Source organism: Leucopleurus acutus (genome assembly GCF_964270905.1).
Source record: "Leucopleurus acutus genome assembly, chromosome: 16".
NCBI classification, from domain to species: domain Eukaryota; kingdom Metazoa; phylum Chordata; class Mammalia; order Artiodactyla; family Delphinidae; genus Leucopleurus; species Leucopleurus acutus.
Genome location: NC_139158.1, coordinates 4224445 through 4285392, shown reverse-complemented (window position 1 = coordinate 4285392; position 60948 = coordinate 4224445). Strand labels below are relative to the sequence as shown.

At 44.8% G+C, this 60948-nt stretch overlaps 2 protein-coding genes across 3 annotated transcripts; both read left to right on the top strand.

Moving 5' to 3' along the window:
- Window positions 1-1620: 1620 nt before the first annotated feature.
- On the top strand, window positions 1621-18940 carry LOC309972929 (speedy protein E4-like; the record flags this gene model as incomplete). Its single annotated transcript, XM_082856826.1, has 8 exons — window positions 1621-1771; window positions 2257-2469; window positions 3075-3133; window positions 3618-3703; window positions 5235-5403; window positions 5564-5668; window positions 7508-7571; window positions 18684-18940. The coding sequence occupies 8 exons, from the start codon at window positions 1621-1623 to the stop codon at window positions 18938-18940; spliced, it is 1104 nt and encodes a 367-aa protein (XP_082712952.1).
- RBAK (RB associated KRAB zinc finger) lies at window positions 18672-39499 on the top strand. Of its 2 annotated transcripts, none has more exons than XM_082856690.1 (5): window positions 18672-19086; window positions 20089-20146; window positions 30612-30738; window positions 31009-31104; window positions 34731-39499. In XM_082856690.1, exons 2-5 carry the CDS (start codon window positions 20132-20134, stop codon window positions 36632-36634), a joined length of 2142 nt encoding a protein of 713 aa, XP_082712816.1. In that variant the 5' UTR covers window positions 18672-19086; window positions 20089-20131; the 3' UTR covers window positions 36635-39499. The 2 variants fall into 2 exon arrangements, with proteins under 2 accessions (XP_082712816.1, XP_082712815.1); XM_082856689.1 differs by having other exon boundaries at window positions 34728-39499.
- Window positions 39500-60948: the final 21449 nt, after the last annotated feature.

Here is a 60948-nt window from a genome sequence, read left to right as displayed (position 1 = left end):
ATTTTTTTTCTTAAGAGTTTTGTTTTACTTATTTTTGGCCGCGTTGGGTCTTCTTTGCTGTGTGCAGGCTTTCTCTAGTTGCAGTGAGCGGAGGCTACTCTTCGCTGCGGTGCACGGGCTTCTCATTGCGGTGGCTTCTCTTTACGGTGGAACACGGGCTCTAGGCGCACGGGCTCAGTAGTTGTGGCTCGCGGGCTGAGGAGTTATGGCTTGCGGGCTCAGTACTGGTGGCGCACGGGCTACGGTGCTCCGCGGCATGTGGGATCTTCCCGGACCAGGGCTCGAACCCGTGTCCTCTGCATCGGCAGGCGGATTCTTGACCACTGTGCCACCAGGGTAACCCAACAATGTGAATTCTTCATGTCACTCAACTGTACCCTTAAAATGGGCAAATTTCATGTAATGCAAATTTTATCACAATAAAAAAAGAGAGAAGGGAGGAGGGAGGGAGGGAGGGAGGGAGGGAGGGAGGCAGGAAGGAAGGAAAAGCAAGACGCAGACCCTCCAGGCGAGGTGTGGAAGCATGAGTTGGGAAGTTCAGAAGAAGCTTCCAGTGACACTGCACGATCCCGAGTTGGCTATTTTCTTCTCTGCATCTCGTCTACCGTGTACTTCCTACCCTCATAGAAAAATAACCTGTCTTGAACTGGAGATTTTCCCATTTAGGCTTTTGTACATGTGACATTTTTATTCAGGTAGTGAAATCTCTGGGACAACAGTGATACTACATTCTCAAAATTTTGGTAAGTAGACAAGAACTTCTTAATTGGAATCGAGGGGCAGGCTTTGGACAATCCATGGACTTTGTGAAACCCAAAGGTGCCCTTTTTGTGTGTGCGTGTGTGTGTGTCTGTCTGTAGACACCCGTTGAAGGGTTCGTGAGCACGAGTAGTTCTGTATGATTTTAGCTTCTCAAAATACCTCTTGGACGCAAAGGTGCCTGAGGGTAGCGGACGTGTGCTCCCCCACTACAGAATTCTGAACACAGTGCCAGTAAACACTGAGCAGAAGAGCTTTGCAAAATTCCATGTTTTAACGTAACTTTTTAATCCAGTGAGTCAATGTACCTGGGATATCTTTTTACATACTTACCTCACTCTTATAAGGCTGAACCGTTGCTGCTTCCCCTAAGTCTCCTTGTCCCTCTCCCCACTCTCCCACCAGCCCGTGGAAAAGGAATGGGAGGGAGGGGGAGAGTCCAGCAGGGAGAGGACAGCGCACCTGCTGGGAAGCGGTAAAGCGGGGTCTGGACACCTTGAGGGGAGTTTTGGAGGACGGGCAGAGGTTGGGTCAGTGGCAGGAGATACCATTTATCCCGATCTCTGGGACAAGTGCACACATAGGTCTGACAGTTACTTGTGATTTCCTTCAAACTGCTTGCCAGGTTGGAATGACGGATGATGACATCAGAGGCTTCCGACCTTCCTGATTGGAAGGACCAGACTCCGTGGTGCTCGGCAACAGTAGTAGACAATAGCATCTCGCCAGAGCTTCTCTCCACTGCCAGTTGCCCCACAGCTTGGAGAAGGGACGACCACTCGTGTTTAGCCCAAGTCCAGAACAAGAGTTGGGACAAAGCAGAGTCTAGGCTTCGAGGAAGGGAAGAGTTTGGGAGACATCATGGACAATCGTCCACCGAGTTCCCAGGCTGAGGACGAGACCTGCCAGCCCAGCTCCTCAGGGTACCCCCTGGAGGTGACTGTCTATGAAGAAAACCCAGGACCGTCAGGTGAAGGAGCTGGCACGAGAAGGAATTTCAAAGGCTTGACCGGTAAGGAGGAATGGGTACAGAGGTCGGGAAAGAGCCCCTGCGAAAGGTGCCTATGAAAGAAAGGAGACATTTGGAAAGCCAGGGATTGAGGGAGGAGAACACAGGAGCTGGGGACACGGAACACCTGGGGAGCAAGAAAGAGGGTTAGGAGACGAGATCTAAGGATGAGAGGAGGGAAGAGAGGAATCAAGGGGAGGGTTCTGTTTTTTTTTTTTTTTTTTTCCTGGTGGGAGAAATTATCTACCATGAGAAAGAGTTTCGAGGACAGGAAGCTGGCAAAATGACACAAGGAGTCAGGGGAGGGATCGGTAGATATGGACAGAGAAAGATGGAAAGATGACTTGGGGCAAGGTCAGCGGTCTGTGAGACTGGAAAGCACGGGGGTGCTTCAGGGGGGAGGCAGAGTCGGGGTGGGGTTGGGTGGTCACCAGTGGCTGAATTCCCAAGACGAGAGCGTCATACTGTAGTCTCTTCTCCTTCGTCAGCCCCCTGGGCCGGTTGCACCTCCCCACCTCAGCGCCCTGGCGGTAAGAGGAAGAGGTCAGTGGCATTCAGAGCGGAGGTGGAGGGCGACCCGGCCGCTGAGGCCCAGGACACCTGGGTCGTGGAGTGGCTGATTGGGCTCAAGATGAAGCTGAAGCGACAGCGGGTGTCTTCAGTGCTGCCTGAGCACCACGAGGTCTTCAACAGGATGCTCGGTAAGGACCCGCCCCCTCGCCCAGCACCCTCCAATGCTATACTTGAATAACAAAGAAACAAATCTTCCCATGACTACACTTTTCCAGTGGAAAACAATTCCCTGCTAGTTGGTGCGCTCTCCGTCCCTGGCGGACTGTCTACGGACAAAGGATACAGGGGACACGTAAATGATGCAGGATGAGGTTACATTTAGAAATGATACAGGGTTAGGTTTGTTGGGTTTCAACTGTACCCCTGAGACTCTAGCTCTTACTGGCCTTTTGAATCTTACTGGTGTGGGGCGGGCGGGGGCGGGGGGCTGACAGTCCATCTTCGCCCCAACGAGACTGTCAATTGAGAAACTGGCTGAGAGTAACTCGATGCCCTCTGCAGTGATACGTGAATGCACGATGAAGGGGCATCACTCCCTGTCACTCGGCCCCCTAGAAGGGGAGTCACCCCCTTTCCTCGTACAGTGAATGGTCTTCAATCCCCTCTTCCTGTCAGCTTCACCCTGGGCCACAACTTGGCATTTCCCCGGGGGTGGGGCGGTTCTCCCTCTTGGCTCTGCAATGCTCCCATGACAGCCCAGTTCCCACGGGCAACATCTGCCCTCTTTTCACAGAGGATCCCGTCGTTAAGAAATTCCTTGCCTGGGACAAAAGGCTGGAAGTATCTGACAAGGTAAACCACCCGCTGAGATGGATTCCAGCTCCAGCGCCTGTCCTGGGTGGGCGCACGGGGTGCTTTCTACACCCACGTTTCCACTCCCCTCCCAACCTGATGCCTTGTCCACACTTCCCTCCAGGGGCCTCGAGGTCCCCTCTTGGATCTGAGCCCCAGGTGAGCCCCTTTGGTGGCTGCTGCCAAGTCCCCTCTCCTCTCAGCTCCTGGGGACTCGCCTCGGCTCCGGTTCATCAAACACAATCCAGTGCCAGTGGCCCTAAGTCCACGCCCTCAAACCCACAGCCTCCCATCCTTGGAGCGTCGCCAACTCTGACCTTCTGTCCTCTCCCCTTCCCCAAATAATCAGGCTCACCCAACACGGGGGGTCTCCTCTCCAAGTGGCACCACCCATTCCTCGTCCCCTGCTCCCTTCTCCCTCCCACTCCTTCTCCTCTTCCAGGAGGTGACCTCTCTCCTACGCTTTTTTCCCTCTTTCCATCAGTATCTCCTGTCGATGGTGATAGCTTATTTTAGCCGGGCCGGGCTCTTCTCCTGGCAATTCCAGAGAATCCATTTCTTCATAGCTCTGTGAGTACCTTGCTCCATCCCTGCCATCAACATTCAACACCCTGGGAGGGCGGAGAGAGAGACGGGGGCGCTGACCTTTCATCTATTTTTTTAAACCCCTTTGTACTGTTTACTCTGGTGTGAAAATGACAGGATTACGGTACAGTGGTTTCTTTTCCAAACAAAGTTATGTTTTTTATACCATTCGTTGTCAAAACAAACTACCCTAATGTCAATTAAAACACTGAACGAAACAAAGCAAAACACAAAAGCTTCCTAAGAGGAGAGGAAGAAAGAACTGACACCATCCTGCCCCCGAGTAAACAGCCCTGAGACGTTTCCGGTTCCGATTTTCCAGTCTCGGGTCTTCCCACATCAGCACCAAGTGTGATTATCTTCCGTTTCTGCGTTCCCACGACACATGCCACAATCGGGGGGCCCTTATCACATAGCGCGGCTCTGGTGTAAAACGCTCCCCACTGACGTTTCTTCCAAGTCTCCCAAGCCAGTCGGCTCTATTTGCTTGAATATCCTCCCAAAACACAGGTCTGACCGCTTCACACAATTTCATCGGCTAATGCCGTGCCAAATCAGGGCCAGGGTTCTGGGTTGGAATTCAACTCTCTCTGCAATCTCCATCACACTGTTCTGACACTTCATTCCTGTGTTCCACCGCTCCTTCCAAATACCCTGCCCTCTAAGTTTCTATTGGGCTTTCTGTCCAGGTATCTTTCCCACACATTTATCTGAAGAAAATGACCCTATCCTTAAAGTGGGTTCAAACACCAAAACCTTCACGATGCCTGATCTCCCTAACTTCTGCATCCCGAGGCACTTGAGTTAAAATCGTATTATAATGTGATGCTTTGCATTATAGTCATTTCTTATCTCCCCCCTTCCCCTTCCCCAGTCCCATCAGACTGGACACAATGTGGAAGGCAGGTCTTGTCAAAATGTCAATGCATTCCCAAAACGCTCAGCACAATTCTTTTCATTTTGCAAATGTTCGTTATTGTGAGTCTTCGAGGTAATCAGTATTGCATGTGGCTATGAGATTAAATGTTCATTCATTCATTCATTCACTCATCTAATGAAACCTTATAACGTACACCCTACATGCCGCAGAATATGAGGTGATGGGAACAGAGATTCACAAAAGGCTGTTGAGTTCATGCATGAATACGAACCAAGCCCTAAATGTGTCATTTGGTAGGAGAGGGATGAATGCAGAAACAGATCAGATCAGGTCCTGCCCTCAGGAACTGTCCATGTACCTACAACATAGGCAGAGAGGTGTGTGCACATAAAACAAGTTGAAGGGAACGGGGTTTGGATTTTGTCCTCATCCTCAAGGTGTGAGAGGCACCCTTCCGAAGGTCCTGCCTGGCAGTGCCTCCTTGAAGACTGGGCGGCTCTCGGTGACGGTGACGGTGACACTGGGCAGGGCTGGGTGGGTCGCGTGAGGATGTTCAGCCTGCCTCTTTCCTGGGAAGCTGATCTCAAGCGGAGGCCCTTCCTGTCCTGATGACAGTGACCTGATGTCTTTCCCCAGCTATGTGGCCAGCGACATGGAAGAGGACAACCAGGCCCCCAAACAGGCCATCTTTTCGTTCCTCTATGGAAAGAACCGCTCCCAGCGTCCTTTGTTCCACAAACTGCGTTCCCAGTTCATCCGTTCCATGGGCTGGAAGACGAGGGTCACTCGGGAAGAGTGCGAGCAGGTGGGTGGGCTGTGGCGGTCTCGGGGAGGGGGAGGGCCGGAGAGGAGGGGGGGATCACGGGGAACTCGGTTTGGGACTTGGGGATGGACGAGAAAGAACCGGAGGCCGGGCAACGGGAGGCAGCGGCATCCTCATTGCCAGGGGCTGTTTTTCTTTCCAGATCCAGGCTTTTGATCCAGAGCTCTGGGTGTGGGGAAGAGATCGCGCCCTCTTGCCCCAGGGGCCCCAGGAGCACGCAGGCCTCAAGTCATCGGCCTGCGCAAAGGTAGGTCTGTGTGCGTGCGCAAAGGTGAGGGCAGAATGACGTGTTGTCTACTGAGGAAATCGGAGGAATCCCACTGCTGGACCCACATCACCTCTCACGCTGTGAAGGGGGCCAGCCGGGCACACAGCCACACGCCGACTCAGCGCCCAGCCACGGACTGACAGCCACACACACACACCAGCACCGCGGGGCCCGTGGGCGCCAGACCTCGGGGAAACCAGTTTGTCCCAGACGCATGGGTCTCACTGAAGTCATTTCACCCAAAGCAACTGGGTCCAAATAACAGCTTTGACGAGATGGTGATTTTCTTCCATATACTGTGTTTCCAGTTTCTCTTTTTCATTCATTTTTGGCCTTACATCCCTCAGGGATATGGGTTCTAGCATTTACCTACAACAAAGTAAATGTCTACCAAAAGGATATTACATACAACAGGCCACACGTTCAATAAGAAAAGATGAATTATGACCGGCTTTATTTTCATCCAAATTTACTTTCAAATTGCTTATGGCCAGATGACCTGGGACTCTTTATTTCCCCTGACTCACCACTTCTGGACCAATGATTCCTCTTGTACAATTCACCTTTTCCCCCTCAAGTTGACGGTCAAGGGGGTTTATCACAACGAGTGAAGGTTAAGGAATGCCATCTTCAGCATGGCTTATTACAATTGACACATTAGAGTGCTAGATGTGGGCAGAGGACTGAGCAAACATTTGGCTTAAATCTTGCAAACTAGCTGTCTTAGTCCATTCGACCTGCCCTACCTACTACAGACCGCGTGGCTCATAAACAACACTCCACAGTCTCTTCTACAAGGCCAATAACCTCATTCATGAGGGCTCTACCCCATGACCTAATAACCTCCCAAAGACCCCACCTCCTAATACCAGCACCTTAGCGGTTAAGATTTTAAGATTTCAACATAAGAATTTTGGGGGGACACAAACATTCAGCCCGTAACACTAACCAAGTTGAGGACTGAGTATTATTTAAACATTAGGATCCAGGGACTTCCCTGGTGGCAGAGTGGTTAAGAATCCTCCTGCCAACGCAGGGCACATGGGTTCAAGCCCTGGTCCGGGAAGACCCCACATGCCGCGGAGCAACTAAGCCCGTGCACCACAACTACTGCACCTGAGCTCTAGAGCCCACGAGCCACAACTACTGAGCCTGCATTCTAGAGCCCGCAAGCCACAACTACTCAGCCTGTGCGCCTAGAGCCCATGCTCCGCAACAAGAGAAGCCAACGTCATGAGAAGCAACGGAGAGTACTCCTCGCTCACCACAACTAGAGAGAGCCCACGCGCAGCAACCAAGACCCAATGCAGCCAAAAATAAAATAAAGGAAATAAGTAAATAAATGAAAAATTAATAATAAAATAGACATTAGGATGCAGGGTTAGCGTCAGGGTTAGGCATCGGCATCAGGTCTCCTGGTCCACGATGCTGACTTGTCAGTCATGTCTATAGTGTGGTGCCAAGTTCAGAACTGAAGTGGTGCCAGAGGACCAAGGTGAGTTGAGACTAAAGCAGCATTTCTCCAAATGCCAGCTCCCTGCGCAGAATCACCTGGGGTCTTCGCTATAACGCAGATTACTGGGCCTGACCTTAGCTGTATTCAGTAGTTTTTGGAGTCAGGGTCACCAGAGTCCAAGAATCACACTTGAAAACAATGAATGGCTCAGGACTGGGGTTCAGAATGGAGAATTTGAGATAAAACTGCAATCATAAAGGAGTCTCAATTCTCCTTAGAATTGACTAAGCATGTGAAAACCTTTATATCTGCACAGTTGCCACTTTGCAATCTGACATCCTCGCTCTTTCTCTTACTTCCAGATCACAGAGCCCAGGAGAGATGAGGATGTTCAACACGAGGGCACTCCAGACAGTGATGACAGCTGTGAGGAAGGAAGGGAGAAAGCCTCTTGTGCAGATAATCGCGAACAACCCAGCACCTTCTAGAATGAGCTGAGAAGAGTTTTCATATCATACTCCTAGGAGCGGGGCATGCTTCTAGGAGTCTGTGGCAGGACAATAAGAAAACAGGGTTTTCTCAGATTCCATCCTTTTGGAGTCACCACCCCAATTTTCAGATCATTTCATTCAAATCTCCCCTGAGGTCCCATTGGAGGTCCCATTTTTTATACACTTTTTCGCCCCGGTCTAGAAGCATTTGAAGGTGGAGTGTAGGGGCTCAGAATAGGAGAGAAAAAGTTTAAAATATATAATGAGAGCCATAGGGTCGTGACTGATGACTTAACTTTCACAGGCTTATTTTGAAAATGTCACCTATCAAATTATTGTATTTTTATATTTATATATTTATTTTAAATAGTTTTAAATATTTATTGTGAAATAGTCTTCATTTTGAAACACCTTGTTCCTACAAACTTTTCTGATGAGTATTACAGCTGTTGTATATTTACACATATATACAATTTTATTCATTTTCAAGAGAGATTTTTATTTTTATCTATTACATAATATACAATTTATATATTACATAATATTCCCGTTCTACTTATAGCTAGGTGGGTATTTCCTCCCAAATCTTGTAAGCATAAATTTTATTTTTTTAGTTCTCATTATTGAATTGTGGGAATTCAGTCGTAATTTTTTAACTTGTCTCCACATGTCTGTATGTTATTTTAGATTATTAAAGAGCACCGTGCAATGCAGCTTTTGGGAAAATACAATAAAGACGAAAGTCTTCCCACAGTCATGATGTGTGTGGTCATTACCAGTCGGCTTCGCCTCTTTGCTGTCCAACGAGGTGTTGCTTGATGGTGTTGTGATTATCCAACCACATTTCTTAACTCTGAAAAATAATCCTGAATTATTTTTCATGTAGAGAAAACTACAGAAGATGAGGCACATCTTGCATCATTCAGGACTCCAATACTGAGAGACAAGTGTTGGGTAAAAGGAAAGATAGCTTTATTGAGGAAGCCGGCAGTCCACGGGAGATGGTGGGCTCATGTCCCGAAGAACCAACTCTCCCCTCCTGAGGTTTTGCTTGAGGACTATACAGGGAAAAGAGAAAGGAGCTACATGTTGAAGAGAGGGTTACAGGGTGCGTGATCAGCTAACGGACATGCTTCTGATTGGTTGGTGGTGAGGTCACGGGGACTCAACATCATCAGCCTTCTGCTTCCAACTGGTCTGGGGTCTACGTGCTTGTGGGCAGCATGCAGTTACCTTGTTCCACCTGCTGGGGGTTTCAGTCTCTGCCAAGCAGTTCCAAGGACATGGCTCAGAATATTACCCGATAGCCCTTGAGGAGGAACTAAAGGTCCCTGACTGTGTTGAACGGCTAAAGTATGATTATTTTGTCTTTGCTGTTTTTCTGGCCACGCCACGCAGCTTGCAGGATCTTACTTCTCTGACCAGGGATCAAAAACAGGCCTCTACTAGTGGAGACGCAGAGTCCTAACCCCTGAAATGCCAGGGAATTCCTGACAGTACACTTAAAAAAAACAAAAACAAACAAACCAAAAGAAACACCGTTTTAAGAGAGCTTAACTTTCTCAGAAATGCAGAAATTTTGTTGTGCATTTACTTTCCTTTTTTTTTTTAATACATTTTTCAATATATTTATTTATTTTTGTCAGCGTTGGGTCTTCGTTGTTGCACGTGGGCTTTCTCTAGTTGGCGTGATCGGGGACGACTCTTCGTTGTGGTACATCAGCTTCTCAATACGGTGGCTTCTCTTGTTGCGGAGCATGGGCTCTAGGCACGTGGGTTCCAGTAGTTGTGGCTCGCGGCCTCTCGAGGTTTCTTTATTTTCTATTTTTTGCAAGTATTCATCAAATGTTTATGGCTTGAATGAATGACAAATAATTTCTTCCAACAATCTTCACACTGCTTAAACTATGACAATATTTAGCGTCTCAAATTTCGTATGACCTTACTCTCTCCGTGCTCTAGTTTCTAAAAGCATGTGGGATCTTCCCGGACCAGGGCTCGAACCCGTGTACCCTGCACTGGCAGGCGGATTCTTAACCACTGCACCGCCAGGGAAGTCCCTGTACATTTATTTTCAAAACATAATAAGGCCGGATGAATTCAGAACTAGGGGCAGAAAGCTCTTCCAGTGAGACACAGAAGCTCTGCTGTTTAGGCAGTTTTAGAGAACAGCTTTCCAACCACTTATTAAAGAGACCAACACTCCACTAGAAACAGTTATCATTTTACAGAGAGAAAACCAAACTCCCGCTTTGCATCAATATAATATTTGATACTCAGAGAACCAGAAGCTCTTTTTTGAAAACCTCTGGAATAAACATCAAAACTGAGCCGCCTTCAGCTCAGACAAATGAAATTCCCTTTCCACCCATCTCCTGCAACTTTCTATATTCACTGAGGTTGTGTCCTTCACTATCCTCTTTCTGGTGCTGGAACAATCAGTCATTTCACTTTAGGACCAAACTAGTTTTGTTCCTGTGAATAAACAAAACTACATCTCATTATCTTGCATACCCAGTTGTACCTCTCGGCTGCTGGAACCAAGCAGGACCATGCAGGGCCCTTCCATGTCCCCTGCCTCTTGTTTGTAAAACAGCTGCAGTCTCCCAGGCCTCCCCTGAGTCACAAAAGAACAGGTTCAAGCAGTTAATGATTAGGACAACAGCACTCACAGAATCTTTGGTTCCTCCCGAAGGACATAAGTAACAGTGTCAGAGACACACTCCTAACTTGTTTTGCAGATACTAAAACCACTCCAAGAGGAGAAAGCTAACTGTATGATCACCAGACTGGAGCTATGACGTAAGCTGCTCCACCTTGAGCAGACCTGAACCAATGGCTTACACAATTCCAGGAACTGGCCTCAAGGAAATGGGAACAAACCAACACTGGAGTTGAAGATTAACTGTGCCTGAAACAATCAACATGACACCGACCACACCACTGCAGGACCAATTTCAAGGTGATGGTCAGAGCTGACTGTGCTACTCTGCATGAAGCCCCCACCCGCACAGCCCAGAGACTTCCCGTCTTTTCCCTATCAACCCATTTTTCCCTCTAATTGGCAACTGGGAGATGGTTTTGGGGACACTAGTCCACCATCTTCCCAGGTTGCCAGCTTCCTGAATAAAGCATCTTTCTTCTTCCACCAACCCTTGTCTCTGGAACACTGACTTCTGAGTGATGAGCAGCTGAACCTGAGTTCTCTTCCAGCTGATAACATTACTATTGGTCAAATCTCATTCATATTATATTAATAATAACTTTGAACCAAAGTTACTTCCATTTCACAAAGAAACCTAGGAGTGAATAATTGACAACTGCCCATCACACATCAGCATTTTAGGCTAGGAGAGCTCATGAACACACATAACACAACTTTACATAGCCACAAACATCCCTTACACGACTTCTCCAAGTGGCAGAGACAAACACATTCATTAACACACCCACAGACACAGCCTCTAGGTAACAAATAAAAATATGCAACAAGAGCATAGAACTTGAGATTATGCTTAGTAATCAATGTTTTGGGTTTCTGTCTTGCTTAGAAATGACCTCGGTATCCAATGATTATCCAGTAAGTAACACAATTTAATATCAGTTCAAGGCTTTACGTAAACTAAAGATCTTGGAATTTATCGACAAGCTAACACAGTACAAAACACAGTTACTGTTGAAAGAAAGTTTGTCGGAATAATAATTAAATGCACTTAAACACAAATTTACATTTTTCACAGCCTTAAATACTAAGTAGAAGTAATGTTAGCTTATTTGATGGGCACACCTATATAAATTTAGGAAGAACACTCCCAAGTAGATTTTTTTAAATGTATGCCTAATACCGATAATTAAGATAGGAATAAATATTTATTAAACCAAAAATATTAAACTAGCTTCATTTGTCAAAGATTTACCTAAATTATGTAAACTTGAAGTCTTTCAATTTCTGAGTTGATTTTTGGCTGCACACAGAGGCTTGCTGGATCTTAGTTCCCTGACCAGGGACGGAACCCGGATCCTGGCACTGAAAGCACCGAGTCCTACCACTGGACGGCCAGGGAATTCCCTGACTTGATTTCTACAAGAATACTTTTCTAGCACATTTAACGTATGAGAAGTTCTCATTCCTTTCTCTCTGAGAATTTTAGGGATATATAATTTTTATAAGCACATTTGTATCTTTGTAGGCCAATCAGGACAGAAACCCTTTAATTTAAGAGACTCTACAATGTACTTTAATAGATCCAGAAGTAGGAAAACATTACATACTCACACTGTCAGAGGTAAAGACCTTTCTGAATTACAGACACACAGACATATAGAGAATGGAACTTTTACCTTCAGTTCTCAAGTCTTAGACACGAGTCAGGAATAAACACTCACCAGTCTAGATATTAAAGAGCCGTTCTCCTCCCATTGGGCAAGAGATTCTCAATTGATCTGAGCTTGTCCAAGTAGACAAACAGAAAAGACTAAGAAAAGACTAACAAACCAGATCCTCTGTTACCTCTCACCTAACTGAGATTAGTTCTGTAGAAACTTAATCCCTTTGGAGAGGCCATCAAAAGTCTTCAAACGACAGAGCCAAACTCAGAATCCCTGCTGCTCCAAATGGGGAACCACTCAGCTGTAATCTGAAAACAACGCAGAAACACAGAAGTAATACAAGGGGAAACTAAAGAAACAGAAAGAGCTCCAAGTTCAATGGCAGCTTGGGTTCACCCCTGGGAGAGGAGAAAAGACGTACCTGGGCTTCACTGGCTAATGAAACACACCACTTTTTGCTGGGTTTTTACAGATTTATTTACATGTAATCGATATACAAAATGCAGCCCATGTTTAATTTGTATAACTTGATGAGTCTGGAAATATGCACATACCTGTGATACCACCACCACCATCACGGTAATATACTCATCACTTCCAAAACATTCCTTCTATCCCTTTGTGTGTGTGTATGTGTGTTAGAAAGACTTAACACAGCACCAGGTACATGAAAAGGTGCTCAACGTCACTAATCATCCAGGAAATGCAAATCAAAATCATAGTGAGATATTACCTCACATCTGTTAGAATGCCTACAATTTTTTTTAAAAGATAAGAATTTTCAAGGTTGTAGAGAAATTGTAACCCTTGCATATTATAGGCAGGAGTGTAACATCGTGCAGGCACTGTGGAAAACAGTATGGAGTTTTCTCAAAATGTTTTTTGTAAAATTTCCATATGTTCCAGCAATCCCACTTCTTGGTATACAGGCCCAGCTCAGAGACACTGCAGCTTCAGTTCCAGAACACTGCAATGAAGCGAATACCGCCATAAAGCGAGTCACACGAATTCTTTGGTGTACCCGTGCATGAAAAACTTATGTTTACACTATACTGTAGTCTGTTAAGTGTGCGATAGCCTTGTGTCTAAAAAACAATATGCATACCTTTATTGAAATATACTTTAGGGAAGAGAAATATAGATCAGTATAACAGGATAGAAAGCCCAGAGATAAACCCACCCACATATGGTCACCTTATATTCGATAAAGGAGGCAAGAATATACAATGAAGAAAAGACAGCCTCTTCAATAAGTGGGGCTGGGAAAACTGGACAGCTACCTGTAAAAGAATGAAATGAGAACACTACCTAACACCATAACACAAAAATAAACTCAAAATGGATTAAAGACCTAAATGAAAGGCCAGACACTATCAAACTCTTAGAGGAAAACATAGGCAGAACACTCTATGACATAAATCACAGCAAGATCCTTTTTGACCCACCTCTTAGAGAAATAGAAATAAAAACAAAAATAAACAAATGGGACCTAATGAAACTTAAAAGCTTTTGCACAGCAAAGGAAACCATAAACAACACAAAAAAAACAACCCTCAGAACAGGAGAAAATATTTGTAAATGAAGCGACTGACAAAGGATTAATCTCCAAAATATACAAGTGGCTCATGCAGCTCAGTATCAAAAAAAGCAAACAACTCAACCCAAAAATGGGCACAAGACCGAAATAGTCATTTCTCCAAAGAAGATATAAGATTGCCAACATGAAAGGATGCTCAACGACACTAATCGTTAGAGAAAGGCAAATCAAAACTACAGTGAGGTATCACCTCACACTGCTCAGAATGGCCATCATCAAAAAATCTGCAAACAATAAATGCTGGAGAGGGTGTGGAGAAAAGGGAACCCTCCTGCACTGTTGCTGGGAATGTACATTGATACAGCCTCTATGGAGAACAGTGTGGAGGTGCCTCAAGAAACTAAAAATAGGCCTTGCCTGGTGACGCAGTGGTTAAGAATACGCCTGCTAATGCAGGCGACACGGGTTCGAGCCTGGTCCAGGAAGATCCCACATGCCGGGGCGCAACTAAGCCCGTGCGCGACAACCACTGAGCCCGTACACCACAACTACTGAGCCCACGTGCCACAACTACTGAAGCCCGCATGTCTAGAACCCACGCTCTGCAACAAGAGAAGCCACCGCAATGAGAAACCCGCACACTGCAACAGAGTAGCGCCAGCTCTCTGCAACTAGAGAAAGCCCGCCCACGGCAACGAAGACTCAACACAGCCAAAAATAATAAATAAATAAATATAAATAAATTTATTTTTTAAAAACAGCTAAAAATAGAACTACCATATGATCAGCAATCCCACTCCTGGGCATATACGCTGAGAAAACCATAATTCAAAAAGAGACACGTACCACAATATTCACTGCCGCACTATTTATAATAGGCAGGACATGGAAGTAACTTAAGTTTCCACTGACAGATGAATGGATAAAGAAGATGTGGCACATATATACTATGGAATATAACTCATCCATAAAAAGAATGAAATTGAACTATTTGTAGTGAGGTGGATGGACCTAGAGTCTGTGAAACAGAGTGAAGTAACTCAGAAAGAGAAAAACAAATACCGTATGCTTACACATATTTATGGTACCTAAAGAAAAAATTAAAAAGTGGTTCTGATGAACCTAGTGGCAGTACAGGAATAAAGACGCAGAGAATGCACTTGAGGACACGGGGCGGGGGGGGGGGGCGGGGAAGGGTAAGCTGGGACAAAGTGAGAGAGTGGCATGGACATATATACACTACCAAATGTAAAACAGATAGCTAGTGGGAAGCAGCCGCATAGCACAGGGAGATCAGCTCAGTGCTTTGTGTCCACCTAGAGGAGTGGGATAGGGAGGGTGGGAGGGAGACTCAAGATGGAGGGGATATGTGGATATATGTATACATATAGCTGATTCACTTTGTTATACAGCAGAAACTAACACAACATTGTAAAGCAAGTATACTCCAATAAAGATGTTAAAAAAAAAAACTTTAGGGACCTCCCTGGTGGTCCAGTGGTTAAGAATTAGCCTTCCAGGGCTTTCCTGGTGGCGCAGTAGTTGAGAGTCCGCCTGCCGATGCAGGGTACTCGGGTTCCTGCCACGATCCGGGAGGATCCCACATGCCGGGGAGCGGCTGGGCACGTGAGCCATGGCCGCTGAGCGTGCGCGTCCCGAGCCTGTGCTCGGCGGCGGGAGAGGCCACAACAGTGAGCGGCCCGCGTACCACAAAAGAAATAATAATAATAAAAAGAATTCGCCTTCCAATACAGAGTGTGCACCTTTGATCCCTGGTCAGGGAACTAAGATGCCACGTGCTGTGCAGCAGAGCCAAATAAATAAATAAATAAAAATACTTTATTGGTAAAAATTGTTAACCATCATCTGAGCCTTCCGTGAGTAGTAATCTTTTTGCTGATGGAGGGTTTGAAATAGTGTGAGAATCACTAACGTATGACACACAGACAAGAAGTGAGCAACTGCTGTTGGAAATACGGTGCCAACAGACTTGCTCAACAAAGAGTTGCCGCAAACCTTCAATTTGTGAAAAGCACAAGATCCGGGAAGCACAATAACTATAATAGAATATAATGTAATATAATATAATAAATTATAATATAGCCTGTATATCCAAAGTAAATGAAATCAATATCTGGAAGAGATATATGCACCTCTATATTCATTACAGCATTATTCACAAGAGCCAAGATAGGAAAACAACGCAAATTTTATCAACAGACAAATGGATAAGGAAAATGTGGTATATACATATAACAGGATATTATTCACTTATTAGAAGGAAATCCTACCAGTTGTGACAACGGGAATATAACTGGAAGACATTATGGTAAGTGAAATAAGTCAGTCACAGAAGGACAAAACTGTGTGTTTCCACTTATATGAGGTATCTAAAAGAGTCACACATAAATTGTCAGGGGTAGGGGAGGAGAGGATGGGAATTGTTCAATGGGTATAAAGTTACAGTTACACAAGATGAATATGTTCTAGAGAACTGCTGTATGACTAAGTGTCTATAGTTAACGAGACACACTATTCTTTTCTTTTTAATTAAAAAATTTTAATTCAAGTGTAACTGACTTACAACACTTTTTTAGTTCCAGGTGCATAATATCAATATTTCTATATATTAGAAAATGATCACCATGATAAGTCTAGTTATGGTCTAGTTACCATCCATCACCATGGTCTAGTTACCATCGGTCACCATACAAAGTTATTATAATGTTATTCACTGTATTGCCCATGCTGTATATTTCATTCCCATGACTCATTCATTTTGTAACTGGTCATCTGTTTCTCTTAATCTCCCTCATCTATTTCACTCATCCACTTACGCCCCTCTGGCAACCACCTGTTTGTTCTCTGTATCTATGAGTCTGTTTCTGTTTAGTTACATTAGTTCTTTCGCTTTGTTTTTTAGATTCCACACACAAATGAGATCATACGGTATTTGTCTTTCTCTGTCTGACTTATTGCACTTAGCATAATACCCTCTAGCTCCATCCATGTTGCCACAAATGGCAAGATTTCATTATTTTTTTTAATTTTTAAAAATTTATTTATTTTATTTTTGGTTGCGTTGGGTCTTTGTTGCTGTATGTGGCCTTTTCTCTAGGTGCGGCGAGCGGGGGCTTCACTTCACTGCGCTGCGTGGGCTTCTCATTGCGGTGGCTTCTCTTGTTGTAGAGCATGGGCTCTAGGTGAGCGAGCTTCAGTAGTTGTGGTACGCAGGCTCAGTAGTTGTGGCTCACAGGCTCTAGAGCGCAGGCTCAATAGTTGTGGCACACGGGCTTAGTTGCTCCGTGGCATGTGGGATCTTCCTGGACCAGGGCTTGAACCCATGTCCCCTGTACTGGCAGGCGGATTCTTAACCAGTGAAACCCCAGCGAAGCCCCTCACTCTTTTTTTTTTTTTCATGGCTAATAGTCCATTGTGGTGTGTATGTGTGTATATATATATATATATATATATATATATTACGCATCTTCTTTATTCATTCATCTATGGATGGACACATAGGTTGCTTCTATACACTGGCTATTATAAATAATGCTCAATGAACATAAGGGTGCATGTATCTTTTTGAACTAGTGTGTTTTTTTCTTCCAAAAAAATACACAGAAGTGGAATTTCTGGATCCTTTTATAGTTTTACTTTAAAATTCTTGAGGAATGATGTGCACTACTCTTGACACAAAGTTTACCTGGTGCTGTTAGGTGAATCCATCCAGGATCTCTGTGAAGACCTCCCAAACTGTTAAAACATACGGATAGGGACTTCCCTGGTAGTCCAGTGGTAAAGAATCCCCTTACAATGCAGGAGACCTGGGTTCAATCCCTGGTCAGGGAACTAAGATCCCACGTGCCGCAGGGTAACTAAGCCCGCGTGCCACAACTACTGAGCTTTCGCACTTCAACTAGAGCCCGAGTGCCGCAAGCTACAGAGCTCACGTGCCCTGGAGCCCGTGCGCCACAACTAAAGAGAGAAAACCAGCCCGCCACAACTAGAGAGAAGCCCACGCACCACAAGTAGAGAGAAGCCCAAGCTCCACAACAAAGAGCCCGCCTGCTGCAACTAAGACCTGACGCAGCTAAAGGTAAATAAAATAAATAAATAAATAATAAATCTTAAAAAGAAAATAAGGGTGAGATCATGACTCTCATACAGATATAAAAATGAGCACAGGCTAAGTATTTTATTTCATTCAAGAGGGAACCTGCAGCTGTTATAACCGGTTCAAAAGAGAATCTGAGAAACACACATTACAGATCAGGACTACTGAAATGAATATGTAAATAAAGAAATGAAGGTAAAATTGGATTCTTCCTGGGTAGGGGTTTGGCGAGTCAACTGAACTTCCTACCAAGTGGACAGAATTTCATGTTACCTACAACCTTCGAAGACGTGTAAAACAGCTCAAAGACAAAGAGAGGGCTGAAATCAACGCAGAGTGATGTCCTCCAAATAATGCTTAGTTGTCCATTGAAACACACAATTTTTTTTCCACACACATAATCCTCTTCAGGAAGTAAAGGTATGGGTAATTGTCTTCTTTCAATTCTGTATTTTATGATTTTTTCTACAGTTTTCACGAATTAAAAGTGGTTTGGAAAGCCTATGTTTCTTTTTCCCTATGAGGGGGAGGAAGGTATCCTAGGCTAATACTCTATTATGTTAACGCTAAGTTCTATTCACTAATATTTTGATTAAATAGCTCACTATGATAGTAAGCTAACATGAGAAACTCCTTTCCCTTATCAGTTGTCTGTGGACACTTATTCTAAGACTTAAGCATTCAAGGTAAGGAAAAGATTAGCGCACCAGGACACAGGTAAGAGTCCTCGAGAAGCGGTGACATAACAGACGTTCCCTTAAAGTAAGGGGAAATTTGAGTCCCTGGTCCAGGCGGCCCAACTTCTCACCACAGCACCTCTTCACCGCCAGATGAGATGGAGATATTTAAGACGTTCCCTAACTTGACGGCGCGGAGACTTCTGGGAAATAGAGTTCTGGTATTTGTCTCGCTCTCCGGGGCGGGCCTTGGCAAGCGGACTTCCGGCGTCCTCCTGCGCTAGTGCGCCTCACCCTGTGTGCGTGTTCGCGCACGCGCACCGGCGCTCCGCCGCGCCGCTCTTGTTTCCTATCCGTGCCCAGGTCACGGCTTGCTTTCGTTCCCAGGCTGTGGCCTCCGGCGGGCGAGGATTCCGGGGCCTGAAGGGGTGGACGCCGTCTGGCCCGGCCGGCACCCAGAGGGCGCGGGCTGTGTGGGCGAGGGTTCTCGTGGGCTGGGCAGAGGCTGGAACGAGGACCCCCGAGCGCGAGCTCCGGAGCCCGCGGGCTGGGCCGGAGGGGCCGGCCGGGCGGCGGCGGCGGCGCAGTGCCAGGCAGTCTGCAGCGCGCGGCACAGCGAGGTCCCGGGAGGGACGTGGGCCTGAAGGGAGCTTGTGCCATAGGCCCAGAGCCGGCTTCTCTGGCCCAGTGGTCTCGGGAGGCGGAGCGATCCGTGAGAGGAGCGCGCCGGAGGAGCAGCCCCCGGACCGGAGCCTCGGGAGCCCGGAGCCGGTCAGCTGGTCTCGACGGGGTAGGTGTTGCGTCTGCGGGCCTGCAGGCGGTTGTGGACCCTGCGGCCGTTGGAGAGCGGGGCTTCGGGTAGCCCGCCCCGGGCCCCGCTGGAGAGCGACCGGGAGGGTTTGACCGCTTCCCCGAGGTGGATGGGCCGGGCTGGAGGGCAGGGCCGGGAGCTCCGGATGGGGTTCCCCTGGGACTTGTGAGCACCCGGTGTCCTGGGGGAGCAGGGGCCGCAGGCTCGGCCGGGACGTGGCGCGTCCACCCCTCCGTCCAACCCCGATCCTCCTTGTCCTCCTGTCGCCGTCTCGGCATCTCGCACGTGTCTCTCAAGGCCCATCAGCACCTTGGTTGTCTAATCTAAGCGTCCGCTGCCCCCGTGGGTTGTGCCCTGTGGAGTCGCACAGTGTAGTTAGTGCAGGATGAGTCTGCAAAGTTTCTGTTCTGCTGCCTCGCTTGAGGAAGGAAGAGATTGGGCCTGAGAAGGGAGGTGACTTGTCCCAGATCCTCACCGGGTGTGCATGTGGGGTCGCTAACAGGACTCCAAACTCCTAGGGCAGGTGTTCTGTCCACTTAAAGTCAGTTTCATAATAAAACACTCATAAGTGCAGCGGTAACCGAATTGAGTCAGATGATTTACAAACAGTGCGGTGCCTTGATGCATGTTTATCCCACTTTTGAGAGCTTACATTCTCCCTTACTGTGGAATCTTTGATTTTAATCAATTCTAAGAGACAGTAAGAAAATACTTAAGTAGTGTCACAGGGAAATTTTTTTTATTTGCATTTTTAATTTAACTCTTTGAAACAGTCGTTCATATTCACCAATGAGAGTAACTTGATCATGTTCGTGTTGGAAAGGTACAGGTGTGTGTTTCTCTTGTAGGACCCTTTTATCCTCTTGAATGTTCATAGGGTGTCGTTTTATTGGACTTTCTTTGATGGTCCTGATGCAGGAGGTTCCTGCCTGGGCAGGTCAGGTTACTCAGCACTTCAGTTACTTGCTTCCCTTCCTCTAGGTCCACCGTTTACAGTCTACGATTTTTCCAAGAGCAGCAGAAAATGAATGAATCCCAGGTGAGTTTTCCTGTCGGTGTATGTATTCCCCCACTTTGTTTTGTAATGCATTTTAGGTGTATAAGGATCCATATTTTAAAACGTGAAGGTAGAAATAGGTAAAAGACATTATCACATAAAATACAGTTGTTACAGAGTCAGGGCGGCACCTAGTTGTTGTCAGGTTCACACATATAGGTAGTATGATGCTTTAAGGCTACTGGAATTGAGCTGCAAATATGACTCATGTTCTTGACAGTTATAGAAAAAGGAAGATACCATCCATCGTGTGATTTGTGTTGACTATAAGAAGAAAGCATTTTGTTACTTGTGGGTTTCAAAGATTTCCTAAGACCTGGAAAAATTTGTTTGTTGAAGTTGAAATAATTGTGGATAGCTCTCCTAATAACAGGCATCAAATCATTTCAGTATATGACTTAGACTTGTTGTTTATCTTAGCAGTGGGCCTGCTGCCCAACGGGAACTTGGTGCATGTGATTTTTCCAGGCTCCAAAATATTGTGATCCAAGTAGACCTGTTTACATTTTTACTATTTAGTCCAAGGCTAAAACCTAAGTCATGGAATGGCCTTCTCATCCTTCCGATATTTCTGTTAGTGTGTTTTTGGGGGGTTGTACAGCACACAGTACAGACAGATATTCTCCAGTAAGGTGTTTTCACTTCCCATTCCCATTTTAATTCTTGGTGTCTTGGTTTTGTCCTTACCACTCTCCTGAATCTATTGGTAAAGATTAGCAGTGACCTAATTATAGTCAAATCCAGTGGACATTTTCAGGTCCTTACCTCTCCTGACCATCCATCTGCCTTTGACATCTGTTACTGCCAAACTCATGGAGTCTCCCTTTTCTTGGCTTTAAAAAAAATTCATTTGGGACTTCCCTGGTGGCACAGTGGTTAAGAATCTGCCTGCCAGTGCAGGGGACACGGGTTTGAGCCCTAGTCCGGGAAGATTCCACATGCCGCAGAACAACTAAGCCCGTGCCCCACAGCTACTGAGCCTGCGCTCTAGATCCCCCGAGCCACAACTACTGAGCCTTTGTGCCACAACTACTGAAGCCTGCGTGCCTAGAGCCCATGCTCCACAACAGGAGAAGCCACCGCAATGAGTAGCCCACGCACTGCAACTAGAGAAACCCTGTATGCAGCAACGAAGACCCAACACAGCCAAAAATAAATAAATAAAATTAATTTAAAATAAATATTCATTTAAAAACCCTTTAGAAAAAATTCACTTGTATTTCTGTATGTATCTTTAAACAATAATGAGTCTTTTAAAAAGTGGGTGGGGATAACCCACAATACCATTTTTTCTTAATATCAGTGTTCAAAGTTTCACAATTTTCTACATGTTTTTCAGTTTTTTCTTTTCAATGAGGATACAAATAGAGCCCATATGTTGCAGTTGATTAGCCTTGAATTGTGTTGACTGCATTGCAATTGTTTTAACTTTAACATATTTTTTTCTGAACGGTTTGAGAGTGTGTCATGCCCCTTTACCCTGTAATGTCTCAGTTGTATCTCCTAAGATCAAGAATATTTTCTTATGTATGCTTGCCAGAGGTAACTGAATTCAGGAAATTTCACAATGATATAATACTTCATTTATTTTTTCAAAGAATTTTTAAAATTTATTCATTTTGGCTGTGCCATGTCTTAGTTGCAGCATGCAGACTCTGAGTTGCAGCATGCAGGCTTCTTAGTTGCGGCATGCATGCAGGATCTAGTTCCCCAACCAGGGATCGACCCCAGGCCCCCTGCATTGGGAGTCTTACACACTGGACCACCAGGCAAATTCCTGATATAATACTTTATTTTTATTTATTTATTTATTACTTATTTTTGGCTGCATCAGGTCTTAGTTGTGGTGAGTGGGCTCTTTGTTGTGGCGCGTGGGCTTCTCTCTAGTTGTGGCATGGGGTTTTTCTCTTCTCTAGTTGTGGTGCACTGGCTTCAGGGCGTGTCGGCTCTCTAGCTGTAGCGCTCCTTTTCCAGAGCTTGTGGGCTCTGCACTTTGCGGCACAAGGGCTCTAGTTGAGGCGCCCGAGCTGAGTACTTGTGGTGCGTGGGTTTAGTTGCCCTGCGGCATGTGGGGTCTTAGTTCCCTGACCAGGGATCGAACCCACGTCCCCTGCATTGTAAGGTGGATTCTTTACCACTGGACCACCAGGGAAGTCCCCTTGATATAATACTTTAATCTACAGTTCATCCAGTCATCCAACTTCCAGTTTTGTCAGTTTTCCCAGTAATTTCCTGTATAGCAATTTTTAATTTTTGATGGAGGACGCAGTCCGGAATTATGAATTGCATTTAGTGTTCATGCTTTTTAAGTCTGGAATAGTTTCTTAATGCCATTATAGTAATTGAAGAATACAGGCCAATTATTTTGTAGAATTCTTTGAATTTATGTTTCCCCGATGTTTATTCATAGATTTAGATGGTGATTTTTCGGCAGGAACACTACGTAAATAATGACTCTTTTAAGATTTATGACCCAGAATAGGTCTCTCTCGGAGAAGCTCCACGTGCACTTGAGAAGGGTGCCTGTTCTGCTCTCGGTGGGTGGAGTGTTCTCTAAATGTCAGTAACATCAAGTTGGGAATGTTTGGCAGGTGCACCATATCCTTGCTAACCTTCTGCCGACTTGTCCCATGAGTCGTGAGAGAGGGGGAATTGAAATCTCCTGCGATTGTGTTTTGTCTGTTTCTCCTTGCAATTCTGTCAGTTTTTGCTTCATGAATTTTGTGAGAAGATACCTAACCATTTAAGATTATTAGGTCCTTTTGATTAATTAACCACTTTGTTGTTGTGAATTGGCCTCCTTTATCCTGGTAATGGTCTGTGCTGTGAAATGGAATCTCTGATACTTATAAAGCCATTCCAGCTTTCTTTTGAGTAGTATTGGTGTGCAATGTCTTATTCTGTCCTTTTACTTTTAACCTATTTGCATCTTTATATGTGAAGTACAGCGCTGTAGACAGCATATAGTTAGGTCTTCTTTTTTTTATCCAATTTGATAATTTCTGTCTATTAACTGGGGTGTTTAGACTATTTACTTGTAAACTGAATATTGATACAACCAGTTAGGTTATAGTCTGTTGTCTTTATTTTCTATTTGTCCCATCTTCTTTGTCTTCCTTCTGTTTGATTGACTTTTTTGTGATTCCATTTTATATCCTTTGTTGGGTTATTAGCCATAACACTTGTTATTTTAGTGGGTGCTTTAGTGTTTATAGTATGTAGCTTTAATTTATTATAGTTTATCTTCAAGTAATATGCCTGATCACTTAGCTACAGTTCCATTTTTCCCATCTTGGTCTTTATACTGTTGTTGCATTTTATTTTTAGAGGTAATACCAATCCCACAATACATTGGGTTTTTTGTTGTTGTTTGTTTGTTTGTTTTGTCAAACCGAGTGACTAGTGGGATCTCAGTTCCCCGACCAGGGATTGAACATGGGCCCCTGCAGTTAAAGTTCTGAGTTCTAACCACTGGACCACCAGGGAATTCCTGATACATTGTCATTTTTAATTAATCTTTTAAAGAGATTTAAATAATGAAAGAAAATACATAGTTACCATTTCTGGTGCTTCATTCTGTTGTGTAGATCCACATTTTTATCTGCTGTCATTTTCCTTCTGCCTGAAGGACTTTCGTTAACATTTCTTCTAGTTGATAATGAATTCTTATGACTCTTGTATGTCTGAAAATATCTTTATTTTGCCTTCACTTTTAAAGAGATTATTGCTGTTTTTTATATCCTCCAGTACTTTAAATGTGTTCCTCCACTGGCTTCTTGCTTACATTGATTCCAAGAGAAATTTGATGTCATCCTCATCTTTGTTCCTCTGTGTATAACGTGTCTTTATTTCTTTATTTTTTATCACTAGTTTTTAGCCATTTGATTTTGATACATCTTGGTGAAGGCATGCCTCCTTTTATTGTGCTTCACAGTGTGTTCAAGAACAAGGAGAATCATTCCATTTGTTCAGGTCTACTTCTCTGTCTTTCAGGAGTGTTTTAAAAATTTTCTAGTATAGATTTTGTATATTTCTTATTAAGAGTTTTTTTCTGTTGCTATTGTAAACTGTGTGTACACTTGAATTACATCTTTTTACTCTTTTTTACATAATGAGGGCTGTTGTCTTTATGTGTGTTAACTATATATTGTGACCTAACAGCATTCTTTTTATTGATTTGGTTCCATTGTTGATTCTTTGAGTTTTCTAGGTATAGTATATCATCTGTGAATAGAAATAGTTCCACTTTTTCTTATTGCTTATTAGGCCTTTAATTGTTTTCTCTGATTGGAGATAATGAGCATTTTGCTTTGTTTCTAATCTTTGTGAGAATGCGTCTATTGTTTACCCATTATGTAAGTCCTGACTTTAAAACTAAGAGGACTGAAGCATAGATATGTGTTTGTGTCTGGACTCAAAAAAGTGTATGTATGTACCCGTGTGTATATGTATCACACGTACTGTGCACATTAGGGTCATGTTGGTGAAGTATCCATCAATTCCTATTTTCTTGAGGGTTTTTTAAATTTTTAATTAGGTATGCGTTTGAATATTGTCAGAGGTCTTTTCGTCATCTTCGGAAATGTAAGATTTTTCTTCTTAGTTATATTATAATGGCATATTGTATTAATGGATTTCCAAATATTAAACCAGTCTATATGCTTGGAGTAAGTCCTGTTTAGGTAATTACGTATTTTCATTTCAATGTGGTATTGGATTTTTTTGCTAATATTTCATTTTGGATACTTGTGTCGATAGAAGCAATATTGATATGTAATTTAATTTATTTGCTTGATTGGTCAGTCTTCTAACCCCTGCCACTTCTTGCCTTCTGGACTGCCTTAACCCAGAAGGTCATTACTTCCTATAGGTGATGTTAAAGCTCATTTGGCTTACCTTGGGATAATCTTAGGCTCTCTTGGGGAATCTCAGCTGTGAGACCTGCACAGATGTGGCTGTACCAGTGGGTGAAATCCCTTTATAAACAGTAGGATAATAGAACATGTTTACTGAGCAGTTCCCTTCCAAAATACAAGTTAAATGTTTACAGTCCCAACAAGTGCTCCTTCCAACAACTGAGAACCCATTTTGCTGGTCATTCAGTGAGGTTTCTACATCCCCATGTTCGTCTTTGTTGGAACTCTCGGGTTTCGGAGGAGTTTGTCACTGACTGTTTTAAGGAAACTGTTTTCTTCAACAAAAATCGTCTTGCTTTTCTGAAAATACCTTTATAGTGTCTTTAGACTTAAATGATAGTTTGGCTTGGTGTACAGTTCTAGGTTCAAAATCCTTTTTCCTTAAAAGTTGTGGGTGTTCTCCATTGTTTCCTCTTGGTTGAGAATTAGAATGTCAGTTTCCAGGGTAACTAGTGTATTTTTTTCACTCACTCTGTAACTTTTTAGGATTCCCCCCTCCCCCTTTTCTTTTTCTTTTTTTTTGACTGTGCAGCTTGCGAGATGCCAGCTCCCCAACCAGGGATTGAACCCAGGCCCCCGTAGCAAAAGCGCCAAGTCCCAACTATTGGACCACCAGGGAGTTCCCTCTAATTTTTAAATTTTGGATGTTTTATCAGGAAATTTCTTGATCTGTTTCCCCAGTATTTTTCTTTGCAGATTATATGGTCCCTTTTGATGATGTTTTGTTTTGTTTTGTTTGCTTATTTATTTTTATGATCTTCACCTCAGGAATCATTTTCCATTCTGCCTTTGATGATTTTTTGTTCATCGTCTGTCATCTCTTTCTGAAAATGTTGAATCTGTTGGATCTGGCTTCAATATCTCAAAATTTCATCATTTCAATTTCTTGTTTTCAGAGAGATTTCCTAAGTTATCTATTCTATGTCCCATTTATTATTCAAGCTTCTTACTTGAGGATTTTTTAAAAATTCAACAATCCAGTCTTTAATTTCTAAGTATTCTCCAGTGGCTTTTTCTTAGCAGAATGTTCTCATTTTCTGGAAGGAATATCCTGCTTAATTTATTAAAAAATATAAATCAGTAGACACAAATGCAAGTTGTTTCCTTTGTGAATTTGGTTCAGTCATTGTTGAGTTGTTCATCCTGATGCTTATCCTTTATTTATGTTGTTTTCTCAATTAGCTGATGATTCTTAATTTTTAAATTTCACTTTTTGAGAGAATTACTAATAACTAATTAAACATACTCAACCCATGACCCCATTTCATTCTTCTTTCCTTTGTGGAGGGAATGGCTGCAGAAGCTCTGTAAGGGAGTGGGTAGGGGTGTGTAATTAGAGAGGCATCACTGCATTTTTTTTTCCTTCCACTTTTTTTTATTGTGGTAAAATACACATAACATAAATTTAGTATCCTAACCTTTTTTTTCTTTAACATCTTTATTGGAGTATAATTGCTTTACAAGGGTGTGTTAGTTTCTGCTTTATAACAAAATGAATCAGCTATACGGATACATATATCCTCATATCTCCTCCCTCTTGCGTCTCCCTCCCACCCATCCTAACCATTTTTAAGTGTACAGTAGAGTGGTATTAAGGCCATTCATAATGTTGTGCAGTCATCACCACCATCCACCTCGAGAGTGTTTCTCATCTTCCAGAACTGACACTCTGCCCCCAGTAAACAGTAACTTCCCATTTCTCCCTCCCCAGCCCATGGCAACCACCATTTTACTCTCTGTCTCTAGTATTTTGACTAAATACCTCATCTAAGCGGAATCCTACAGTATTTGTCCTTCCATTAAGCTCATTTCACTCCGCTTAATATCCTTAAAATTCATTCATGTGGTAGCAGATGTCAGAATTTCCTGCCTTTTTAAGGCTGAATCATACTCCACTGTGTATGTATATTACATTTTGTTAACCATTTGTCCATCGATGGACACTTGGGTTATTCCCACATTTTAGCTATTGTGAATAATGCTGCTGTGAACCTAGGTATACAGATACCTCTTTAAGTTTTTGCTTTCATTTTTGGGGGCTATAGACCCAGAAGTGGAATTGCTGGATCATATGTTAATTCTCTTTTTCATTTTTTGAGGAACCACCATGCTATTTTGCACAGCAGCTGCACCATTTTACATTTTCACTAACAGTGCACAAGGGTTCCAATTTCTCCAACACTTGTAATTTTCTCGGTTTTTTTATAGTAGCCATCCTAATGGGTATGAGGTGGTATCTCATAGTTCTGATTTTCATTTCCCTAATTATTAGTGATGTTCAACATCTTTTTCATATGCTTATTGGTCATTTGTAAAACTTATTTGGAGAAATGTCTATTCAAGTGCTTTGCCCATTTTTCAAAATTTTATTTTATTTATTTCACTTTGTTTTAAAAACTGTTGTTTTTGTTGTTGAGTTTTAGGAGTTCTCTGTATATTCTAAATTTTTTTTAATTAATTTTTATTGGAGTATAAATTTACAGTGTTGTGTTAGTTTCAGCTGTACAGCAAAGTGAATTAGCTATACGTATACACATATCCCGTTTTTTGGATTTCCTTCCCATTTAGGTTACCACAGAGCGTTGAGTAGAGTTCCCTGTGATATACAGTAGGTTCTCATTAATTATATATTTTATACATAGTAGTGTATATGTGTCAATCCTAACCTCCCAATTCATCTTATCGCCCCCTACCCCCTTGGTATCCATACATTCTTTAAATCTGTGTCTCTATTTCTGCTTTGCAAATAAGTTCATCTGCATCATTTTTCTAGATTCCACATATAAGTGATATCATGATACTTGTTTTTCTCTTTCTGACTTCACTCTGTCTGGCAGTCTCTAGGTCCATCCACGTCTCTGCAAATGGCACAATTTTGTTCCTTTTTATGGCTGAGTAATATTCCATTGTATATATGTACCACATCTTCTTTATCCATTCCTCTGTTGATGGACATTTAGGTTACTTCAATGTTCTGGCTGTTGTAAATAGTGCTGCAATGAACATTGGGGTGCATGTATCTTTTTGAATTATGGTTTTCTCCAGGTATATGCCCAGGAGTGGGATTACTGGGTCATATGGTAGTTCTATTTTTAGTTTTTAAGGGACCTCCATACTGTTCTCCATAGTGGCTGTATCAATTTACATTCCCACCAACAGTGTAAGAGGGTTCCTTTTTCTCCACATCCTCTCCAGCATTTATTTTTGTTTTTTTTTTTAATTTATTTAATTTATTTATTTTTGGCTGCATTGGGTCTTCATTGCTGTGCACGGCTTTCTCTAGTTGTGGTGAATGGGGGCTATTCTTGGTTGTGGTAGCTTCTCCTGCGGAGCACGGGCTCTAGGTGCACGGGATTCTGTAGTTGTGGCTTGTGAGCTCTAGAGCGCAGACTCAGTAGTTGTGGCGTACAGGCTTAGTTGCTCTGCAGCATGTGGGATCTTCCCGGCCCAGGGCTTGAACCCGTGTCCCCTACATTGACAGGCAGATTCTTAACCACTGCGCCACCAGGGAAGCCCTCCAGCACTTGTTGTTTGTAGGTTTCCTGATGATGCCATTCTGACCAGTGTGAGGTGACACCTCATTGTAGTTTTGACTTGCATTTCTCTAATAACTAGTGATGTTGAGCATGTTTTCATGTGTTCTTCCACCCATTTTTTGATTGGGTTGTTTGTTTTTTTGATATTGAGCTGCATGAACTGCTTTTAATCCCTTGTCAGCTGCTTCATTTGCAAATATTTTCTCCCCTTCTGAGGGTTGTCTTTTCATCTTGTTTATGGTTTCCTTATATATATTCTAGATACCGACCCCTTAGCAGATACGTGATTTGCAAATATTTTCTCCCATTCCGTGATCTCCCTTATTCTTTGTCAACTGTGTCTTCTGATGCACAGAACCTGTGGGCACCACTGCATTTTGAACTGGTGGCAAGTCGGCAGACAAGGTTAAGTTGCTCAGGTGCTTTATGGTGAGAGTAGTCTTCTAAGAGTTGCTTTAGGAGAAACGTCCATGTCCAACATGGAAACAGTTGGCTTTTTGTCCAGACGTGCCTGACATAGTCTTGGGTTGCACCTGCTTTCCTGGTGTCCTGTCGGGTTTATCCTTCGTCCCAGACAGCAGTTTTCCGTTTGGACAGTGGATGTGTGATCACCCTCATTGCAGGGGTCCCGGCTCCATCTCTGTCCCCCGAGCCCACGGCCAGGGGCTGTCGACACAGTCTGAGTGGATCTGGCTGCTCTGTGCAGTGAGAACAGGAAGCCTGTCAAGCTGCTTGGTCGATTGTGTGAGTCATTCCTCTGTCAACCAGTCACTCTACTGCTGCAGGAACCCTAGGCCCTCTTGATGGGCCTGGAGATTTTCCAGGGCTCTGGTGGCGAGCCTGCTGTCACTTTTGCTGCAGTCCCGCCTCTGCCCCTGTGTGTGTTCCGTGGTCCTGGTTTCTCGTCTGCTCTACTCGATAAATCAAGAATTTCCTCAGAAACATTCCTGCTGTTGGTAACTTCTGTGTTCCAGTGCTCTCATGAGAACACTACTTTTATATTTCTTTGAATTGGGCTTTTTGGGTTTTTGTCTTGTTTTTGAGGCAGGAAAGTATTGGGTTGGCCAAAACGTTTGTTTGGGTTTCCTGAACGAACATTTTGGCCAACCCAATACTTGCCTATGTTCGTCTACTCTCTTGAATTAGAGGCAACTCTTCCTGTCCAAAAGCTGCCCTCGAGAAAGTGCCTTCTTGGTCTCTGCCCTGTGCCAACCTCTTAAATATTGGTGCTGCTGCAGGTTTTGCCATGGGTACTTTTTACACCGCGTCCTCTTCTTTCCCCTGAATCCTGTAGGACACCCAGCTGAGCCTGCGGAGCCTAGTCTGCCAACATAAAATTAAAGTAGTTTACTTCTCTCGTGTTAGACCATGTTCCACCTTGTGTGTGTCACTCTGATAATACTTCGGGCAGTCTTTCAAGCAACAGATTTTCATTGCTGCCACAATGAGATGTTTGAGATACCGCTTGAAGGAAGTACTAGAAAACTTAGCCAAGCAGATGGGTCCAGGTAGCTGGCTGTAAGAATGGAGGGGCCAGAGGATGAAAGAGTTGAACCGGGATGGCCCGAGTCCTGGGCCGCGCCATAATGAGGAGGTAGGGGGAGGGGGCCCAGCCAGCAGAGGCTGCTGAAGAGAGCAACAAGGAGAGAAACGTCCGTGTTCACTTAGCCAGTGTCTCCTCGCCGGGCTGTAAGCTCTTTGAGTGAGAGCCGGAGTGGTGGTTCATTAACTTATGTCCCCAGAACTCAGATACTTCAGTTGCAAAATTGGAGCTCTTTGTTTTTGGTTTGAGAGGTTTTTTGGCTGGTTGGTTTGTTTGACACATTAAGGAACCCAAAGGCAGTGTGTTTCTAATATGGCTTGTTTTCCTCCCACGATCTGTAACAACAGTGAGGTTTTCAGGGTCCGTAGTTGACTTTCCCGGTGAGCTGGGTGAGCTCTTGTTCCCATAAGTCTTCTCCACGTCACCCAGTTCCCATCACGGTGCCATTGCAGGGGCCAGTGTCATTCACGGACGTGGCCGTGGACTTCACTCAGGAGGAGTGGCAGCAGCTGGACCCTGATGAGAAGACAACCTACAGGGATGTGATGCTGGAGAACTACAGCCATCTGGTCTCCGTGGGTGAGGAGAGCCTGCTTTCTGAGTTGCTTCTCTGCGGGGGCTTCCAGTTTAAGGATTTTATGCTTGACTTCGAAGAAATCAGTGATGAGACTGTGTAATTTTTTTCTGGGCACCAGATAAAGTATTTGTTTATTTGCTTATTGATCAAAAGGTTCTGATTTTGATTAGGTGCAAAATAGACGCTTTATTTTTTGGTCTCTGAGGCAGCACCTTCTACTCAGAGACCCAGAGCCGAGCAGCAGGTCCAAGTTGGCTCTTTCTCATCCACAGGGTACGACAGCACCAAACCGAACGTGATCCTCAAGTTGGAGCAGGGAGAGGAGCCTTGGGTAGCAGATGGCGAGTTCCCACGGCAGTTTCACCCAGGTGAGGTGGTGGAGTGTGAATTTGTAAATGGTCGCTCCGGTCCTCTGGAGTGACCACAGATGCCCTAAATCTCACCTCCTGCACCAATAGCACTTGCCCTCCACCATGTATGTGCACGCTCCCTTTCTGATTTTGCACCGGCCTTACATTTTACAGGATTTCCGTGTCTTCTAGGACTGAGGGTGCATTCACTCCCTCTTCCTCTCATACTGTCCGTGACTAACCTCCCTATTATCACAGAATTCCTTTGTTTTCAGGCACTCAAAAGTCTGACAGAAGAGTTAACTGGAGACTTTCCTGGTCATTCTTTTTATCTTCCATTTTCTTTCCTTCCTTGCTGTGAAACGCCTCCGGTTTGTGTTCCACCCCAGTTTCACGCCCCCCTCTAGGCCCTCAGACACCCAGCGTGGTCCCCTCCCTACGCTTGTGGGTCGTCCCCTCCTCGCCGTGGGTGCACTGGTCACTGTCCCTGAAGCCCATCCTCGGTGACACAGCACGAGTTGGGCCGTCCTCTTTCCCATGTGCTCCTTCCTGTCCCGTCTGTCTGCCCATCCCTGTGTCGGCAGCAGATGTTCAGGAGGAGTTTATTTCATCAGTGAATTCCCTTTCTTCTCTGGCCTCCTCAGGAGCCCCTAGGACCTGTCTTCCACTTCTTTAGTCTTCTTTGTATCCCATAAAAGCGTTCATCTAGCCTCAACTTTGAAGACTTTTTTATTTATGTTACTCATCCAAATTGATACCCAACATCTGTAACCTGTAGCCTCTTTAACTCTTACCTGACAGAACAATAGCACAGGAAGGATCGTCCACTTCCTTCTTCCTTAGCACATCTGATGATAAACTGACCATTCCAAACCACGAATTCTGTACATCTTCCCCAAGTCCCTTAATTTATTACGTTGTACTTGTCTTTTTGGCCTTGTTCCTGTTTTTGTCTTTTATGAAATGCCTTAAAATTTTTCTGCATATTCTCAGTTTCTTTTGACATTGGTGTAAACAGTATTTTCTCATATGTGCCTGGATTACAGTGAATCCTATTTGGAAATTGCAAAATCTGTTCATTTGAAACATACAGTTGATTTTATCACTAGGCTCAGAAGATAAGCCTATAACTATTCTGTTTCTTCTTAAGTAGAATTTAAGTTCTCCTCAATCCCCCAGTGTGGTGCAATGTTACGTATCAAAATGAATGTCCTGTTTCCCCCAACTCTTGTCAAATGCCATTTAGTCTAGATTTCTAAATGTCTTCCATTCAAACTAAGCAGAGTTGTCCCTGCTTAGTTGTCCCTCTGCTCTCCCAGATGATACATCTTTTTTCCCTCTGTTCTCCCTTCTTTCCTTCCTTAGTTGTAGTTTGGAAAAAAAAACCCATAAAATTTACCATTTTAACCATTTTTAAGTGAACAGTTTAGTGGTGTTAACTGTATTCACATTGTTGTCCAACAGAATCTCTAGAACTTTATCCTTTAAATTTGACCTTGAAAGTTCAGCTCCTGCTTGAAGTTTCCCTCATTTCTCGCTCTTCATCCAGTCTTTCCCTTCTCTTCACGGCCCCTCCACGTAGTGGTTGTTAGCACAGGATTGTGCACTCTGATGTGTAATGGCAAGTGTTTGTCACTTAAGCTCCTTTCTCGACCTGAATTATAACCCTACAAAAAGGAAGGGTCTTGGTACTCTGCTTTTCTGCGTAACATGTAGAAGATAGTAGATTTTTCATTTGCTCACTGAGGAACTTCTTTTGAGAGAGAATTTATTCTGAACTGTGGATTCTGAAAAAACAGCTGGGGGTTAGAGTCTAACCTGAAAGCACCCCATTTGATTCAGATTAGAAACTACTACTTTAATTTCTATTGGACAGATTAAAAAAAAATAGCAAGTGTGGTCATACTTTTGACAAGCAGAGGTTTGAGTTAGGAAAGGAGAGCACAGCTGCATGAACTAGTTTAAAATTAGCTTTCAAATGGAATGTTCATAATTAAATACATGATATATAACTTTGTGTTAAGGCTATTTTAAAATTTAAGGGAAGGAGAGCTTCAAAATGTTGGAAAGAGACTTTATAAATATTTTAAGGCTTCTCCTGAAACATAGCTAGGTTTTGAGTACATACCAGGCTGGAAGTCAGGTTGAGTGAACAAGAGCATGTGCAGACTTGTGGTTGGGCGTGAGCAGGGCAGTGCCCAGGCTTCCTGGAGCAGAAGGTGTTTTTGGAAGATGAGTGCAATGCTAATTTGAATATATATTGTGAATTTAGGTAATGAAAATTTTACTGGTAAAGGATAACTTTTTTTTTTTCTGCTGGTATTTGGGCACAGGGATGTTTAGATTTCTGAGCCCAGAACTGTTAGTGTTGTGTTGAATGTGGATGAGAGCAACTAAACATGGTTCAGAAGATCCAAAAACATGTAAAATACATGGAAATAAAAGTTGATATTGTAGGGGCTACTTCAGAAATCTGACATTGAAGATTTTACACCAAATGAAACCTGAGAGTATGGGAACTCTTGTTTGTATTCAGACTTAAGCTATAGTATTATGTCAGGAACATGACTGGTTGTGGTAAATTTAAGTCAGCAGATTGAAAGAAAATTCACGGAAAAACTTACTGAGCATTTGTTTTGTGTCACTGTTCTAAGCATTAACATGTGCTAACTAATGTATCAATAGTCTTTGCCCAGCCCTATGTGGTAGGAGCTCTTGTCCACATTTCAGGTGAGCAAAACTGCATCACAGTTAAGTAACTTGCCCAGGTCCCCCAGCCTATGACGCATTGGAGTTGGGGTCCCGGTGCTTGTAGCCACTGTGCACTGTGTTGTAGACAAGTCACTTAGTGTTAAAGGAGACCACAGGACTCTCCAGAGAGCTGATCTTACTGGAGAGATTGGTCTACTTAGGTTTCTTACAGACATTTATGTGCCTGGGTCTCTCCTTATAGGTCAGTTTAAGTCAGGGCAAGGGAGTTGGAGCCCTGGTTGTGGGACTGTCTCTAAACATGAGGAAATTGGAGCATTTAGAATGTTTATTTGGATTTATGTGCAGGAGAGAAAGGCAAAGATTTTGGAAGGGTCTAGGTTAGTGAGCATGTTACCATGCTAATCTTGGTATGAAATGATATTATATAGTTTAATATACATTGTGATCTGTTTCTCCCAAACATAATCCATACTTGAATATTTCCTAGGATTATACATCCAGTAATTGTTCTTGCTTTCCCACGAATCCCACTTGCTCTCAGTCCTCCCATTTCAGCCTCGATCTGGGACCCCTTCAGTGACTTTGTCCTCTGCTCATCATTTCTTGGGTTTATTTCACGTTTCCTACCAAAGTTTTGAACATATTTGTAAAGTAACAAAGGTACTTGTGTTCAGTGTGAATTTACTCTTTCTTCTGCTGAGTCCTATCCTGCTCTCATCCCTTCCCCATCCCTCCCGCACCCCCCATGTCTGTCTGTTTGTCTTATATGACAAATCAAGGGGGAAAGAGGATTATATACTGATAATTTTATTTGTGGAGATTGACCCTAAAGCCAGAGTCAAGCCCACAGTAGGCCCTTGAGTACTGCTCCCATTCTATAACTGGTATGTTCAGCTTCACAAGGTTTGTTTAATTTTATTCCTTTTTAGAAGAAGTCTGGAAAGTTGATGACCTGATGGAGAGAGCCCAAGAAAATAAAGACGAATGTTCAAGGCAAGCTGTTTCTATCAACAGCAGAACCCTGACTGAGGAGAGAGAGGTTGCATTTGATAAAACTTATAACATGGAAATAAGCCTTGTTCCTTCAAACCTAATGTCTCATAATTGTGTCTCATGTGGAAAGACTTTGGGATCTACTTCAGAATTAATTATTAGTGATGGAAGCTATGCAAGAGAGAAACCTGATGAGTGTAGTGAATGTGGGAAAACATTTCATGGAGAGAAACTCTATGAATTTCATCAAAATGGGGAAGCCTTTTCTCAAAATGAAGAAAGTATTCAGAAAATTAGTATTTTGGAGAAACCCTTTGAATATAATGAATGCACAGAAGCCTTAGACAATGAAGCTGTTTTCATTACTCATAAGAGAGCTTATATGGGGGAGAAGCCCTATGATTGGAATGATTCTGGATCAGACTTCATCCAGATGTCAAGTTTTAATGTATATCAGAGATCACAGATGGAATTGAAGCCCTTTGAATGCAGTGAGTGTGGGAAATCCTTCTGTAAAAAGTCAAAATTCATTATACACCAGAGGGCTCACACAGGAGAGAAACCTTACGAATGTAACGTATGTGGGAAATCCTTCAGCCAAAAAGGAACCCTCACCGTACATCGGAGATCACACTTAGAGGAGAAGCCCTATAAATGCAATGAGTGTGGAAAAACCTTCTGTCAGAAGTTACACCTCACTCAACACCTGAGGACTCACTCAGGAGAGAAACCCTATGAATGTAATGAATGTGGGAAAACCTTCTGCCAAAAGACACATCTCACCTTACACCAGAGAAACCATTCAGGAGAGAGACCGTATCCATGTAACGAATGTGGCAAATCCTTCTCCCGCAAGTCAGCCCTCAGTGACCATCAGAGAACGCACACGGGAGAGAAACTTTATAAGTGTAATGAATGTGGGAAATCCTATTACCGAAAATCCACCCTTATTACACATCAGAGAACACACACAGGAGAGAAACCCTATCAGTGTAGTGAATGTGGGAAATTCTTTTCTCGGGTGTCATACCTCACTATCCATTACAGAAGTCATTTAGAAGAGAAGCCCTATGAATGCAATGAATGTGGCAAAACCTTCAATCTAAACTCAGCCTTCATTAGACATCGGAAAGTACACACAGATGAGAAACCCCACGAATGTAGTGAGTGTGGAAAGTTCTCATATCTCACCAACCATCACACAACTCACTTAGGAGAGAAGCCCTATGAATGTAGTGAATGTGGGAAAACCTTACTTGAAAATTCAGCCTTCGATGGGCACCAGTCACTTCCCAAAGGGGAAAAGTCCTATGAATGTAACATATGCGGGAAATTGTTCTCTGAGCTGTCATACTATACTATACATTATAGAAGTCATTCAGAAGAGAAGCCCTACGGATGTAACGAATGTGGGAAAACCTTCTCCCATAACTCATCCCTCTTTAGACATCAAAGAGTCCACACAGGAGAGAAACCCTACGAGTGTTATGAATGTGGGAAGTTCTTCTCTCAGAAGTCTTACCTCACTATACATCATAGAATTCATTCAGGAGAGAAGCCCTATGAATGTAGTAAGTGCGGGAAAGTTTTCTCTCGGATGTCAAACCTCACCGTACACTATAGAAGCCATTCAGGAGAGAAGCCCTATGAATGTAACGAATGTGGGAAAGTCTTTTCTCAGAAGTCATACCTCACTGTGCATTATAGAACTCATTCAGGAGAGAAGCCCTATGAATGTAATGAATGTGGGAAAAAGTTCCACCACAGGTCAGCCTTCAATAGCCATCAGAGAATTCACAGGAGAGGGAATATGAACGTACTTGACATGGGAATGCTCCTCTGAAGTCAGATCTCATTTTAGAAAACCCTCTGCACATAATGAGTATGGGAAGTCAGTTGGGAGTCAGATATCACTGTCTGAGAGTTCATGTTTCTGAATGAGGAAAAGCATTTAGATGTTAGATTTATTCTAATCTGAATTTTCATAGAGAAGAATCCCTAAAACTGCAACAAGAAGCAAAGCCTTCAGCAAGACCCTACAACTCATTGGACACTAGACAGTTTATACAAGAGTGAAACTCTATAAATATTTAATATTTATTTTGGATTCCAATTGTATTCACATATCAGGGAATCATACCAAGGCGAAACCTGTCAAAGTGATGAATGTGGAAAATACATTGTCATGGAAATTGTTATACTAAAAGCCATATTTCTGATATAAAATCAGATGTTTTAAGGAATGACATCAGAAGCTATCAGCTCTGAATAAACCTTCATTGCAGAAAATGAAGTTTTAAAATCTTCTGGAGTTGATTATGAGGATCGTAGCATTAAATATGTATATGGCGGTTTCTATCACGTTTCCAAAATGTGATTAATTCTATGCAACTCTGCAAGTTGGGATTTGAATAATTTGTGAAAAGGCAGTATTCTTCTTTGAGTATTAAGATGGCAAAATGTACTAATGTAGGACATATTGTTGGTGAGATGTTTGATAGGTATAGGATAGTTAAATACATAGTTTTCTGTTCTTTAGAGGCATTTACAAATGGTTTTTAATGAGTGCTTCATCAAGAGAGGAACCAGTGATTTTTGTAAAGTTTCCAACTGCATTTGAGCAAAAAAGACTTAAAAATACTATTTTCATAAACTATGCATAGATGATTTGGAATCTAGTCTGTTCAGTGAAGGATGGCTGTACTGCTCATGCTCTATAACATAGGCCCAGCTCTCCTACCACTCTTGTTTTTTAACCCATAGGTTTGAGTGTGCAGTATGCCACTATTTTGTAATTCAGAAATTTTACCTGTGTTTTTATTTGATATGAATACGGTGTCATTATTTTGTGCATTGTCTCTTAGTCCCAGTATTTTGGAACAAATTAATGCAAGCTTCTAGCAGACATTTTTTGTTGATTAACCTCAGTGTCCTCCCTCTCTTTACTTGCTGGAAGAGTTTAGGTATCTACTATTCACAAGACACGGAGGGTAAATCCTGAGTAAACTAAACCAGTCATGCTAATTTCATTATGATCACCAGTAACTCGTTTATAGTGGTCACATGACCAAATCCTAGGTTAGCAAAACAGACGATTTCTGGAAAAAGTAAAACAGTGATCAAATGGATCTTACTCCAGGAATGTGAGGGTATTTTAATAATAAAAAAAAACCAATCACTGTAATATATCACATTGAAGAAAAGTAGTCTAGTATGCAGGAAACGTGGTGAAATCAACATCCATTTGTGTTCTTAGCAAACTATGGATAGAAAGGAACTTCCTTTATTGGCTAAAGAGTATCTTATACTACAACAAACAGCATATCAAATGGTGAAATATTGAAAGTTTTCTCCCAAGATCAAAAAAAGAGACAAGGTTATCTGCTATGACTAATTTTATTCAGTATTGTGTAGAAGGACCTAGCCAGGAAAGTAAGGGAAGCAAAAGAATGAAAAGGCTTAAGGATTAGAAGAAGTAAAACTTTTATTTGCAGATGACATGCTTTTATACATAGGAAATTCTAGGGAATATTCAGATAATTAGAATTGAGTAAATTGAGCAGAATCCCCACATACAAGGTCATTATGCAAAAATTGGTTTTTAATATACCAGCAACGAACACAGAAAATGAAAAGTTTTAAAACAATGTCACTTACAGTGATATCAGAAATCCTTAAGTGCCTGGGGGGAAAATTACCTAACACTGTATTTTCAAGAATTGTATCCAGGGGAAAAAAAAATTACAGAACAGTAAGAGGGATATATCCTGTTCATGGATTGCAAGACAATCTTAAAAAGATGTCAGTTTTCCCCAAATTAATTCATATATTCAATGCAATCTTAATCAAAATCCTAGCAAGTTTTTATAAGTGAAAATTCTCAGATTCATGTGAAAATTCAAAAGACCAATGATAGTCAAAGCTATCTTCTAGAATAAACAGAACTAGAGAACTTATAGTGCCAGATATCAAGAACTGTTACAAAGCCATAGGAATTATGATAGTGTGGTAATGGCACAAAGATAAACAAATTGGCCAGTGGAACAGAATAAAGATTCCAGAAACACCCAAACGTCATTCAGTCACCTGACTTTTGGTGAAGGTAATAATGCATCGTAATGTGGGAAAGGATGTTCTTTCCACTAAATGCTCTGTCATCATTTAAATTTCATAATTTAATAGATAATAGAAAAATCAATTGAGGTGGAGTGCAGTTTTAAGTATGAAATATAAAATAATAAAGCTATAAGAAGACTATAACCTTACAGCAAGCAGTTTTCTTAAGACCCAAAAAGCACTGAATCATAAAATAAAACTTGTTAATTTGAGTATATTACATTAAAGAACTTCTGTTTCTCAAAAAGCCACCATTGAGAAAGTGAACAGGCAGACCACAGAGGGGAGAAGATATTTGCAACTCAAATACATGGCAGCAGAATCGAGTGCAGAAGAGGGCTTGGTAAACGTTTTTGGTGAGGGGCCAGATAGTATTAATATTTGGGGCTTTGGGCTTCCCTGGTGGTGCAGTTGTTGAGAGTCCGCCTGCCAATGCAGGGGACACGGGTTCGTGCCCCGGTCCGGGAAGATCCCACATGCCGCAGAGCGGCTGGGCCCATGAGCCATGGCCGCTGAGCCTGCGCGTCCGGAGCCTGTGCTCCGCAACGGGAGAGGCCACAACAGTGAGAGGCCCGCGTACCACCAAAAAAAAAAAAAAATATATATATATATATATATAGGGCTTTGTGGGCTACACAGTTTCATTCACGACTACTCAACTTTGCTGTCGTAGTGTGAAAGCCATAAATAAGACAAAAACGAATGAACGTGGCTATGTCCCAATAAGACTTTATTCACAGATACTGGGGGAGGACAGGATTTGGCCAGCAGGCCATAGTTGCTGACCCCTGATCTAAAATAAAAACACCTACAAATCTACAAGGAAAAAAAATATGGGCAAAAGACTTGGACGTCCACTTCATAAAAGAGGCTATCCACATGGCCAGTAAACATATGAAAAGGTATGTTAATTTTATTAATAATCTTAGAAAAGGCAGATTTAAAACCCTGTGTGGCACTACTGCCACCCTCTGAAATGGTTAAAATGAAAAGCATGAAAAAGCAAGATTTGGCAAGAACGTAACAGGAACTTGCCTACACTCCTGTTGGTATTGCCCATTGATAGAACCATTTTGGAAAGCTGGCACTTAGAGCAAACCTGTGTTTGTACCCTTTTAACAAACCCAAACCTAGCAGACATGCATGAATGTGTCCACTGTGCATGTATATGTTCACCAAGGGACATGTCCTAGAATTTTCATGACCTAAAACTTCAAAAAACAACTCTGAAGGCACCTATGCAGTAGAACTTTGAACGTCAGTGGTGTGTTTCCACCACAGAACACTCTAAGGCAAGGAGAATGAATGGGTAGTAAGCACAGGCAATAGCAGCTCAACTTCACAAAGAATGTTAAATGAAGGAATCTAGACACAAAAGCAAACAGGTAAAGTATAAGAACAGGTAAAACTTGGCTATGCAGTTAGAAATCAGGATAGCTGTTAGCCTTGGCCAAGGCTGACAAGGAGCATTCATCTGGTGCTGGTAATAATTGGTTTCTAAATCTAGGTGCTGAATATCTGAGTGTTCTGTGCACTCAAGCTTTGTGTGTTTTTCTGCATGTATATTACACTTACATAAAATGTTGTTAAAAATCACAAGTGTCTACCATTTTTGTCACTCAGCACTCTTGCCATATTTTTCTAGATGTATATGAGTATGCTGCATAACAGGAATTAACTGGTAGATTTTGCATAAATTTTGTGCAGGAAATACTCTTAGTTTTAATGGCAACTACTAAGATTTCCTACACTGCCCGTAAAGCTTAGTATAAAGTATATTTTCAGTAAATATTTGAAAAGGTGACAGGGCCATTACATATGTTGTCATCCTACCGTTCTGCATATATAAATGCATCTGGCACATATAAATAGGTCTGGACTGCCTCTTCAATAAAGAACTGATGTGTGTAAACCTTTCATATTTTCTCAGGCGAATTGTTTTTTACATTCCTGAATTTGGGATGCATCTTAACCATCACACTGTCACAGAGGTGAGCTTTCTTTGAGGTTAAGTATAACGGTGAGTTTGATTTGATAAAAATTTTTTTTAAGTTTTCAAGTTATCCTTTCAGCAAATTTAAAATAGGCAGTTAACAGAACAAATGTTAGTGAGTGAAGGATATAGTTAAGACCTTGCAGTATAAAATGTAAGAGCACTCAGCACGGGGAATGGGGGGTGCTGGCTGGGTTTATGGCACAACAGTGAGGAATTATGACATTTGATGGTGTGGACTATGTACTTAGTTGTTTTTTTAATATATATTTTAAATTTCATTTATTTTTATTTTTGGCTGTGTTGGGTCTTCGTTGACGCGTGCAGGCTTTCTCTAGTTGCAGCGAGCGGGGGCTACTCTTCGTTGCGGTGCACAGGCTTCTCATTGCTGTGGCTTCTCTTGTTGCGGAGCACAGGCTCTAGGCGCACGGGCTTCAGTAGTTGTGGCACGTGGGCTCAGTAGTTGGGGCTTGTGGGCTCTAGAGCGCAGACTCAATAGTTGTGGCGTACGGGCTTAGTTACTCCGCGGCATGTGGGATCTTCCCTGACCAGGGCTCGAGTCTGTGCCTCCTGCGTTGGCAGGTGGATTCTTAACCACTGCGCCACCAGGGAAGCCCCCCACCTAATCCCTGTAAAGAGGGGAAACATGACAATGACAGCGTCACAGTGTTCTCCAAATTAAGTTATATGAAGGCCACAAAGAAAAAAGTAACCCTCCCCAGTCGCCACAGTGGTAATTATAACAAAAAAAATAAATTTTCTTTCACATTAAAGAAATCAACCCCCTTGTAGTTCCTGCCGGATTGGTGAACTGCCATTGAATGCTGACTTGTGAGCAAAGGGTATGGAGTGGAAACAGTGTCAGGAATCCTCCGAGTGAAGAAGGGACGGCTGTGCTCAGTGGAGGAAGATGTGAAGTCGGGACAGTGAAGAAACTGGTGCAAATAGCATGGCATCTGCCGAGCGCACCTTCACAAATGTTCTCTCCACACGTTAGCCCAGGGGAATCTGCCTGACTGATTGATCAGTGGGAGGGGAAAGCCAGCACTGAACCCCCAATCCTGTGGGGGGAGTAGATGAAACAAATATAGGGTGTTGAGACCTGTGTCAGAAGAAGTTTGATATTTTAGCGATGATTTTAAAGAAGCGGAGTCCTTTTGTAGCACGATGTCGGGGAGGGGTTGACAGGCTCAGGTGGTCCTTCCCTGCTTGGCTGTGTTCCTGCTGAGGCAGCTGTGTCCTGCATAAACTCACACTGAGAAGCGGGGCTAGGACTGGCCTTTCCTCCGGTCAAAAGTGCAGGAACTCCCAGGAGAAAGTGAGTTCTGGCAAAAAAAAAAAAAAAACAACCCTGAAGACTTCAGCCACAGAAGAAAGACAAACAGAACCACCTGTGCTAAATAAATATCCTCAAAGAAAAAAGTGTATTGGTAAAGCGATGTGGAGGTAAACAGCTCAAAAGAAGGGAAATACTTAGTATCGACAATAAAAATTCAGTATATTAGATGAGCCAGTGGTTAATGAGTGGGAGACACTGTGTAGCGAAGAGCTTTTGCAGAAGGCTTTAGAGAGAGTAAAGAAAATGTGATGTGAAAAGGTGAGAAGTAGAGATTTCAGCAAGACACCCACAAATGAAGGGGAGGAGCTACATGGAGGGAGGGGAGTGACCATTTTATATAAGTGAAAAACCCAATATGATGTCAAATTAAAAGAACAGTTGGAGCTCCAAACAGGAAAGATACTGAGATATCCATGTCATTAAAGTGAAATTTAAGAATATCAAAGATAAATTTTCGAAGGCTTCTCTAAAGAGGCAGTCACCCTAAAGATAGCAAGCAGATGCCTCATCGTCCATGTTTAACCATGATGGAGTAACAGGAAACAGATTTACTCTCCTGACTACATAACTGAAAAATTGGACAAAACAGATGAAACCATGGCGTTCTGACACTGGACATCAGGCAGGACAGTGATCCCTGAGAGAGGAGAAACAAAGTGGCCCCGAGGCCACAGTGCAGGGAAGAGCACCCGAAGCAGAGCTGGGTGGCCTCCCCGAGTTGAGAATTCAGGAAGGCTGAGGAGCTAGAAGTCAGGGCAGTGTGAACAGGAGAGAGCTGCACAGGGCTCTGGGATCCTAACACTGGAGAACCCCAAAACTCCAAACACAAGAGCGTTGGGGGCTCCATTCTGGGGCAGGACTGCTCAACAAATAGAGGTGTGGCTCTGGCTTAGGGGCGTGGCCTGCTGTGATAGGGCGTGGCTTTGTCCTCGGGGGCAGGGCCTTTGTAGAGTGGTGGGGTGGGCGTAACAGTGGACAGGACCTGGCTTGGGCCAGGGGTGCGGTCAGCAGTGGAGCTTGGCTTGGGCTCAAAAAGATGCAGCTGCCACTCCTCAGGCGAGAACTGTTTGGATCTAAGAGTCCTTGGGGGGCCAGAGGCCAGTGACCGGAAGACACGGCAGGCCTGTGGGCAGGCCTGCGGGCAGGTGAAGAGTGACAGACCTGTGTGTGAGGCACCGGGCACGTGGAAGGGGGAGGGGATAGAGAGGGGAGTACAGGGGCGAGGGTGGGGATGGAGGGGACAAAGGGCGGGGCCCCTGACCACCCACAGCTCGCACCCTCCCAGCTGCCCTGCCTGCCTGGCCACGTGGTGCCCGCTGCTGCTGCTCCCAGGCGCCCCTGTCCCCACCGCCGCCCCTGTCCCCACCGCCGCTGCCGCTCGCATCCCAGACGCCAAAGCCCAGGACAGCCTGCAGAGCCTCCAGCAAGGTCGAAGCAGCCTCTTGTTGGGGGCTGGGGAGAGGAGGACGGAGAAGAGGGGCAGAGGCACACAGCAAGAGAGGAAGCCAGAGGGACACCGGGAAGGGAGAGAGAGATATAGGGAGGGGGCCCGAGGGACAGAGACAGGGAGATACAGCAGAACAGACGAGGGGCAGGAATAAGGAAATAATGGGACAGAAAAGAGATGGGACAGAGGGGCAGGGACAGATAAGAATGGGACAGGATTGGGTTGGGGTGGACTGGTTCAGCCCTGAGGGTCAGAAGATGGAGGGGGAGGGGGTCGAGGGGATATGGGGACAGGTCTGGAGGGGCATCCGAGACCCACACACCACCTGCTCCAAGCCCTGGGGGGACCTGCCCTGGGGCTCAGTGCCTCTCCAGGAACTGCACAGCACAGAGGACCAGGGCGCCGGCTGGGGAGCCGCACCCTTCCAGCAACACCTGGAGCCAACTTGTTCTTCCCCAGGTACCCAAGCTGGAGGAAACAGCGCTGCGGGCAACCGCAAGGCACATCACTCACTTCCGCTGTCCTCCCGTGGTATGAGGTGGCTGCCACGGCAGCGCAGCCCCGGAGCCTGGGAGGCAGGCCTGTGGCTCTGTGAGGAGCATCCCGGGCTACAGGCGGGGCGACCTGGCGCCTCCCCAACCCCACATAACACCCACCCAAGACCCCCTTCTTGTCCCTTCCCAGGCTCAGGAGCAGGGGCTGGGGGTGGGCAGGGGACAGACGTGTACCCTCACCAGACCCCACCCCCAGCTCCATTTAGTAATAAATTTCTTTCTTACAGCCAGCTATGGAGTTTCCTTTTCGGGCCAGTCTCCAATGTGTAGCTGTCTAAAACAACTTCTTTACTTTTACCTAATCCCTTTTGGAATTTCCTGAGGCAGGAACTGGGCTCTGTTGCATGAGGCTTACCAGAGAAGAGCGGCTCACATTTGATTCTCAAATACATTTTGTTGTGGAGAATGGAGGTCACATAGCTGCGTCCCCTGGGTGCTGTCTGGAGGGACACGCTCCCTGATGCTCCAGCCCCAGGCTCACCTTGAAAGTCGCCTAAAATGATGATCATATGGGACTGTTTAAAAATGCTGAGTCCTTATAAGTGTCCTAATGCTGAAAATTGAAGATAACACACATAGATGGGTGTTGGGCAGCACAAATATTGAATAATATCCCCCAAATTGAGAAGAAACTTCAAGACCGAAAACAAAGCAGGCAACCCCATAAAGTATAATTATGAAGTTCGTTGTGGGTAACTTACCTACAGGCAGACGAGTATCCGGAGGCATTTATTTGCAGCTAAACTCTGTGCTGCTGAAAGGGGTGCAGGGGGATTTACAGGGGCCAAAGCTAAAATTAGAATCTGACAACCAAGGGAGACGCACGGCGGCACTGACGGGAAATGGGGTTTTTTCCCCCCTTGGGGATCTCATGACCATTAACCATCTGTGCCAGCAAAAGGCATTCTTCCAGTTTTCATATCAGATGAAGGCAAGGGTACATATGGAGCTTACCTGGCGGGGCGCATGCCTTGTGAGGGGGCTGAAGCTCAGGCCAGGGACGGGGGGCGGGGGGCCTGCGGGCCCGAGATGGAGCTGACAACATGGGGTCGGTGTGGTTCTGATGCACGGTGGGTCATCACGAAGGAGGACACTTGCTAAAATTAAGTTTTGAGGTTAAAGAAATGAGATTCCTCGGCAGTTCTGTTCTGTGTTCTGGGGTCCCATGTTGGGCGCAGGCCGTGGGGCCGCCTGGGCCCTATGGCAGCACAGGCATGTCCAGCTGTGCTGCGGCTCTGAGGGTCCCAACCATTGTCTGGAGAAGTCCCTACTCCATCCAAGCCAGAGGAGATGGCCCACCGTGACATCTGTCTTCAGGTGGTGGGGCAGGATGGGTGCATGGGCATCAAGAAAAAGGGCAGGGGGCAGAGCTGGAGGCCAGAGAGGGAGGACGTGCAGACAGCCGGGCTGGCATAAAAGGGCAAGATGGGTGGGCGTGACTGGTAATTATAAACTGGCTCACGAGGGTAGGGGTGCAGCTGGTGGGGGTGTGGGTGCACCAGGGGCCTGGAGTGAGCATGCCTAACAAAGATATTGGGCAGCAAGAAATGGGGCCCAAATGGTGCAGGGAAGCCTACAGAAGGTGTGACGGTTGCCCTGCCCCCGACTTCAAAACACAGCGTGACTCAAGTTGTCTCTGGGACCCCAGGCTGACAGAACCATCCAATCAAATGGCAGCTCCTTCTGCCGGCAGAATGCTCAGCGAGTAACCGCAGGTCCTGGTATTGGGACCCTTTATATCTTTGGGGCATGTGCCCCAAATCTCCAGACAGACGAGGGGGTCCAGCGGCTGGTGCATCCTCTGTGCCTGGACTTTGTGCTACTCCACTGCCCGCAGCGCCTGTCTCTGTCCTTGCCTCAGCCCATCAGGAAAGGAATAAAGTGAGACATCATTCCAGAGTCAAGAAGAAGATATGAAAATTCTGTGCCAATACATTTGATAAAATGCACAGCTTTCTGGAAAACACAACTTACTGAAACTGTAAGTTTAAAAAAGTTTTAAATTTGTAAAAATTTACAAATTTCATCTCTAGTTTAAAATTTTCCCACCAAGAAATCGAAAGACTCAGATGACCTCATTAGTAAATCCTTCTGAACACTTTAGTAAAATATTAATGGCAATTTTATACAAATTCCAGAGAATAGGAAACCTGTGTTTGGAAGCCAGAATAGCCTTGTTGCAAAAAACCCCAAGAACTAAATTTTGAGAGAGGAACAATTTTCAGTCCAATATCTTTCATGAACATAGATGAAAAGATCTTAAACGAGATATTAGCCAAATCAATCACTGTCTAAGGCAGATAATTGTGAGAACAATGGCTTAATCACATAGAAAAGCTCAGCCCCAGGTTGCCGGGCACAGAGCTGTTCTGGTGAGTATACAACAGAGTAGGACCCAGCAACTGAAGACAGAATGTCACATGGTGTAGAATTCAGGGCTGAGTCCGTTGAGTTAGGCGTCATGTTTAATTCAGGGAAAAGCGAGATGCAGATGAAATATTAATTTTGCACGGGTACGGAAGAGGCAGATCCACGACAGATACTCTTTTCTTCTAGTCTGGCTTTAATCTGCTGCAAGACTCAGATTTGCTGACAAGTGCACCTCAGAAGCTTCATTTGTGGTTGGAGGCACCAGCCCTGAGGACCTCATCCAGCGTGGAGCCTGGGGGAAGGAATCCACAAGCCACTCCCCACAGAGGCCAGGCCACGGGTGTCCCTCCAGAGGGAGAAGCAGGTACTACTGTCGACTGATGGATGACTGATTTGCAATCCCTTCTTCCTGGATGATGAGTTCTAGAACCTGCTTGGTGTGTGTGTGTGTGTGTGTGTGTGTGTGTGTGTGTGTGTGTGTGTGTGTTCTCAAGAGGAAGGGGAGGGACTTCCCTGGTGGCACAGTGGTTAAGAATCTGCCTGCCAATGCAGAGGACACGGGTTCGAGCCCTGGTCTGGGAAGATCCCACATGCCGCGGAGCAACTAAGCCTGTGCACCACAACTACTGAGCCTGTGTGCCATAACTACTCAGCCCGTGTGCCACAACTACTGAAGCCCGCGTGCCTAGAGCCCGTGCTCCGCAACAAGAGAAGCCACCGCAATGAGAAGCCCATGCACCGCAACGAAGAGTAGCCCCCGCTCGCTGCAACTGGAGAAAGCCCGCGCGCAGCAACGAAGACCCAACGCAGCCAAAAGTAAATTAATTTTTTAGAAGAGGGGAAGCAGGTTTGGGGTTTGGTCAGGAGTGGGGAAACTGCTTTCTGTGGGGGGAGGTGGTACCCGAGGCTGGTAAAGCTGAGGGGCAGCGAGGCAGTGGTGTGATGTTGAGTGTCAACAGCTGGCTCTCTGAGTGAATGGAACCCTGACTGGTAGTGTTTGCCAATTTTCACAGTGTAAATAATCCTACTCTGGCTGATCTAAAGATACCACTGTGATATGTACCTTCTGCTTCTCAGAAAAGACAACTCCCTCTTCCCCCTGAGCTCACTGTTGCACACAATCAATGACTTTCAGGTCAGTGGCCTGCAGCTCTTCAGTGTAGTTGTGGCTTCGGCTATCTATGCCTTTTTTCACTAAGGTGGTACTATATGCTATCCATAATTTCCATTGACCATATTTGGCATGCATGATGCCCAATTATCTGAGGAGGACATGCCAAGCGTTCTATTGTTTCGGGTTTTTTTTTTTTTTTTTTTTTTTGCGGTACGCGGGCCTCTCACTGTTGTGGCCTCTCCCGTTGCGGAGCACAGGCTCCGGACGTGCAGGCCCAGCGGCCATGGCTCACGGGCCCAGCCGCTCCGCGGCATGTGGGATCTTCCCGGACCGGGGCACGAACCCGTGTCCCCTGCATCGGCAGGCGGACTCTCAACCACTGCGCCACCAGGGAAGCCCCTGTTCTATTGTTTTATTTGCAAAAATGGGTCTCACCACTGGGATATAAATTGAGATCTGGAAAAATCTTATGCCATTGGCAACATTTGTCTCTCCTCGTGTTTCCAGAAAGGGATTTTCACGCCTCTGAGGAAGTACAGAAGGTCTCTCCACCCTCTTCGCCCCCTGCTCACCTGGACTCACAGTATTTGTGAGTTTGGAGGAGGCGCTGAGTACGCTGAGCAGACCCCACCCGGTCTCTCCGGGGCAACCTATCCTTAGGTCCTTCTTTCCTTCACAGAAGACACCTGTGGCTTTCCAGTTCACCAGTGGCTGGCAGGTGCAAAGTATTGGGCAACCCACATGGCCCCAGATCTAGATCACTCCTCCAATTCAGAGTTATTCTTAATAAAGCTGATATTTTCACGTCTGTGTGTCTGACTTCTGTGTGTGTCTCTCAGTGAATTACAAACTTCGGATGGGAGGAGAGCAGTGTGAACTGCCCTTTCACAAGCCCCCACATCTGCTGTTCTGTTCACTTCCTGCATAAGTAAGTGTATGTGTCAGCTTGGGTATCTTTGCTCTTTTTACTTCATCCCACCACCTCCAGAGAATGGTGCCAAAACTACAATCATCTGCACACAGAATCTGCGGGATGCAGCATCTAACCTTCCCCCAAACCTACCAACCAGCCTGTGACAGGCTTATCTCCACTCGGCCTGAAAACCTGCAACACGGAATTTATTATTTTTTAAAGAGGCTTAAACCCCAAGGATAAAGGGAACATAAAAAGAGTTGAAAGCAGGAACTTCTCCGGTGGTCCAGTGGTTGACTCCATGCTTCCACTGCAAGGGGCGCAGGTTTGGTCCCTGGTCGGGGAACAGGGATCCCACGTGCCTCTCCCTTCGGCCGGGGGCGGGGTGAGGGGTGGGGGGAGAGTTGAAAGCAGAGGAGAGAGGTCCACACCATGTTAGAAGAGCAAGGATGTGCTGATGGGCATTGTCTGAGCCGAGCGAACAGGACGGGAGCGTAAGTTCCTGCAGCAGAGCAGAGGAGAGGGCTCAGGGGTTGGGGGACCCAGGGACCTGGGGGGGGGATGAGGAGTGAGGCTGATAACAGGAGGGCTGGATAAACTGAGTGGAGAGCAGTGAGACGTCAGGACCCCCCCCAAACCCTGCACGGACACTCGCCCCAGCCTGAGATGGAAGAGAAAGCGGCTCTGCGCTTGAAGGTGGTGGCACAGGTGAAGGACTCGAGTGAAGACGGCCTTCACGGGAAAGCCGCACGCCCAACAGTGAGACCACGACCGCCCCCTTCCACGGCTCGGCTCCTGAGCGGAGAGCACCCTCGCCCGTCGCGCCCGGCAGGAGAGCGCAGGATTCTCCGTGGACAAACCGGCCCACGCGGGGAAGCCGGCTGCAGTGGGAGCGCCGCGTCCCCGGGGAACGTGCGGGCAGCCCTTCCCTCTGGCGGCAGCGCTCGGAACTGCACCGCCAACTCGCGTTCTTTCCTCCCGGAACTGTTGCGCCCCGGCCGGGGCCGCTGTGTGCGTGGACCTGGGGACACCCCCAGTCATGAGCGCCCTGTGGGCTACCAGTCTAATGAGGAGACAGACAACACTTTGATGGAAAACAATTACTGCTGTGAAGGGGGCAAGCGTCTCAGGGAGGTGATAAGGGAGGGACCGGCTGAAGACCAGGGACGTTTGATGTGGTTTGAAGGATGGCCTCTGGGTTCCGGAGGCTGACCTTTGTCCCCAGGGCTACCCAGGCTGGGGAGCAGAGGTTTTAGCCGGGCTCCCCATTCTGGTCTCCTCCTCCTCCTCGTCCCAGGCTGTGAGTGCTGGGCTGTGGGGCCCCTGGTGTTGGGGCCTCTGGGCTGCCGCTGCCCGGGGCCTTGTTCGTCTTCCTCAGAAAGGTTTGAGGGGTTGAGGTCTGGATCCCCGGCTCTGAGCGCTTGGGTCCCAACTAGGGGTTCTGAGCTCAGGTTCCCTCGGGCTGAGCCCCGGGGGAAGGTATGGATGGAAGGTGGCGGCAGGCGCGGTCTGCGTGGCAGGAGCCGTGGGTGGGGCAGCCAGTTCATTCGCACGACGACCTCGCCCTCCCGTGTAGAGACTGGCCTGTGCCTGCAAATTCTGGGGGCAGGGGCAGGGCCCCTTGAAGCCACACGAGGGCCACCCACAAGGGTTCTTCCTCCTCAGGACCTGCCCCCGGGATCCCTGGTTTTACTCACCCACCCGAGTTGGTCCCCAACGAGAATCCTTCTGCCCGGTGTCCGCTGGAGCCAAGAAAAGGAGACTAAAGTTCCGTTCAGAAGCACAGAAGAGCTTTATTCTTTGATCAAAGAATGGAGAGGTGTGAGCTCGGGGTCTAGGGTACCTGCCCTCGCCCAGAAGCCGAAAGGCCAGGGTAGGGGCTGCTTTGTAGGATTCTTGCAGTGGCGGGATGCGGCGAGGGGTGGTCGCAGCTGTGCTGCTCACGGCTCCAGATTGCACTCTTTTACGCTGGGAACTCTGGTCTAAGTGCCAGGTGCCAGGCCTCTGCCCGCGGCACCCTGTGAGCAAATGAAACTAGACTAAGCACAGAGAGGGGAAAAAAAGACTTTATTACCCAGATTCTATTTTTATTTCCCAGGAATTGTTAATGGGCTTTTGCTGGTGACACTTGTGATGCCGACCCGGGTCCTTGGACCCTTTAATCAACAGAAATTTTTAAGAGGCCGGAAGAGGAATTCCGGCAAAGCTTTCTTGGGATTCGCGCTGCAGCACGAGGAAGTGAAAACAAGTAACCGGTGCCCTTGCGTGCTCTCCAAGGAGGGTGGGCTGCCTCCTGAAATGGGATGAGGGTGGGGGAGGATCGGTGGGTCTGCCGGGGAGGCGGCGGCTTAGGTGAGCTGCCCACCCCCTTGGTGGTGCATGGAACATGCCCTGCTTTTGCTCCAGGCACCTCAGAAGTGGCAGTTGGTTTGTGGCCTTTCTGTATCTCATTGTTCCTAATTTGCCCCGTTTGCGCATGCCTGCAGTTATTTTTAGTCCCTTTTAGTTTCTTTGTATTCTGTTGCTTGAGGAGACCTTTGTCCAGGTGCCAGCCCTGCAGCAGAGGGTCCCAGCCTAGCTCCCTTGAGTCTGGGGAAAGCAGGAGCTGAGTTAAGGGTCTTGAGGAGAGTGTTTTGTTTGCCCAACGCACAGCAAGTCAAACAGTGAGGAGTGAGGTGCACAGCAAAGAAAGCGTTTGTTTATTCAGGAGGCCACCAGGTGAGAACAGGAGAACAAACCTCAACCCGCCTCCCTGAAGGGGAGGGGCTCAGGATATTTACGGAATAAAGCTGCCACGTGGGGAGTCACCTGGGGAAAGGTGATTGGAGATAAGAAAACTGTGAGGCAACTGTAATTCTGCGCAGGTTAAGCTAAACTACAGGCTTTCTCATGGAAGGAGAAGGGCGGCTCCAGCACGTTCTGAGGGTGGAGTTCTCCACCCTCTGACGTCAGAAGGCCACACATCAGCTGCTCGCGCATGCCCACGTGGGGGGGGGGGTCAGTAGTCTCAACCAGTCTTAACCGGCTCAAGCTCGAGCTAGACACTGCCGACTTCAAGTGCCTGAAAAACAACTTGGGCAAACATCTTACTGTTTAGGCCACTTGGAGGACGTGCAAGTTTTTTGTAGCAACAGTTAAAGCAAGCTTGATGCTGACGTCAGTACAGTTCACTATGTATTAAGCAAGTTATAGCTTAATGGATCTGATGACTGCCCTCAGTTTCAAAAGGAGTGGACCCTCTTCTCACTGATGCCATGGACCAGCCCTAAGACAGACGGAGATGGAGGTGAGAGTTCCAGACTCAGGACCTGTGTCCAGGAGACCCCTGTGTCACCCCCAGGTCAGTCTGCCCTGGAGAGAATTCTAGAGCCCCTGGAAAGGATGGACTGGGCTTGGGGCTGAGGATAGTGGCGGTGTCCCTCTGGGAAGCGTGGGGGAGAATTGGGAGCCCAAGGAGGCCCCTCCAGCTGGAGAACTTTCACAGTTCAGGAGTAAAGCAGGCTGACCCCATCCAGTCCTGACTCGAGAAGCAGGGTAAGGTCCGGTGTTGGAGGATGGGTGTGAAATGGAGGACAGTGCAGGCACAGACACCTGGCTCGCGTCCTCCCCCAACACAGTCTCTGCTGAGATGTGACTGCTCCCTTCTTAAATGCGGGGTCTCCATTTCCCCATCTGAAGAATGGGAACAGGAGTAGCACCTCCCACAAGAGGGGGCTCCCCATTCCCTTGGGCTGCTATGTTTGTTTCATAAAGTTTTTTTTTAATTATTTATTTATTTATGGCTGTGTTGGGTCTTTGTTGCTGCATGCAGGCTTTCTCTAGTTGTGTTGAGTGGGGGCTACTCTTCATTGCGGTGCACGGGCCTCTCGTTGCGGTGACTTCTCTTGTTGCGGAGCACGGGCTCTAGGCTCACGGGCTTCAGTAGTTGTGGCTCATGGGCTCTAGAGGGCAGGCTCAGTAGTTGTGGCGCGCATGCTTAGTTGCTCCGCCGCATGTGGGATCTTCCCGGACCAGGGCTCAAACCCGTGTCCCCTGCATTGGCAGGCTGATTCTTAACCACTGCGGCACCAGGGAAGTCCCGGGCTGCTATGTTTGATAGGAGCGTGGAGCCTGGGCATGTGAAGAAGGGGTGTGCTAACCAACTTTTATAGATGTTATCATAGATGAGTCGGCATCTTCTGATCACAGGGCCAAACTACTGGCCAAAGGTGTTTTGTGATTTGGCTCTTGTGGGTATACAGGGCACGATGTGTCTCTGGTTTGGGGGAGCGGGGGACGTTGAGTAATGAACCCTATTAATAAATTTCCAGAGCCTTCCTTGGGGGCTTCCTGAGGACCCCTGGAGGAGGTGCCTCCAATCCGCCACCCCCCACCCCATGAATAGCGCAGAGCCCCACCCTCTGGCGGCAAAGTGTGGAGTTGCGTTTTCCCAGCATCTCTCCACCTTGACCCATTTCTTGCTCTGTCCTCCGGGCTGGGAGGACTGTGCTCCTTCTCTAATTTAATAAAGTCTCTGACCCAAAGGGCTCCACCAGGCAAACGTGAAATTTGAGAGGCCAGTTTGTAGGGACAAGTACCACATTTCATTCCAGAAAGTTACAGCCCCACCAGCTGTGTGTGAGAAACCCCACTGGCCCACTCCAGATTTAGAAACTTAAAAAAATTTTTGCCAATATTTTTGCAAAAGCAGAATATTTTAATTTTTTTGACTTATTGAATCAAGGGTGAATTTGAGGGAATGAGCACTTACAGAATGGAAAAATAAGGATCTCTGAAAATCTTTTATAAAAGCAACAAAAACATTGGCAAAAATTGTCAAAATGTATCAATAGTTTTCCAGAACTTTGGAATTTAGCCAAAGGCTTGCAACAATTTGGAGTTTTTTTTTTTCAAGAAAATGGCTGAATATCTATGAGAACAGTGAACTTTGGGTCACTTTAACTTGCACTATTTCCATCCCCCTCTCCCCAGCTTTGTGGCGGCCTTGAAAACTGATGGCCACAGAAACACAGTAGCTGTGAAAACCAGCAGCCTGGTTGGCACCGGAGGGGACCAAATGGGTTTGAAGCTCCCGAAAAGCCTCGTCCCTAGAACACTGTCAGTATTTGACCTGTATGGCGAAGCCCTGGAAAGCACCATTCACAGGAATTGTCTTTCTTTGCCCTGATTAAGAGCTCACTCTGAGAGTAAAGGTCTATCCCCTGGGCATTTGTCAAAAACAATCAGTGGCCATTGATTAACATTATAGCTATCTGAGGTGACATCAGTTAGGGCAAACAAGAGGCTGGCCACGAAACTTACAAGGAAAATTTTGGGAATGAGAAGCCTGTGCGGGGCTTTGAAAGGATCTGATGTATTTTCCCAGGGATCTAGAAGATCATGCCCATGCATAGGACTGTGCATATGCCCAAGAAAATCCTTAGACAGCTTTAATCGCTCACATCTGGCTGGCCTTGAGCTGCTGAGCAAATAGGGAATGCCGGCTAAGGCAGAGCTGTGGACTGCTGGGGCCTTGAAGGTGGTCCTAACACACAGGGGCCCCTTGGTAAAGCCTGGGAGACTTATTGGTTTAAGGCATGTAAGGAAGCCTCTGTCCCATCATTAACTGAAAGCTAAAATAACTGAGCAGAGACTTCACACAAAAAGAATAGACTTTAGAGACTTCCCTGGCAGTCCAGTGGTTAGAACTCTGAGCTTCCAAGGCAGGGGGTGTGGGTTCAATCCCTGGTCAGGGAACTAAGATCCTATATGCCATGTGGCACAACAGTTTGGAGTCTTTTTTTTTTTTTTTTTTGGCAGTACGCGGGCCTCTCACCGTTGTGGCCTCTCCCGTTGCGGAGCACAGGCTCCGGACGCGCAGGCTCAGCGGCCATGGCTCACGGGCCCAGCCGCTCCGCGGCATGTGGGAGCTTCCCGGACCAGGGCACGAACCCGTGTCCCCTGCATCGGCAGATGGACTCTCAACCACTGCACCACCAGGGAAGCCCAACAGTTTGGAGGTTTTTGTTTTTTGGTTTTTTTTAAAGAAAATGGGAATACAGATTTTATAGAATTAGTCAAAGAAAATCAGCAAATAACAGCACAACAACAAAGGACAAAAACAAACTGAGGAGGGAAAAGGGAATCTGATTACTAGAGGTGTATATTATTTAAAATGTTCAGTTTTATGAAAAAAGAGCGGGGCAGGGAGACATGCAAAGAAACAGAAAAGTGTGGCTCATACACAGAAAATAAAAAAGCAGTTCATGGAAACTGGTCCCGAGAAAGCCCAGATGTTGGATTTTCTAGACAAAGAGTTTAAGCCATTAAAAATATGTTCAAATAAGGAAATTATGGGCTCATAAGATGTAATTTGTATGACAAAAATAGCACAAAGGAGGGGCAGGTGTATTGTAGGAGTGTTTTTGTGTACTGTCGAATTAGGTTGGTAGTAATTCAAGCTAGACTGTTGTAAATTAAGATTTTTTTAAAAATTTATTTATTTATTTTCGGCTGTGTTGGGTCTCTTGCTGTGCACGGGCTTTCTCTAGTTGGAGCGAGCGGGGACTACTCTTTGTTGCGGTGTTCAGGCTTCTCACTGCGGTAGCTTCTCTTTGTTGTGGAGTGCAGGCTCTAGGTGCACAGGCTTCAATAGTTGTGGCACTCGGGCTCAGTAGTTGTGGCTCGTGGGCTCTAGAGCGCAGGCTCAGTAGTTGTGGTGCACGGGCTTAGTTGCTCCGTGGCATGTGGGATCTTCTCGGACTAGGGATCAAACCTGTGTCCCCTGCGTTGGCAGGCAGATTCTTAACTGCTGCACCACCAGGGAAGTCCCTAAATTAAGATGTTATTTGTAAGTTACAAATGGTCCCTGACTTACTATGGTTTGACTTACAATTTTCTGATTTTACGATGGTGTGAAATCAATACACGTTCAGCAGAATTTTGAATTTTGATCTTTTCCCTGTGTAGCAACATGTAGCATGAGACTGGGCAGTGGTGGCGAGCCACAGCTCCAGTCAGCCACACAATTGCAGTCATGACGGTAAGCAACCTGTATACACTTACAACCATTCTGGACACATACACCCTTCTGTTTTTCACTTTCAGAATAGTATTCAATCAATTACATGAGATATTCAGCACTTTATTATAAAAGAGGCTTTGTGTTAGATGATTTTGCCCAACTGTAGGCTAATGTAAGTGTTCTGAGCCCGTTTAAGGTAGGCTAGACTAAGCTATGATGTTCAGTAGGTTGGGTGTATTAAACACATTTTCGACTTGCAATAATTTCAATTTAGGATGGGTTTATCAGGAGTAACCCCATCAAAAAACATCTGTATAACTCAATAACATTTTGAGTGCCATATGTATCATTGTACTGCAACATTTTTTAAAAAAACAGCTCAGGATATAGTCGTGTTTCCTATTTCCCAAGCGGCTCCAGGGACCTAGTCCTGTTTCCTATATCGCTGGTGGCTCCGGGGATGTGGTCATGCTTACTATATCCCAGTGGCTCCTGTGATATAGATCCAGTCTGTAAAACAAGAAAAGTATATTTTAAATACTTTTAAGACTTAGTGGAGCAAAGATTATTTTGTTATTGATTTAGGTGTCAAAGTATTGTGTTTATTATGTAATGACACCATGGCTATGCTAAATACAATATCATCGACCTTACTGGACTAAACACTCATTGCAGTGTTCCCAATTCACAGGAAGCATAAGTAAGAAAAATTAGGAAGTTTTAAAGAGAATAACTTAACACCAGAATTTCTTCACAAAAATAAAAAGTTAAAATGAGGCTGCAGCTAAACTAAGTTTCTGAGTGGCCGATTTATTCGCCAGGCAAGGAAAACCACTTACTAATGGTGAGTGAATTAAATCCTAATAGAGGCAGCTGAAAAAATACGTACAGAGAAAATAAACACGTTCTAAAACTTTTAGTTTTTTTGGTCTTTGAAAAATTGAGGACATTGATAGCAACATCAATAGTCAATTTTAAAACAAGTGATTTTGAGTGATTTTCCTTGTCTTTTGATGAGTTGACAGTTGTTGCTAATATTGCTCGGTTCATTGATTTGTTTGAAAAGTCAGTGCCAAGTTTGAAATGATTGAAGAATTAGCCTCTAGGAATAGCAAGGAGCAACTACAGGTTAGAATATTTTCAAAGAAGATGAAGTTCAGAAGAGCCAATGAAGTTCACAGTTGACACTACTGTTTTATAACATATGATAGGTTGAAATATTTTTCGAAAAGTACCTGCTGATAAATAATGCAATTAATAACCGTAGACTTTAATTGGATTATTTGTTTGCTTGTTTTTGATATTGAGTTGTATGAGCTGTCAGTATATTTTGGAAAGTAACTTTTTTTTTTTCCTGGTACGCGGGCCTCTCACCGTTGTGGCGTCTCCCGTTGCGGAGCACAGGCTCCGGACGCGCAGGCTCAGCGGCCATGGCTCACGGGCGTAGCCGCTCCGTGGCATGTGGGATCTTCCCAGACCGGGGCACGAACCCGCGTCCCCTGCATCGGCAGGCGGACTCCCAACCACTGCGCCACCAGGGAAGCCCGGAAAGTAACTTCCTGATGGTTGTATCTTCTGTAGATATTTTCTCCCAGTCCATGGGTTGTCTTTTCATTTTGTTTATGATGTCCTTTACTGTGCAAAAGCTTTTAAGTTTGATTGTGTCCCATTTGTTGATTTTTGTTTTTGTTTCTTTTGTCTTGGGAGACTTGCTACGATTTATGTCAGAGACTGTTTTGCCTGTGTTCTCCTCTAGGAGTTCTATCGTGTCATGTCTTATTTTTAGGTCTTTAAACCATTTTGGGTTTATTTTTGTATATGGTGTGAGGGAGTATTCCGACTTCATTGATTTACGTGAGGCTGTCCAGCTTTCCCAATACCACTTGCTGAGGAGAGTGTCTTTCCTCTATTGTATATTCTTGCCTCTTTTGTTGAAGATTAATTGACCATAGATGTGTGGGTTCATTTCTGGGCTCTCTAGTCTGTTCCATTGATCTATATGTCTGTTTTATGTCAATACCATGCTGTTTTGATTACTGTAGTCTTGTAGTACTGTCTGAAGTCTGGGAGGGTTATGCCTCCAGCTTTGTTCTTTTTTCTCAAGGTTGCTTTGGAAATTCTGAGTCTTTTGTGGTTCCATATAAATTTTAGGAATATTTGTTCTAGTTCTGTGAAAAATGTAATGGGTGTTTTGATAGCGATTGCATTAAATCTGTAGATTGCTTTCAGTAGTATGGCCATTTAACAAGAATTAATTAATATTAATTCTTTCAATCCAAGAGATATCTTTCCATTTGTTTGAATCATCTTTAATTTCCTTTATTAATGTTTTATAGTTCTCAGCATATAAATCTTTTACCTCCTTGGTCAGGTTTATTCCTAGGTGTTCTTTGATGCAATTTTAAATGGGATTGTTTTTTACTTTCTCTTTCTGAGATCTCATTGTTAGTATCAAGAAATGCAACAGATTTCTGTGTAATAATCTTGTATCCTGCTACCTTGTGAATTCATTTATTGGTTCTAATAGTTTTTGTGTGGAGTCTTTAGGGTTTTCTATATACAGTATCATGTCATCTTCATAAAATGGCAATTTTACCTCTTCCCTTCAAGCTCGGATACCTTTTATTTCTTTTTCTTTTCTGATTGTTGTGGCTAAGACTTCCAATACAATGTTGAATAGAAGTGGTAAGAGAGGATATCCTTGTATTGTTCCAGAATTTAGCGGGAAGGCTTTCAGCTTTTCACTGTTGAGTATTTATTGGCTCTGGGTTTGACTTATATTTTCACAAGCTTTGTACATTTGTCAGGCTAAGCCTTTTTCTGCTCTACAAATATTTTTGCCAACATCAATCGCAACACATCTTAGAAGATTTACTGCAGGTAATGAATTCTTTCAGCTTTTTTACATCCATAAATTTTTAAAAATTTTTCATCTTTTTTGAAAGGTATTTTCACTGGGTACAGATTTTTTTGTGTGTGCTTTAAAGATGTTGCTCCACTGTCTTCAGCCTTGCATTGTTTATGACAAGAAGTTGGCTGTCACTCCTATATTTATTACTCTGTGTATCATTTATCTTTTCATTTAGATATTTTTATATTTTCTTTTTGTCACTGATTTAAAACTGTTTCATTGTTTTCTTCATATTTCTTGTGCTTGGGGTTTGTTGAGCTTCTTGGATCTGTGGATTTAATTTTTATTACATTTCAAAATTTATTTAGTTCTTTTCTTTTTCTTTTCATTTTGGATAGTTTCTATGGCAGTATCTTCAAGTTCACGAGTCTCTTCTGCATTGTTTAATCTGTTAATCCCATCCATTGTACTTGTTACTAGGACATGGTTGTTTTCTCCTATACAAGTTTCATTTTTCATCTTTTTTTATATATGCCATGTTCCTCCTAAACATGTCCTATCTTTCCTCTAGCTTCATGAACATATGGAATACAGTTACAATAACTGTTGTAATGTCTTTGTCTACTAAATCTATCATCTGTGTTGTTTCTGGATTGGTTCTGATTGATTTTTCACCTCATTATGGATCACATTTTCCTGCTTCTTTGCATACCAGGTAATTTTTTATTGCAGGTAAGGTGTTACAGAAAGATAGCTTGTCCTTATTCTCCACAGCTAAACTCTCAAGTTTTCTGGTGAATCTACAAACCACTGAAATTGTTTTCTCTGATACCACTCATCAATCCAGCTAAAGACAGATTGTTCTGACTTCCTTGCTAATTTACAGCTAATCAGTGTACCTGAAAAACAAAAGTGCAAACAAGAATCACTGTTCCAAGACTGTCTGTAGCATTTATTCTTTCCTTTCTCTCTCTATTTTATTTTTCAGGCCATGCCATCTGGCTTGCAGGATCTTAGTTTCCTGACCAAGGATCAAACCCAGGCCCCCAGTGGTGGAAGCTCAGAGTCCTAACCACTGGACCACTAGGGAATTCCCCTTTCTCTCTCTTTTATTAAAATTTTGGTAGGTTTTTTTTAGTTACTTAGAAGTCAACCCATGGTTTTGGTCTCCATTGTATACAAGTAAACAGCATGCAGATAGCTAACTATTTGTCTTTAAGTTTTTCTTTGATGTCAGACACAAAAGAATATGTACTTTAGAGTTCAAAGACAAGCAAAACTAATATAACGTGCTAAAAAACAGAATACTGTTTTCCTTTAGGGAAGAGGGAGGGCAGTGGTAGGAAGGGGAATGAGGAGGGTTCTTGGAATTCTGGTAATGTTCTATTTTATCACTTTGTAAAAATTCACTCAACTCTACCATTATTTTTTTTTTTTTTTTTTTTTTGCGGTACGCGGGCCTCTCACTGTTGTGGCCTCTCCCGTTGCGGAGCACAGGCTCCGGACGCGCAGGCTCAGTGGCCATGGCTCACGGGCCCAGCCGCTCCGTGGCATGCGGGATCTTCCCGGACTGGGGCACGAACCCGTGTCCCCTGCATCGGCAGGCGGACTCTCAACCACTGCGCCACCAGGGAAGCCCCGTCTAGCACTTTTGATGCTGAACATGTGATGATGATGGTGGTGATGGTGATGTGAGGATGAGGATGTTTACCCCCACCAACTAACTACACCAGTCAGTCCTTCCTGAGATCTTCAGTCTCCTGGCCACCCCTTGGTTCAAACTTTGGGGAAACGTGGAGAGAGCAGGAACTTTCCTCTCTTCTCTCCAGGGAGCTGTCTCCCAACCTGCTTTGTGCTGTTCATTCCCCCGGGTTGAAGTTTACCCCCAGCTCTTGCTGCAGACCATCTCTTTATCACTTGAGAGCAGTGGCTTCCTATCCCCGTTGCCCAGAAGTTTCAGAATCTCCCAGGATATCCCAGTTCAGGGTCCCAAGTTCCCCTCCAGCCCCCAGCCTTCTGAGACCATCAAGTTCCTTAGGTACCACAGTGTGGGGAGAAGATTACTAACGAGGCCGTGGGGCCTTGGATCCCGCCCGACCCTTAAGTGGGCCCTGGGAAACCTATTAAGTGACCCTTTTCTTACTGAGAGTCCCTGGGAACAGAAGCTGGAAGGTGATGGGAGAAGAGGGGGAATGAGGTGGTGGAGTCCGTGGGCTTCCACAGACTACGCTTCTACGGTCTACACTGCTACTTTATTATTTTTATTCACAGAGAAGCTGGTGTTTGATCTCTGCCTTGAAGAATGAGTAGACTTCCAGGTGGGGAAAGGACATTCTGACATGGAGAAGGATGCGTGAGGTCAGGGAGAAAGGAGTGACCGGGGCACATGCAGGTTGCTCTGCGGCTTGCCAGTAAGGTGAGGGTGAGGCCAGAAAGGTAAGCTGGGTCCATGTTGTG

Bases quoted from the DNA above. Each gene is read 5' to 3' on its own strand.
- RBAK (XM_082856689.1), top strand. The intron at 30,739-31,008 runs GTGAGGAGAGCC...TCTCATCCACAG, and splicing joins CAGCCATCTGGTCTCCGTGG to GGTACGACAGCACCAAACCG. The intron at 31,105-34,727 runs GTGAGGTGGTGG...ATTCCTTTTTAG, and splicing joins CCCACGGCAGTTTCACCCAG to AAGAAGTCTGGAAAGTTGAT.